Source organism: Silene latifolia, chromosome 11 (assembly GCF_048544455.1).
Source record: "Silene latifolia isolate original U9 population chromosome 11, ASM4854445v1, whole genome shotgun sequence".
Lineage (NCBI taxonomy): Eukaryota > Viridiplantae > Streptophyta > Magnoliopsida > Caryophyllales > Caryophyllaceae > Silene > Silene latifolia.
Window position 1 is genome coordinate 856537 of NC_133536.1, and position 62122 is coordinate 918658.

General features: G+C 34.7%; 5 protein-coding genes across 17 annotated transcripts in view; all 5 read left to right on the plus strand.

Moving 5' to 3' along the window:
• Positions 1–450, plus strand: part of LOC141610570 (putative disease resistance protein RGA3) — a 4327-nt gene extending 3877 nt beyond the window's left edge. For 2 of the 5 annotated variants that reach the window (XM_074428710.1, XM_074428713.1), the window contains exon 2: positions 117–450. In XM_074428710.1, the coding sequence (XP_074284811.1) occupies positions 117–145 (29 nt within the window). In that variant the 3' untranslated portion in view covers positions 146–450. Of the gene's footprint in view, positions 1–55 lie in introns of all 5 variants that reach the window. The other 3 variants (XR_012528346.1, XR_012528347.1, XM_074428711.1) reach the window with 3 other exon arrangements.
• An 8686-nt stretch (positions 451–9136) lies between these two features.
• On the plus strand, positions 9137–34178 carry LOC141610571 (calcium-transporting ATPase 10, plasma membrane-type-like). 4 transcript variants are annotated; one of them, XM_074428715.1, is made up of 34 exons: positions 9137–9566; positions 18531–18644; positions 19092–19131; positions 19218–19333; positions 19665–19796; positions 19909–19998; positions 20194–20263; positions 22050–22120; positions 22229–22312; positions 22434–22511; positions 22595–22666; positions 23466–23549; positions 23645–23727; positions 23816–23924; positions 24000–24055; positions 25031–25073; positions 26377–26460; positions 26553–26690; positions 27469–27534; positions 27632–27730; positions 28800–28910; positions 29098–29268; positions 29375–29434; positions 30948–31112; positions 31301–31417; positions 31825–31923; positions 32124–32261; positions 32360–32460; positions 32558–32603; positions 32703–32837; positions 33260–33367; positions 33502–33593; positions 33796–33890; positions 33983–34178. In XM_074428715.1, the coding sequence occupies exons 1-34, from the start codon at positions 9402–9404 to the stop codon at positions 34024–34026; spliced, it is 3276 nt and encodes a 1091-aa protein (XP_074284816.1). In that variant the 5' UTR covers positions 9137–9401; the 3' UTR covers positions 34027–34178. The 4 variants fall into 4 exon arrangements, with proteins under 4 accessions (XP_074284816.1, XP_074284815.1, XP_074284817.1 ...); XM_074428714.1 differs by having other exon boundaries at positions 9244–9566; positions 28782–28910; XM_074428716.1 differs by lacking the exons at positions 29098–29268; positions 29375–29434 and having other exon boundaries at positions 9244–9566; positions 28782–28910.
• Positions 34179–40156: 5978 nt separating this feature from the next.
• Positions 40157–43591, plus strand: LOC141612551 (putative disease resistance protein RGA1). Its single transcript, XM_074431362.1, has one exon. It carries the CDS (start codon positions 40157–40159, stop codon positions 43589–43591), a length of 3435 nt encoding a protein of 1144 aa, XP_074287463.1.
• A 2912-nt stretch (positions 43592–46503) lies between these two features.
• LOC141610573 (putative disease resistance protein RGA1) lies at positions 46504–58918 on the plus strand. 6 transcript variants are annotated; one of them, XM_074428719.1, is made up of 4 exons: positions 52875–52937; positions 53018–53125; positions 54714–54843; positions 55308–58918. In XM_074428719.1, exons 3-4 carry the CDS (start codon positions 54771–54773, stop codon positions 58619–58621), a joined length of 3387 nt encoding a protein of 1128 aa, XP_074284820.1. In that variant the 5' UTR covers positions 52875–52937; positions 53018–53125; positions 54714–54770; the 3' UTR covers positions 58622–58918. The 6 variants fall into 6 exon arrangements, with proteins under 6 accessions (XP_074284819.1, XP_074284820.1, XP_074284824.1 ...); XM_074428723.1 differs by having other exon boundaries at positions 54777–54843; XM_074428718.1 differs by lacking the exons at positions 53018–53125; positions 54714–54843 and adding an exon at positions 46504–46657 and having other exon boundaries at positions 52880–52937; positions 55300–58918.
• Positions 46903–52871, plus strand: LOC141610574 (putative disease resistance protein RGA1). The gene has a single exon (XM_074428725.1). The coding sequence runs from the start codon at positions 49383–49385 to the stop codon at positions 52455–52457; it is 3075 nt and encodes a 1024-aa protein (XP_074284826.1). The 5' UTR covers positions 46903–49382; the 3' UTR covers positions 52458–52871.
• Positions 58919–62122: the final 3204 nt, after the last annotated feature.

A 62122-nucleotide genomic window follows, 5' to 3' on the forward strand; every position in this document is an offset into this window, starting at 1 on the left:
CAAATAGTTACTTCGTACTATAGTAGACGTATTCTTGTTCAACTTTGATTTGCAGACTTCATTTTGCGTCTGCATTGAATCATGATTTCCGAACACTTAGAGCTTTACTTGTGCAGGAATCTGGAAGCACTTCCCGAATGGTTAAGTTGCTTGGCTTCTATCCGGCCATTTCCCATACATGACTGCTGGAAGCTCCAATTAAATCCAGGTTTTGTGCGGGACCTCACCTCCTTGCAGCTGCTGCAGGCCAGGTACACTGTCAGACGAGGACGACGACTGGGCCGAGTTCCGATACATACCTTCCTTTTACATAATGGCATCCTTTTCATGTATGATGTTTTGCAGGATACAGTCAAATCAAGATACCAAGGCCACTTGGTGTTTTGCTGAGTACATCTGATCATTCTGACTTACGCAGATATGCAAATTCATTTTCAAGGTTTTGGTAAACTTTGTGCAGTACATCTGATGTATGCAAATTCCCCGTTTCTAAAGAGAATTGCTATATCACGCCCCCTGTTTTACTTGTTACGCCCCCTATTTTTTCATTTATTCCTATTTTGCCCTTGGACTTTCAAATTAGTTTTAGAAAAAATTAAATATCGTTTTACGCAAATGTATTTTGGCGACTATTTTTATAATAATTAATTTAGTAATGTTGACGGTCCCTCTTAAAACACTCGACATAAATTATTTTAATGTATTTAAATAACAAAACCGATTAAAAAAACAAATACATTATACACGATAAAAAAAAAAAAAAAAAAAAAAAAAAAAAAAAAAAAACATCCTCTATGTCATGTGGGTTACAAGACACGGCCCAGGCTCCGTCATGTGAAATACACGACATGGCCTAGGCACTGTCATGCAGACCACATGACATGGCCATGGTAGCGTCATGTAAGTCACATGACAAGGCCTTGGCACCGTCATGTAAGTCACATGACACTACCCACCCACCGTCGTTTATTGTTTTTTTTTCCCTAAACTATTTCGATTGTCACTACCAAAAAACACAGCATATTTACGACAAAAACGCAACCCTAATAGGCTCTACACAACAATAATTCAACACTAATGTAAAAAACCGTCTCCGAAAATCAATAACTATAAAACAATATTTATTTTTAGTTTAATTAATTTTCAAGTCCAAGGGCAAAAAAGGAATAAATGAAAAAGTAGGGGGCGTAACAAGTAAAATAGGGGGCGTGATATAGCAATTATACCATTATAGCGAATTATATAATTTTATTATTAACTTACGTAGATTAATATTGTCGTGAGTTATGTAAGAAACGGTATTATGTGAGACCAATCTTTATACTCCGTACTTGTATATTTGTATATTTGTCATTTGATTATATGATAAATGTGTCACTTGTAAAACTATTTTCTTAAATATACGACTTCTAAATGTTCTAATGTATGTCGGGCAGGCTTGCACAAACTTTTGTTAAACAAATTCATCAATAACTCACTTTTGTGTGGATAACACAAAATGGCAAAGGCTAAATTGTATGAAAAAAACATAAAATGGCATAGGCTTATTCATGTTATTCACATTAAACCCGATAAGTATTAAATATTTGTTGTTATGATGTTCGTTCTCATCGAGATAAGTGATTTGAAAACAATATTATGATTATCTCAAAAAAAAAAAATTCATACTTTCTCGTCTTCTTTGTTCCAAATCTAAATCGTGTTGTAAATTTCCGTATCTTTTGATAGCTAGTTTATTTGAGTGCAAAGTATCAAAAAAATTACGTAGTAAATAGGGATAGTTTTATGTATGTTGATTTTTTTTTTTTTGAAATAGAAGAATAATTTCATTAATAGAACGTATCGAAAACAAATCTATTAGATATCAAAGAAAAATTAATTTCTTGTAAGCTAGGGATCTCAAACCAAGATCCGACAATTGGGCTTGGCCTCGTATCACTATCTTCATGCAGCTCTTTTGATGAGGGGATCCTTCGTATGATAAATTGTAAAAGGAAAAATACTTCTTACTAGTTACATAGATCGTTGACAAATAACTTGTATCCATTGAAGTAATCTGCGGTGAACCATCAACGAATTACTCTTGTCTGTATTCTGATTGAAACTAAATCCAGGATTTATTGAAAACCCCCCGAAATAAAGGACAGAAAAAAACTGAAAAACGATTCTCCCAAAAAGAGAGACTTTTATTGATTAGATGACAGATACGCATACTATTAATTGAAAGATGAAACGATAGTGTTTGGGCTTACCATCTATTAATCATCGATGGAAGCCCCAAATTTGATGGATAAAGGTTATGATTTTTGCAGAGAGGAGGGGGAGAAAATAATTGGCATATTTGATTATGGGGATGTATGTTGATTATTTGTTAAATGTTAAACTAGTATAGTTCCCGTCCCGTGCTACATCACGGTATTTTTATAAACTTTAGCAAAAAAAATGCAACTTGAGGGAATAAGTTTAGTAAAAAAATTCAAAAGAGAGTAATTTTAAAAAAATTGATTTCAAAAGAGAGTAAAATCTAATTTACTTTAAAAAAATTCTTTTTAATCATATTAAAGACGAGTAAATGAAAAGAACATAATGATGATAAACCGAGCTTGATTCGCTCAAACTATTTCCGAGCCAAACTCAAGCTCCAGTTTTTTAGTACGACAAGCTCCAAGCCGAGTCCACTCATCTCAAGTTCGGTGCGGATCGTTTACACCTCTACTAAACAGAGAAAAAGGATTGTACATCAGATGTACTATCTCACATTCAATGAGTTTTTGTGTATTTTTTTTAGTTCTATAGAGTTTATAAATTACATTTTAGTTTTATGACGTCAAAAATCAAACTTTTCCAAGCTTATACGTAATTTTTTTGAGTTATAATGTAACTTTTTAAGATTAATGTTAAAGTAAATAAACTTAAAAACCTTATAATAAACTAAAAAATTTTAAATTAAAACTCAAAAACTTTATCATGTACTACTAGGGCTGAGCAAAAAATCCGATCATCCAAACTGATCCAATATCCGATCCGAATCCGCCCCGAATTTATGGATATCCGATCCGAAAATTAAGTTTGGTTTGGATATCTAATCCGTAATATTTGGTTTTGGTTTGGATATGGATATTAGAATTAAAATATTTGAATATCCGATCTGATCCGAAACTATAGTTATCTAATATAATTTCGAGAAAACAAAATTTTATTTGGTACCACAACTTAATTAATGTTTAAAATATCAGAGAAATATCTAAGTGTTACTTAAATTTTATGTCGAGAACATCGGAGTAAGAATACTAAAGAAAATCAGCATGTAAGACTATAAATATAATCGTGTTTCAAACTTAATTTTAAAATAAATTCAAAAGTATGGATATCTGATGGATATCCGCATCCAATCCGATTATTTTGGATACCCGAACATTGGATATCCGAAACATTTAGTTTGGATATTAGATATCTAATTTCAGGATTTCTAATATAAATATCTGATCCAAACTAACAATTTGTATCGAATACCCGATCCGTAGTCTGCCCTATGTACTACATGTATAATCCACTTTACTAAACACACAAGCCTACAAAAAAAAAGGGGCTTTAAAAAAAAAAAAATTACCAGTTTACAAACTGGGAAATCGGACTTAGAAGAGTAATTAACGATGATGGGATATGAATCCAGCTCAAATTGTTGCGAGAAATTGCGAATTTCTTTCCTCAATTCATAATCAAAGGTGTTTGTTTTTGGTTCATCTTTGACTCTTTTTGTTCAATTCTTCAGTTATTATTGTTAATTCATGTTGATTGATTCAATTACTAATTATATATTGTTAATTCATGTTACCGACCTTTTAGCCGTCGCTACCATATATGATATACTCCACGAAGACATAGACACCTTCCCTTCTATGCTTCAATTTCATCAAAAATTAGATAGGCTTCTTCGCAGGAAACTTCCTTGACAACTGTTTCTTTCAGCTGACCAAATATACCATTAAGGGTAAACCAACACGTACAAACTACGGAGTAAGTTGTATTTACCCCTACGTTTTCCTTACTATTTTTATACTAGTTTTAATCCCGTGCAAATTGCACGGGTATGTTTTTACGAATATTGTTAAATTGTTTAACATAAACAAAATCTTAATAAATATACATGAATATTTTATACACTATTTCCTTTATAATAAATCAGGGGCGTCTAATACCCCGGGCGACCACTGACGGTGGAACTGGACCTCCAGTTTTGGCCACTGAATTTATAAGTTTTACTGATAAAAGTCCATACAAACCTCGACATGTTTAGGGCCTCATTTTTTTTATGGTGCACCGGGCCACCATTTACCTGAGAACGCCCCTGATAATAATAATAATGGTTTTAAACCTGTGTAAAAATTGCACAAATTAAAACTTACAAATGTTCAATCCATGTAAAATTGCACGCATTTAGTATCAACACATGTTATATAGTGTTAACACATGTTTATAACACTTTTTAAGCTCAATATGTAATCCATTTAAATACCTACTTAAACAAATAATTAAAATAATTATATATATAATCCATTTAAATGCCTACTTAAACAAATAATTAAAATAATTGACAATTATTTAGACACAAATTATCATTTAAGCGAAAGTATCCGTGTTAAACTAAAGATGGGTCAAGTGTGCTAAACGAAGCAAAAGTAAAATGCATTAGAACTAAAAAAATATTTGACTCATTCATATAAATAAGATATTTAATTTAACCCATTTTAAAGCGGATATATTCTTGTAACAAAGACCAATTATGTTTATGGGATACTCCCTCCGTCCCGGTCATTTATTTGTTTATTCCATTTTGGGGTGTCTTAATCATTTGTTTATCTTTCGAATGAATGCTTTTAACGGGCAATTGAATCATCCACACTCAATTTACTCGACTTATCATCTAATAACTGCTCCTTTCCGCTTTCTCTAATCTTTGTGACAAAATCAAATGCAGACAAATATCTCACCGGGACAAAAAGAGTATTACCGTATTAGACCACAAAAGAACAATATGTGGAGTCATTAGTAAAGTCGGTCATAATTCCAAAAATTAAAACATTCGACATTACTACTGTAAAGAGGAAATTGTAGTTGGCCAAAAATCCCAACACTGAGAATTCCTCTTGAAGCCTTTACTATATAAATTCAGGGGGTGTTTGGTTCAACTCATAAAGGTATGAGGTATGGGTTTGGAATGAGCCAAACCCATACCAAGTGTTTGTTTGGCAAAAATAGGGGTTTCATACCCATACCTCAAACCCATGAGGTATGGGTTTCTCATACCCAAGGAGGGAGGTGGGTATGAGATTGATACCCATGGGTATCAAGTAATAAAACCAAAAAACATGAAAAAAATTTAAATGGAACATTTTAAATGAATTTTTTTTAAATTTATTTGATTAACTCTTTATTTTCGTGATTTTTTGGTATCAAAAATAATTATTTTCAATGTTGTATTTTAGATTTTTTTAACTTTGGTGAAGTTCGATCTCATTCCACCCGAAATTGAAACAAACACATGGTATGAGGAATCAAGTTCCAAACCCATACCACCCGGGTATGATTCCTGATTCCAAACCCATACCCACGCGCGAACCAAACACCCCCTCATTTTTTCTCAAACCTATTCATTGCACACTAATTACGTAATCATCAAATATAAAATTTATACCTTGTGTTCCTTTGAAAAAACAATTTATACAAATATACATTTTGTTGAATTATTTACTCATATTTTCATAAGATAATAAAATTATCTCCCTCCCAAAAAAGAAAAAAAAATAGTCTCACATCGTTACTTATCGCGATTGACCACCGACTTTATCAATCTAGTCCTGATACTTTTGGTTCCTAGTTTCGCTCCTCTATGCATATGAGATTATGAGATATTTAGACGATAAAGTTTCATAGAAACATTCACTCAAGACAGAATAAATTTTGGAGTTCGAATTCAGCAAAAAAATGTTTAGACTATAGTAAAAAAAATATAAACTGGTTGAAATTAAATGATTTAATTATTTAAAAAAAAAAATACAAATAAATCATTAATAACATATATTGTAAAATGAAGAATCAATTAGAGTTTTTATCAAAAATAAAAAATAAAAATTAATTAGAGTTGCCCGCCCTCTTTCTAAGCCAAACCCAACAAATAGAAGTGGATGACATCACTATTATATCATGTGATGATCTTTAAACAAAACTAGTCTTAAACCCGTGCAAATTGCACGGGTTGCCTTTTCAAGTTTCGTTATAATTAAATAGTCTAAAAATAATGACTATGTTTTATACAAACTATACACGAAACTCTACTATTATGTCGCTTTATAGTATAAAGCTTTTGTAAAAATACGAAGCTTTCTAGCTTTACCATTATGAATGTTCTATTTTAGATATGAACTTAAGGGGTGTTTGGTAAACGGCGGATTGGGAAATATTTAGCATATTCAAGGCTTTTAGCATGTTTGACTCACCAATCTACTATTTTAAGTGTTTGGTAAATGACATATTGAAAGAGTATATTGGAGCTCAATCTACTATTTTCCAATATGCTGCTCTACCCAACATATTCACATTAGTAGATTGTGAAATATGAATTTGTCAACAATCTACACATAGATACAACCAGCTATTAACAAAAATCAGCTAATTACCAAACACTTCTACTAAATCTGCTAATTGAAATATACTAGTCAAACCTTTTAATCCAATCTGTCATTTATAATCTGCTTGACCAATCTGCTTCTGCTAATATCAATCTGTTGATTACCAAACAGGACATTATTGTTATCGTAAATAAGAATATTCAAACCTTGAAGTAACCCCATTTGATTTCAAAGAGTTGGATAAGTGATATTAACAATACACGTGATGATATTGTGGTGAATAAGCCTTGGCTTTGACTGATCATGGGTGTGCTTCAAATTAAAATCCATAAAAATTAATCGGCTTGTTAAATTTCATAACATAAAAGATTTTTAAACATATATAGTTTTAAAGTTATATTATAAAATAGGATAGAGTATGTCTACTTTCGTTACCGCTAAGGATAAAAAAATACACGTTTATTGAAGTGATATCATCAAAATGTGTAAATAATTAAAATCACAGTGTGCAACAACTTTTTTTATTTCGAAACATTATATGTTTATGTGGTTTTTTCACCCAAGCTTGTAGTTTCATCATCTTAGATGTAATCAATATTTAAGAGTCGTCATAGCCTTAATGATTAAATTGTTACTTCGCTCGACTATGAGAGCGCACTTTATTTACTATCGTTTCCAACCCTTAAACCTCGTTGGATGAATAGTCATAGCGATATAGGTGTGAAATTTCAATAAACTTGTACACCGTCTATGAACTTCTGAACATATACATTTTGGTGTATATAAAAATAGTGTTAACTAAGCCTAATATAGTAGACAAAATTATTAAGCAAGTACTTGAGACATATAAATAAGGACATATTGTATACGGGATACTTGAAACCATGGTGTTTATATGAGCATTTTAATTTTAGTCATTACTTTTTGATATGTTGCTCTCACTTTGTTCTTTTTAATCACATATTATTACTTAAAACGGACATATTCCTCTTAACCTTAAGAGTTAAGACGGGTTAAATATTACTCATAAAACAAAAACAAAAGCATTGAGATTAGCAAAATGTTTGTCCTATCTATATAAACGGTGTATTATTTAACCTGTTTTATTTTTAAGACGAACCTACCCATCTTAAAGAAGACTTATAAAATGGGTCATAACTCATAAGTGTTCAAGGACTTGGCACATAAAACAGTATACTCCTAAACAAACATATTGAAAACGGTTTGGTGCATTACTAATTTTTCCTAAACAAACCTTACAAACAGGCTTAACTCATACAATACTAACAAATATCCATATAAATGAGAATTAAGTCAAAACCCACTCTACTAATCCATTTAAACACTACCATAATTACTGAACCCTAAAACCATATCCCTCTAATCCTCTATGCTTCAGTGTATTCCCACCGTCACTGTCCTCTTCAAAGAAATTGAAAACCTTAAAAAAAATTATGTTCTACATCGTCACTCTTATGTTTCTCTCTTTCGTACCATTCACCATATAAATCAAATCCCTCACTTCAAATCCGCCCTTCAAATTTAATTCAAACCTCATATGGTAATATTTGCAGACAATTATCGAAAGTAGTTCTTCATGATAAAAAAAGATCGAGTTTTAGTATTTTACTCTATTGCTTTTTAAATTTTTCATATATTCTTTTCGTTGCATGCAGTATTTTTTTTCAGTATTTTACTTTTTTTTTTCTTATTTCAAATTATTTTTTCACCAATATTCAATTATTTTTCTAATTTTAATTTAATTTTATTTTTCTAGTATTTTGTTCATTGTAAATAATTTAAACATATATTTTTCTATATATTAAATGTTTTTCTACTTCGTATTATTTTTTGTTCACAATATATATGTAAATAAAATTTTTTTTATGGCCCATAATGTTATTTCATGCAAATAAGATTTTTTTTAAAAAAAAAATGGATGTCATATATGGATTTTTCACTATAATCTTATTTTGCCGATAATAATTTTTCACTAATATAGTTTTGTTTATAATAATTTTGTTTCACAATTTTAACAGCCGCCAACTTCCATTACTTTGATTATACGAAATATATGGGATAAGATTTGTTGATTGGATTATTTTCAGCATCATATTTCATATGATAATTTTTTGTTTTCACAAAATGTTATACTATTAGTTATAATAATATTGCTGAAATTATAGTAACAATAAGTCTTGGTATAGACGGGTGAGGCAAACAGACGGGTAAAGACCTCTAATAAAATGGGTAGGGGACAAGGTGGGGCACCCTCATATGCTTCCCACTTTATGGCAAATGGGTATTTTGTGAGGGGAAATGGTATCCGTCTATACGTATAGACGGATAGCGTTACAAATAGGAACGTGGGGAAGTAGTGGAGTTATAAGCAGTTACCGACTTACCGCATTTCAACTGATGTTTTAAACAATGAATTTAGGTGACGTGGCCTTCTAAAATTGCAGGAAATGTTCCTGTATTAATAGAAGTAAGATCTCTTTATTATTATTCTATTCTATGCTTATTAAATTAATTAATTAATTAATTGGTATCATCAACTCATCATGGTTACAACTTAGTAGAATATAACCCAACAAATAATACATTAGTTTTTGGTTTAACTTTGAAAATTGTTTTGTCTTGCTTCTTGTTTTTCTTCTTCCTCTTTGACCTTGTTGAGAGTTTAAACAACAACAAAAAAAAAAAAAAAACTGAAGAAATATTAGTTGTGTAGGATAATTAGGTGACATATCTCCTGCGAAAGAAAGAGTAATGGATGAAAACAAAGGATCTTCGTATCGCCGGCGTTATGATATGGAGGCCGGAAGTAGTCGTTCTGGTGAATTACCTGATCAAGAAGATGATGATGACTTTACTGGGCCCTTCGATATTACAACCACCAAAAACGCTTCTCTTGAAAGTCTTAAACGTTGGAGGGTAATTTCTTCTTTTCAACTTTTTAATTTATTTATACTGTAATTTTTCAACCACCAAAAACTGGGTTGAAAAAGTGTGGATGTGACACGTGTCATGAAAAAAAAAAAAATCAAGGTAAATGTGTTCATACGTCCTTCATGGAAAAAAAATATAATTGAGATTAATGTGTGGATACAGAGTACATGGAAAATATAATTGAGATTAATGTAGATACAGAGTACAGACTACATTGCAAAAATATTTGAGATTAATGTATCGATACAAAGTAACTACAGGAAGAATATTAGTAATAATTGTAAAAATATGTTCACAAAGTCAAAGTACAATGTTTCTACTACTCTTTCCTATTCTATATATTCTTCCCTATTTCCTAAAACGGATTATTCAGATTTTCTTCCCCTTTCTTATTTTAGAAACTTTTACTCTTATTTTATTCATTTCTCTCTCGTATCACCAAACCCCACCCAACACTTTTACTCATATTTTATTACTTTTCTTAAAGTTTTGGCCCCACTATTCCTTATTTAACTCATAATTATTCATCCCTCCCTCCAACCACCAAATCCCACCCAACTTTTTACTCTTATTTTATTACTCTCCTTAATTTCCGTGCCCATAAACAAGGAGAAGAATACATAGAATTGGAGGGAGTATAAAATTAAGAGTCCTCCTTGAATGCACATTGTAAAAAGTAAATAAGCAAAATACATACTGATACATTGTTTCTAAGATTGTCATTCATATAAATTCATCAGCCAAATCTTCCTCTCATCACACCATTCTCCTTTCAATCTGTTACAATTCTTTACCACCATCAAATATTCCAAATCGTAATCGTTCAACACCTGCACATCATCACCATGTTGAATAAAAAGTAAGATATTCATAATTCATATCAATACAACTTTGAAAACCTGCATCAATCTCAAACAAATGATTTATTACAACAAACAAATCCAATAAGCATTAGAATTAGGGATCAAAGAAATAACAAAAAAAGTGTACAAACCCCATATACGATTAAAAGCTACGATTAAAGACTGAAATGTGTCGCCATTTTTACTTGTTTGCAAAGAGGGATTTAATGGATAGAGAAAACAAGAAGAACGCATGCGTTGGAGGCGTGGAACTAACACCAGCAAGCAAGCCAGCAAGACAATTGTTAGTTGACCAAAACGGGTAAAATAATTGACCACTAACAAAAATAATCAAATATTTTATCTTTGTCTTCTATACAAATGGTATAATATTTAATCAATTTTAAACTTAAAGCAAATAATACCGTCTTAAAAGAAATTTTATGTTTACCTAAATAGTAAAGGGGGAAAAATTTAAGTTATAACAATAGTAGATTTGGTTATTTTTTTGATTGTAATTAAGTTGTGTTTTATATTAATTTGACCGTCTTATAATGTCAGATCGTATTACACAACAATTATTAATAGAATAACAAGTCTTGCTTTAGACCGTCAGAAATAAGACGGACTAAATGTCACAATTTTTTAATAGAATATAATCATTACCCCCTTTCCGTTCTTTGGGCCAACATGCTCATGTCCCCACTTGCGCATAACCACCACCATCGAACTCTCTCTCTCTCACCCTCAAATCCATTCGATGCCACCCTCTACCTGCACTACCCTACGACGCCAACCTCTGCCTTCACCGCCCTTTCTCCACCGTCCACCACCAACGCCAACCTCTGCCTTCATCGCCCTTTCTCCGCCGTCTTCAACTTCTTTCCCATCTTTTTCCTTTACCATCTTACAATCAGTTAAATTAAGATATATCGTGTGGGGTCCCAATGACAAGTGTATAAATCAAGATATATAATATTTTAACCTGTTACGAAAGAAGAATGTAGAAAAGAAAAAGTAAATAACAATTCTCTAACCATGATAGTTAGAAATTCTCAAATGCATACCGTTAGTGAGTTGAGGTCGTGTATACCATCAACATTCTTGTAAATACTACTCCTAATAATTAAAGAGCTGACAAGCCTCGCCGACCAAATCCGAAACTGAGCAAACCCAACCTGTGAGAACCGAAGAATACTACAAGCTGAAAACGACTCGGCACGATCAATAACCCAACACGACTCGATAATCAGTGGGCCAAATTCAATTCGATCTGATATGAACCCGACCAGAATTGACCCGATTAAATTGATGACTCAATAATTAGTAAGCTTAATATTAAAGCAACTAGATTTTGTGCCCGTACGTTGTACGGGTTATAATATTGATTCGTCTCTAATTGTATTTTCGCAATTGAGAAGTTATGTTTACGTTCTTAACATTAGTTTTATCGTGAGAATGTGAGTATATACAAATACATTAAATATTTTTTTTAGAATATGAGTATATACAAATAAATTAACCTTCTTTTTTTAATGATTTGTGTATATAAAAGTTATAATCGCTATGCACGAGTAACTAAATAGTGTTCTGTTTGTAAGTGAGCTTGTACAAATGTAGTTTTTTTTTGCATCTGAAAAATGTAAGTTTTTCTTCGTAGAATAAATAATTAATGAGTTAAATACATGCCTGACTTACTCAATATTAATTGTTATATGTTATATTTGAAGAATAATTAGAAATTATTATTATTTTAAATATTTTAAATTACAAAAATAATTGAAAAATCAAGTTTATATATTTTATTAAATCAATATAATTTTTCCCGTGACCCGTATAAGCCCACCCATATTTAGTCTGACACGTATTCGAGTTTAACATGTATGAATCGCCTCAGCAGCCGACCCATCCAACCCGTTTGAGTGGTTTAGCAAACCTTGCATCAAAGTCATGTGGTAATTATCTAAATTTTGTAGTCTGACCCGTATTCGAGTTTAACATGTATGAACCGCCTCAGCAGCCGACCCATCCAACTCATTTGAGTGGTTTACAACTGTTTTAAAATTCTTATCATTTTAGCTTTTTACTTTTAAAGTTTATATATATACTAATATAACTCTTCATCTTGATTGGATAAAATTTCCATAAGTTTGGTGATAGTTTTACAAATAACTTTATCACATTGATCGGATAGAATTTGCATACTTTATCAATTTAAAACAAACTCACAAATAAAGTAAGTTCGTATTGACTTCTACCCATTGTCTGGTTTATTTGGAGTCAAACTCAATGTACATATGTAAAGGGTTGACAATTTTATCACATTGATCGGATAGAATTTGCATACTTTATCAATTTAAAACAAACTCACAAATAAAGTAAGTTCGTATTGACTTCTACTCATTGTCTGGTTTATTTGGAGTCAAACTCAATGTACATATGTAAAGGGTTGACAATTTTTTGAGCCTGAATGAACCTTTGCATAGGACAACTTATAGCAAAGGCATATAATTGACGGACTATTCCGAGGGCAAATATATGGCCTTGCTCCGAAATGCTCTTAGATTGGAATTTTTTGGCAAATTGGTGTTTATTAGCAAAATAATTAGAGAGTTGGGGTTGGTTTGAAACTATTTTGATTTATGGTGTCCACGTCATCAGTTTTTATTTTTTTTCCAGTTTTTATGGTAAGCCGCTAAGTTTCTTAGCGGCTTACTATTTCCCTAGCGGCTAAGAACCCTAGCGGCTTTACTATTCATTTTTTTTTTCAAAAACCGTCACCTTCTAACACTGATGACAGCCTATTCTAGAAATGAATAACCACCAAAGCCGCTAAGAAAGTTAGCGGCTTCCCTATTTCCCTATTTTTCATAAGCTTATGACATTTATTATCTAAAAAATGACAAAGAGACAAAGCCGCTAAGAAACTTAGCGGCTTTGCCTAAAAATTGGAAAAAAAATGAAACTGATGACGTGGACACCATAAGTCTAAATAGTTTCAAACCAACCCCAATTCTCTAATTATTTTGCTTATAAACACCAATTTGCCAAAAAATTCTTCGATTGGCCTATTGCCTTCAAACTATATATTCGTTGACTTACCTTTTAGTTCACGTACTTAAAAGTTTCTAAATGGTAAGAGATTATTTATTGGAGTCCCACTCAACTTACAAATCTAAAAGATAAAATTGATTACTTATGAGAGTCCAAACCAAACGTGATTTGGTGGTGCGTGCTATTTCATTTAGTTTGTGATGTCAAATACCAATATGAATAATGCTCAGCTAAAGAGATCGTTAGCAAAATTTAATCAAATTAACTATTTTTAACTATATTATCAATGGACCGTTAACTTCGGCTATGACACCTCCTCGATCTAGCAATAAGGTGAGCATTCCTATCCTGTGAGATAGGAGCTGTCGAAAATAATCCATAGCTTAAAATATGTTCGTTTTTTAGACAACTGTTTAAAATATGTTCGTTAGCTTAAAATAATAATCAAGTAGCATTGACACGTCTCAGTTCATCTTCTCGTCTACTTCTTCTTGCAAGCTTTTTCGATTTACGGACTTCACCAAGCTTGCTACGCCGTTTCAGTAGTCCACCTTCTACTTGTCATAAAGAACACCATCCCACTGCCGAGCTAAGTTTAGAGCATCCTTTAAGAAAAGTGATGACAGCTACTTGGCAAGGTGTATTTTGGCAAATTCTAATGTACAGCATAATCATCATCAGGGTATAGAGACGGTCCTTCAAAGTGAGAGTGTAAATACTTGAGCAAATCCACACTTTGTCCCTCGATGTTATTGTTCTACTCCAAACCAGAAACGTTAGCTAATGACGTAAATTGTTAGAGTTTATACCAATTTTTGTATGACACGAATCCATGACGAATTATCTTGATTAATCCATCTTATCAGATAACGTATAAATTATTTTATTGTATCTCGCATTGATATTTTATACTTCGTATGCCGTAAATTGTTCCACTTTCAGTTGAATATGTGCACTTCATTGTAATTTGTATAACTTCTCTTCCCTCCTCGTATAAGGTCAATCATTATCTGTTTATCATGTCAGCCATGTCGTTTAAAACCATTTATATCATTATATGCATGGAAATATGGGTATATCTTACGAACAACAAAGTGCGTTATTGTATATCTGTTTTGACATTATGTCTTAGATCTAAATTACGAAAACGTAAATTGTTAATTAAGAAAAAATTAGTAAGTCATGACTGGTAGCTAACGCAACAAAACACAATATAAAAACGGAAATTTGATGTTCTTACTTAATAAGGTAGCTTTTACCTTTACTCTTATATTCTTATCACAACCTTTATTTACCTGCAACAAAAGTAATACAGATGGTTAGTAAAGTAAAACGTACCATTAAAAAAAAAGAGTATTAAACGCATAAAGAAATAGATTTCAAAAAAATCAATGCACATGAAAAAGGGTAGGAGGTAGATGTCTCTGTACCAATTTTATGCAGGTGAATGAATTACCTTTATATATTAAGTCTAGTATTATATTTTATGGTAGTTTGTTTTCTAATTTGACTGAAACTCTTGAATTTTGACTTAAAAGTTTGTTACGTACACCAATGTAGTCTCTACGTAACATTGAAAAATTAGAATTTGGCTTAAAGTCTCGTACAAAAGTTATTCAAAGTTTATCTTATCAAATTCATATTTTAATTAGTTTGTATATTTAATTTATTTTATTTTATTTTTTTAAAATTTAGTAGTCTGTAATTATTATTTTAATTCGAGTGTTTTTAAAAACGTGGAGTCTCTAGAATTGCCTGAAAAAAGCCTCTTTTATATATATACTAGATTTAATGCCCGGTCGATGCCCGGGCCAATTTGTAATAGCATATGATTATAATGTAATAATACTCTAAGGCCGTGTTCTTTTACACTTAATTTTGCTAAACTGAACGTATAGAAGCTAAATTGAACTTATATGAGCTTAACTTTTTTAAAGTGAACTTATTGGAGCTGAACTGAATGGGTATTCGATCTTAACTTACAGGAAAATGGGTATAAATGAAGCTTAACTTTTCTGAATTTGACTTATATATAGGAGTTGAACTAAACTTATAGGATCGAAGCTTTACTTTTTTTTTTTTTAACAAAACTTATGGTACCACTAAGTTAAAACTAACTCTGATACCAAGTGATTAAATTGGATGCATGACATAAGTTAACCTAAAATTTTGAGTTTATTATAGGATAGTAATATCGTTAAAGTTAATCTGATAAGTAGATATTTCTTACTCATAGTGCAAACCAAGTCAAATACCTAGCTATAGTCAATCAATTTGTAACCTATAAGTTTGGTTGATTGTTTTGGAATAAAGTGGAATTGATTGTCTCTAATGTACTATCACTAATTCTTCTATTCAAAAATTAACCTCCGGGAGGACGGTGGAATTAATCTTCTCCTATTATACATAGATATGAAAGCTATCTATCTATCGTAGTGTGCGAAAGATTCAAAAGATTATCCCAAGTGCTAACCTTTCACCTTTCTATATGGTAAGAGTAAGCGGAGACGATTTAGTATTAACATGTTTTAAGTTTATATATCATTGGAAATTTAACTATTTGTAAATTACTTTATATTAAGGCTTTTTAAATAAGTTAAATCATCACATAGTCCCCTATTAGTTATAGATTATTAAAGGAATTCGATATATACGATCCTCCGTTCAAAATATAAGTTTGCCATTATTGCGGCACCCCGGCCTTCCCTTCCTCTCTCCATCATAATTTTGTTTCACAAATTCTCATTAAAGTCAGACATTAACCGTCACAAGTTGAAGACGGATAGTCCTCCTCTCACAATATGCAAGTGACACTATTTATTGGGTGCTCCATTTCCCCTACTTGCCTTTTCACTTGCCTTATTGTGATAATGTCCGTCACAAGCAAGACGTTTTGATTTTGTTTAGGGTATCGTTTGGTTAATTAAGTTTTAGTTTAACTTGTAGTGGCAAATTATGCTTTGTGTGTGATATTTTAGCTAATATTTGATGGTTATTCACTTATTCTTTATATATTTATTCTATATAAACCATACTTCCTCTTCTTTTTTATTTATTTATTATCACTCCACTTTTTCTTTTTTTGTCCATTTTCAAATTATCACTCCACTTTTTTTTGAGATGTATTTTTTACCAAATGGTTCTTATTAATTTCATAGGTACGATAATTAATCTAGGGTACGTTAATCTATTACTTTATGCATCTACTTACCAACTTTTTTATTTGTTTTGTATTGTTAATTGTCTTTCTTACTAATTGTTCCTTCCATGTGATCATTGACATTTAATATCTTATTTTCGTAATCGGGTAATCTTACTTTTTCCGAGTCTAGCTCCAATCTTAATTATTCTAATAATTCCGATGTTGATTATAGTCTATCTTTAGATTCTAAGATAATTAGTAGTTAATATGAAAGTTAAATATAATATTTTTTTTAATGGTTGGTTGGTTTAAACCATCCACGTAATATTAATAATTGAAGACAATGTAACACTATACACAGATAAAATAAGAAGTGTGTAGAAGGCGGATTTAACTAATTCCTATCATATTAACTCCCTAATCCTATCAACTATAAAACTCTATAAAGATAAAATGAGAATTATGTATATATAGTTATATACCATGCAAAATCATATATTATGTAAGTCACGTGTTACATGTCTGCGAATGTTGGAGTCTCTTAAGGGCTAAGGATCTCTAAAATTCAACATATAATATGAGTCGTAGGAAGAATCCTTCTGGTTCTAAAATTTGATTTTTTATCGTTATTCCCTCCGTTTTAATTATTTATTTACATTTATAGTGTCTAAAAATAAATATAAAGTATTGTTGAGACGAAGGGAGTACTTATAGAAAGTCTATTTCTATTTTCTTATAGAGAAAATTGAAGATCGATTAAGGAATCACATATTGGGAAGTATTTGTGAAAAAGCACTCCCTCAACTGATCGTGTGCTAAAACCAGTGAATTAACAAAATTATAACGTGTATTCATATCCTCATACTTAGCCATATACATTTATATTTATCAATAGAACTTTGTGCTATTGAAAGTTATATTATTAGTACAAAAAAAAAATAGGAAGTGAAAGTAAGAGTATCAATACTTGACTACTTATATAAAAGTATCAATGCTTATGCGTGCTTTATTCATCTTTGGGTGCAAATAAACGTATCAATTATGTCTCCTGCAAAAATGGACGAAACCAAAGTCATTAATTTAAACAAATTCACAAAGTTAGATAGTTACAACATCATCAGTAATTTTGTAGTATACCGTCTAATATACAAACGGAAAGTACGCATTTTTCGTTGACAATACCATTGACGATTGCACCTTGGTAAACCATAGTTATTGCCATCTTCAACCTATCAAACGAACAAAAGAAATCAGTTAGTAAAAACACCATTTAACGTCTACTATATATCATAATGTGAAACTAAAAATTGACAAACAAATTGACAATTAACAATTAACAATAATAATTTGATATTGTGGCTTAGAACGTAATAAGGGTTTATATATACAAATAGAATTTGTATCCTACTCAAATAGATAGTGTTTAGTTGTGTATAATTCTCTTATAAAAAATACTTGATGATCAAACTCTATCTTTAACTTTAGTTTTTTTTTTCCTTATAGATTTATTTAGCATTATTTATTAAGCTGGAGTGTTTTGACAATGTTGGAGACTCTATAAACGCTCGAAAAAAGCTTCCTTTATTAATATAGATAGATATTGATGATTTGGGGTTCAGTTTGATATGTTTGACTTTATAATGAAATAAGTAAACCAAATAATGGTCGAACACCAATATTAACTCATAAAAAATGAAGGAATAGATAAAATCGCTAGACCAGACCCAAACCCGACCGGTTAAATCATTTGACCCAAAATGACCCGAAAGAGAAGGTTAACTCAATATGAACCCGATACGACCCGACCTAACTTGAATCGAGCCAAACCCGACCCAACTGCATATGTTGATGATTTGTAGAGCAGTACGCATGAGAGCATGAATTGATGAAAGTAATACTCGTATATTGCAGCAAGCAGCACTAGTTTTGAATGCCTGCCGGAGATTTCGATATACATTGGACTTGAAAAACGAAACAAAGAGAGCTGTTACGCGGAAGATCAGATCACATGCTCAAGCTATCCGAGTAAGTTTTCTGTCCAGCCTTTACACCTTCTTTTGTTTTCTCTGGTATTACTCACTTCTCCAGTGATGTTCAAATAATACGGACTACTTTATCTCAATTTATTTATCCCAAATTTTTTACCTTGTTTCCTAATTTAGTATGGAAAAAGTTTGATTATCCCATATAATCAACTACGACTATCTATCTCCACATTGATAAAATTGTACTCCCTCCGTCCCGATCATTTGTTGTCCTTTGGTTTTGGCACAAAGACCATTGAAAGGGGGCCACTTAGTAAATGATAAGTGGAACAAATTGAGTGTGAATGATCAAATTGCTCAACAAGCAATTGACTGAGACACTCGAATATAGAAAAGGACAACAAATCAAATGACCGGGACACAGGGAGTATCAATTTAAGGTTTATGAACTATGGTAATCCTAATTTGGTTTTCATTTCTTGTTTAGGCAGCAAATCTTTTCAAGGAAGGTGCAGAACAAGCTATAGGTAGCATATTTTTGTCATTTTTAATTCCATAATAAATTTGTACTCCAATAATGTCTCTAAATAAATAGTTAATTGTTGTCATATAGGAGTAGTATCACAAGAACACCCTGATGTTCAACATGGTAATTATGGAATTGAGCAAGAGGAACTTTGTGCTATGTCTAAAGAACATGATCTCTCTGCTCTACAGCGATTGGGAGAGGTAATCCTTCTACCACTACCCTTTTCCTTATTTCTTATGACAACAGTTATCGTTATAGCCGCAACGTTTTCCGCAAATTCAGTGTGTTAGCAATAAACAGATGTTATTTGTAACAGACCAAAATGAGACTTGTATCCCAGGATGGCTACTTCACAATAAATAGTACTGCAAGTTTGATGACATGTTTTGTTTTGTTTTGTACCATCATAATCCAAACCAAAAGACTATTGAGTCCTTGGTTCCATCGGCAATACAATTAATGACTACGGCTATAGGTAGTTACACTTTATTTGAATTGGAATTTGAAACCGTTATATGAATATGAGTTCAGGCTAATGGATTAGCGGAAAAGCTGAAATCAAATGTGGACAAGGGAATCCCTGGCAATGACGAGGATGTGCTGGAAAGGAAAAATTTATTTGGGTCTAACACATATCCTCAGAAAAAAGGCAAGGGTTTCCTGGTTAGTTTTTTTCCTTCTGTCAAACTTTAGATTCTGATTTACTAGAAATCATGATCCAGATAGCTCATATCTTCCATCTTTTGTTCATTGACTTTTGCTTTGTTGTTATCAGCGGTTCGTGTGGGAGGCTTGTCAAGATTTGACACTAATTATATTGATGGTAGCTGCCGTTGCATCATTAGCCCTTGGCATTAAATCAGAGGTGAGTTGGAGCTGCATGATGTTAAATACGGAGTATGATTATTTCTACATTGCTTGATAGCTTGAGTTTGTTTCTTGGATCTTGGCTAATATACAACACTAACTTTCTTGATACTTCTGTTTAGTTAATAGTTACTGTATATACTTTCTCCGTACTATGTTGATTTTCCCGGTACTTACTTTTGGACTACTATAGGGAATAAAAAAAGGATGGCGTGATGGTGGAAGTATCCTCTTCGCTGTCCTCCTTGTTATTGTTGTTACAGGTATTATTTATTTTCTTAAGTGGAGCAATAGAAAAATAGACCAGTGTTCATGATTTCTAGTACTTGTTTGGATGAGTGTGCATGTTCCACGGATGGGCGAGTAATGAAACCCCCACTCATCTCTATCTTATGTTTTGTTCTTTTTTCCTTCTTAAAGTTTTGTTTGTACTCCCATTATGAAGAAATCCTTGTTTTATGATATTGTCTATGAAATGGGTGAAGTTGTGTTCTCTTTTTTTTTAGCCTGTTACAAAATTTAATCTGCTAATGTTAACAACATGTCTGGATTATGAGAGCTAGATGCAGCTTGCTGCCTTCTTGTTACCATGTCTTTCCGAGTAAACTTCTATTACGGATAATAACATTAGCCATGTTCTTCTAAGCCTCCTGCCTCTGAAGAGGAAGTGGGTTGGATGTACTTTTGCATCGAAAACAGAGAGAAGTTGAATGTTAATGAGCCATAATGAAAATTACGACGAGAATAACAAAAAGCAACTGTTATTTTTCAATAAGCCAAGTGTAGACATTTATGCATAACTTTGCTTTATTCCCTATTACCATGATATTCCATGATATACATTGATAAATGTTGATAAATGCGTTGATTAGGAGAAAAGATGTTCATTTCCATGGTAGTTGTGTCACCGATCCTTTAACGTAATTACCAAGTCAATGAACCCATCATCTAGCTGGTTTGGTAGTTTCACCTTCTTAGTTTCGCGATTTGTTGGATATTGGGGGTGTGTGGTTCAACACTTTTTGGGACCAGGTTTAGGTTTAGAGGTTTAGAATGAGTTGAACCCAGTATGGGATTCAAAAAACCATGGGGATGTGGGTATGGGTTTCAAACCCTTGTGTATCAAAAGAAAAAGTTTTACGTCAAATAAAAATAAATATTGCTCGAGTTAATCCTTCATGCTTACGGACTAGCGGTGAAGAAGCATATTTCCAAGCTTTTTAGATTCTTAATATGTAACTTTATGTTTTCGCTTGTTTACTACTCCCCTCGATTCTTTAGAATTGCCCCATTTGATTAAAATACCCCTCACAAATCTAAGGTGGGGCAATTCTAAAGAATCGGTGGTAGTACTACTCACCGTTATAATTACAATTTTTCAAGTTCATCAATTAATGGTCTTGATGTATATCGTCTTGACGTATAATAAATATGAGCCGTGCAAGTATATAGTTTGGATAGTCGCATAAGCTCATGACCAGTCCATTTCTAATGTATTTGCCCTGCACAGTTTAAATGCTACGGAGTAGTTTTTATTTTCTTTTTTGATTAATCGAACTTTTATAATTATGGGTAAATAAAACCTAATAAAAATTTTGAACATTTTTGTGACGATTTATCTTAAGTTTGATCTATGGTTTGTGGTCTTGGACGTTTAAGAACTGAATGCTAGGGGGGAACTGGGAAGGTTATGCATAAAATAATTTTGCTAACATATAATGGTCCAAACATTTACTAATCTGTAAATTTGATAGGTATTCTTTTTAATTTTTTTTTTTTACATGAATTATTCCAAAGCAAAAAAAATAATCATCTTTTTCATTTGATTCATGATTCCATAAGAAATCGGTTAAATGAAACAACTGTGGGTTTTGTATCCATTCCAAAATTGAAAAAAAAAACATGGAACCAGGACTTTATCCGTGAGCCAAATGTCTTATTATGCTTTCAGTTCTTCCTCACCTTCCCCAAACAAACATCATAATATTTATAGTAAGTTGAGCCATGCCATTGTTTATTGCTTAGAGAGATTTTTTTTCTATGTTGTAGCCATCAGTGACTACAGGCAGTCTCTTCAGTTTCAAAATCTTAACGAGGAGAAAAGGAACAGACATGTGGAGGTATGCTTGACATATCATATTCGGAAACTGTTTCAAAGCTGTAATAAGTAATATCATTCCTTTCAGTATACCATGGTCTTAATTGCTATATGGATTTATGCGATGCAGGTGATTAGAGGTGGCAGAAGAACAGAAGTTTCAATATATGATATCGTGGTGGGTGATGTTTTGCCTTTGAAAATCGGCGATCAGGTGATTAGAAGTTTGTTTATCTCTTTTTTCATGGAATTACGTCTCTAGCGAGTAGTTTCTTCAGCTATTCTTTTGCTTCTTGTGTATATGATATATGCTTGTTCTCTTTCATTGTGTCCAGGTTCCTGCTGATGGAGTGCTAATATCTGGTCAGGCTCTTGCTATTGATGAATCAAGTATGACAGGAGAGAGCAAGATTGTAAGCTGCTTAAAGTTGTAAGTTCTCTTGATAATGCTAGCAATGATTTGAACTATGTTTGATACTCAGTTGGATTTCTGCAGGTTTCTAAGAATCATAAGTCACCCTTCCTACTGTCTGGCTGTAAAGTTGCAGATGGATATGGAACTATGCTGGTAGGGATTTCTATCTTAAACTTGTACAGGTGGTTTATTTATGTTTTAATATAGAAGTAATGCATTGAGTCTGTTTAATATCTGTAAAGCTGTTTAGAATTAGAATGTGTGAACTAGGTTTGATTCCTTGTTTGAGAGAGTACATTCATATAGTCACTTGAGCATTTAGTTTATACTTCATAGGTATCATAAAGTATTAAAACTTTTCCTTCAAAGAGTTTGAAAGAGTGATTTAATATGGGATTCAGAGTCAGAATAATTCTCATCTTAGGCTCCGTTAAAACTTAATTCTCAGTATTGGAAGTTAATCCAAATCTACATGAACACCATATTGGGAATTTCTGTATTGCCCGGCGTTCGGCGTAAAATGAGAATTCCCGCCGCCATATTCGGAAATTACCTACTTTCAAGGCCTTCCACTTAGTCTTAAAAAGCATGCATTGGGAGCCATCAAGCCCAAGGCACAGCGAGGAACTAGACAAAACACCTTGATGCACCTTAAGTAGTTAAGTAGGCCTTGTTGATAACGCGCAAGTAGCGAGACATTCTAATATTCAATTTCCATATTGTTTTCTTGTACTTCTTTTATTATGCTTTTTTCGTTGCCACATTCCCCAACTTTTACTCCTTAGATGCTAGGCTCCTTTCAATCCTTAAAATAGTATTGCTGCTCAAAATTTTATTCCGTAAATACTTTGTTTGTAAAAACAGTGCGCCTCGTGCCCACTTTTAACGCCCTTGTCTTTTTTGTCTGTTGAGGTTCTTAGTTTGGGATAATGTTTATATGGCTTGCTTTTAGGTCACTAGTGTTGGTATAAACACTGAATGGGGCATGCTTATGGCAAGTATTTCAGAAGAAACTGGTGAAGAAACACCTTTGCAGGTGAAATTCTGTGTAGTGTATATATGGCCATTTAAAGGAATATTGACGGATTCATTTGCTTGTTCTTTGGTTCTCATACCTATTGATCTCTCCAGGTCCGTCTGAATGGCTTAGCAACCTTTGTTGGTATTACGGGGTTATCTGTGGCGTCTGTTGTATTAGTCGTTTTGCTTGTAAGGTAAATTAAATGTCAGTTTAGTGCCTATAACCAAGTCTCAAGTCTATAAATTCCATTATTGATTATGTTTTATTTTCCTTGATAAAAGGTACTTCACCGGAAACACAAAAGAAACTGTTGAAATGCCACAATTCAAGGCAGGAGTGACAAGTGTTAGCCGAGCAGTCGACGGAGTAATCAAGATCATCACTATTGCGGTATGTGCAATTTTCGTCGAAATCTTATATTCCATTAAGATTCTCTCTTGTGCAAACTACAAATTCACATTTCAGGTGACTATTGTGGTGGTTGCTGTTCCTGAAGGTCTTCCGTTAGCTGTTACATTAACGTATGTATATTAACTCTGTAACTCATGTTTCCTCTGTCTGTATGTAAACCCTCTTACAATGACCACTATGCATTTTTGTATCAGCCTTTTATCTGTAGCGAGTGCTTTTGTGTAGGAATTAGTTAAAGAAACAGGATAAATGACTCAAGGTTTAAATGTATTCGCCTTTCTCTGTGGGCGATGTTATTGGCCGTAATATGTTCCATAATTGTTATCAAAAGTGATATTTTATTAAACCCAAAGTCAATTTGTGTCCCTGAAGATCGAAAATGGTATATATTGGTATATATATAAAAAGGTGGAAGTAATAACAAAGCCTGAAGAAGCCAGCCTCCTGTACTATGTCATTCCTGGTGGTGGCCAACTCCAGGTGGAAGTTTGTTCTAGTCCCGTCTAAAATCACTTTTGGTTTCTCTATCGGGCGCATGAGTCTGGTGGGCTAGAGGAAGCTAATGATGGTCTTGGATGATGCACCTGGTGTCTCATTTCACTAATTTCAAACCTCTGGATGGTATATTGATGCGCCTTTTAAACTTTATTGTCAGAACTCAGAATTGATGCACCCTGTGGGGTTAGCAAGCTCCATAACTCGGATTTATGTCCATTTTCCGATGCACTATGTTTCTGTCGATTAAATGCAACTCCATCATTCAATAACCACAGCCTAAAGGGCTACAATATGGCACAAAATAAGAATATCAATGGCAAGTAAATAATTTGACTAAAAAACCAAGTTTACTTACTTAGGTATAAGAAAACGAACATCTTTGTGGAAAGAGAATAGCAAATCCCTCTGGATGTGATTCTTGAAAACATGACCAAATTTTCTTCTGAAGATAATATGACTAATTAAATGATGTTATGTGATGCTTTGGAGCAAATTGAAATTGCGTTAACTGCATTATAGTTATGTATTACGTTTCTTTGGCTTACATCGCTGACTTATTATGTATATGTTTCTTCAATTATTTGCAGGCTTGCTTACTCAATGAGAAAAATGATGAGGGACAAGGCTCTGGTTTGTATATCATACTTTTTTCTTTTAAAAGTCAGATGTTATTAAAATCATCACTTTTTAAGTTTTAACATACTCTAAGAAAAACATATTGATACAAAAGCGGAAGCTTTAACGAATTTTTAACGAACTTAGAATCGTCACGTAGTAAGCGTGACGAGTTAACAGAATTTAACAAACTTGTAACGGATATTTAGCTTGTGATTCGGCCTTGAATACAAGCTAATGGTGCCCAACGAACAAACTACCTCGTTTTTTTGTTAGACGAAGATTTGAATTACAATCTCAAATCGGGTTTGTGATCAAAACTTGATCGGATTTTCTGGAATTTTATTAAAACGTTGAATGAATGAAAACCTAATACAAATGTTCCTTATATAGCTAACTAGGTCTCCTTAAACGACGAGACTGCCAAACCAAACAACTATAATAATATAATAATTATTCCTAACTTAACTAATAAGCTAAATAATTAAATCTTATTCCTAACTTAATTGCCAAGCTAGATATTTAAATCTAATCTTGGAATTAATTTTATTCTGACTAAGATATTATTTCCTAACTATGATATTATTTCCCTACTCGACTGCGTTTCCTCAAACCCGCTTCTTTCAACTCATCATTGGGCCTCCATTTAACAATAAGCTTAAACCGTCAGTGCAGCTTAGCCCCAACATAAGTAGTCATATCAATAGGTCTCGAGTTCGACCCCTGCCCCTGAGTCGAGTTAAGGATTATGTCATCTACTGCACTTGTATCACATATGCTCTTTCATCCTAAGCTCATCGTTCTAGCATCTTTCCTTGACAACATCTTAGAATGTGTTGATGGTGCATTAGTGTAGTAGTTTAAAAAGTCAACCGACCTTGATTTCCATGAGCCAACCTCCTATTTTGACATTAATCAACCAAACGAACATCTAAAAACCGAAACAAATAAATCAAAACCGTGAAAGCGAACACGAAAGCTTTCGATACAATCTCCCTCACAAGGATCCCTAGAGCTTATTTAAATCCTACAAATTAAAAACTTTCGAGGTTGCTATTTATGGAGAAAACAAAAACTTAATATGGTGAAACTCAAATTTAGGGCTAAAAGAAACTAAATATAACTAGTACGGAGTAATTAAGTTTAGAATGAACCTTATAATGACCAAATTGGTTGATGGTGAACCCTAAGGTGAAGATGAAGGTTAGGGTTTTTGAGAAAATAGAAAGAAATTGAAAAGTGGTTGTAGGTCATATCTTGTTGTTTACTATATCAAGCTGTTAACGAATTTACTATGCCAATATTTATATTACTACAGGTTAGGAGGCTTTCAGCATGTGAGACAATGGGTTCTGCAACTACCATATGCAGTGATAAGACTGGAACTTTGACTCTAAATCAGGCAAGTGGTTGGCTGCTCATCAAGTTGAGAGTATCTTATATGATTGTATGATGTAATGAGCATCTTAACCTTCTTTTCAAATGCACATGCAGATGACTGTTACTGAGGCTTATGTTAACGGGAAGAAGCTTGATCAAACAAATGATGGTTCATTGTTATCTCCTATATTGTCCAATCTGCTTATTGAAGGGATTGCACAGAATACAACTGGCAGTGTTTTTGTTTCAAAGGTGGTTTGTGTCTTTTCAAAGGGATTAATCTCCCCCATATCAACTCTGTTGTTTTTAGGTTTAGGAGTTTGTAGATGCATTCTCACGTTTTTGGTCTAAAATAAAAGTGTTCCAAGTATCATAGCTAGGTCATATTGTTGAGTGTCGGACATGGGTACACAAGGTAATATGAAGAGTCGGATAACATGGGCTATGAGACACCAAGGGAATACATGTGGGGGTCGGGGTGAGGGGAGGAAATGCCTCTATGTTGTAGCATTTGAAAATAATTGGCTCCAGTTCCAATTGAAGGATATGTCACTTGGTGCATCAAATAATGAGTTGTTACTGTCAGATTAAATATAACGATCCAGTAAAGGTTGTAAATGGAAATTATTCCTATGTATTGGGAGTTGTGACATAAGGCTGATCTCATTCAATTCTATGAAATCTTGATTCGGGATGGATGCATAGGGTGCTTTATTTAACATCTGAATTTCTGAAATCTTGACTGACCATCGTTACATCTCAGTGGAGGCTGTGGATAGACAATGTATGTTATGAGCTGTATATAAAAACATTTGGGCGATGGTTAAAAGAACTCTACTTATTGAGTTATTACTAAAGTTGTTGTGAGCAAAGTGAGCTCTACTTATCGAGTTATTACTAAAGTTGTTGTGTAACTTGTGTTAGTATACTTTAACTTGGAGTAACGAATAATCGCGATTAGTTATTCCATGATTCAGTAGATGAGAAATGAAACTTGTAAGCAGTGGTATTTAATCTTTAGTATTTATAGGGTGATGGAGATGTCGAGATCTCTGGGTCACCAACCGAAAAGGCCATACTCTCTTGGGGAGTGAAGGTACTTTCTATTCATGTTACTAATTGATTTAATTTCTACGGATTATTTACAATAATAGTTGATTTCTCTGCTTTACATGTTGATTTGACTCTTGAAGCTTGGAATGAACTTTGATGCTATAAGATCAAAATCAACAATCATCCATGCATTTCCGTTCAACTCTGAGAAAAAACGTGGGGGTGTTGCAGTTAAAACAGTAAGTTTCACTTAATGTCGCATTAGTTTAGTCTAGTTTATTTACCATCCATTTTTTCTTTAAAAGAGCTAAATGATTGAAAATTTGAACTGGCTAATTGGAGGAAAACTGTACGCTATCCTTGAATGACTTATTTGTGCAGATATTTAGGTTATTCTCTGATGATTAATTCTAGATTTTAAGTTTTAAGGGTGTTGGTATCTTTAAATTCCAACTCTCTTTTGCTTTGGCTATCCATAGTGTTGAGAACTGACTTCAGTCCATATAATAATCAAATGTGAGTCTCCCACATTCAGAAAAGATGTGATCACTTTATAAGCCAAGAAGCTACACCTATTTCCCATTGGTTTTAGGATGGAACATTAAGAAAAAATAGTGATTTGATCGCTTTATAAAACAAGGAGCTATTCTCTCCCCACCTTAAGGGTGTGTTTGGTTAGCAAAAGTGGAGAGAAAGGGAGGGGAGGGGGAAGAAGGGAAGGGAAGGGGAGGGGGACTGGAGTGTGGGTGTTTGGATACAATTTCCCTCCAAATCTTGCCTAATGTGTAGAGATTTTGATTAGGCTTGGAGGAGGGAAATCGGATCCCTCCAAGTCTCTCCCCCTCCATTTCCCTCCATCCTTATTTGCTATCCAAACAAGAGATTTTATTATATCCCCTACTCTCCCTCCCTTTCTTTTCCCTCCAATTCTTTCAATCCAAACACACCCTAAGGGTGTGACCCATGCCTGTTTTTATTATATGTGACTTCTGTCAAAACTTCAACTGCTTCAACTGCAGCTTCAGATTCAACTGCTTTACAGAGTTCTTGGTTTTCTAGCAATTTTTTTTTTGGAAAATTTCCTTGTTGGTGCCCTTAGTTTTGCGCAATTTTACTCTAGTCCCTGTGGTTAGTGACATGAGGTTTGAACTATTAGCTTAATGCCTTCAACTCTCCATGGCACCTGAGTGTAAATTTTCCTAGAATTTTTCTGTAGGTTATTGGTATGATATCTGATTCTGGATGAGTTGGCTGTTCTGTTTTATGAACTAAAGCTTTTGCCATGTGCAGCCAAAAAGCTATGTGCAGCCCAGTTCTGAAATTCATTTACATTGGAAGGGAGCTGCTGAAATTGTCTTGTCGTCATGCACTAGCTACATGGATGAAAGTGACAGTGTAGCTTCACTAGACGAGCATAAGGTGCAATGCTGAAACTCTGTTGAAAATTTTCAAGTTTAATTGCACTATTCTTTCACTTGAATCCTTTAACCAAAGAATTTATTAAGATTGTACAATCAGGAGATGGCCTTTTGGATAGAACATACTGCAAGTGTGCATACATAGTTTTGCGATATGCTTGGGCTTTTCTAACTATTCATTTATGCAGATGTCGTTTTTTAATAACGCTATTGAGCAAATGGCCACTCAAAGTCTTCGCTGTGTTGCCATTGCTTTCCGGCCGCATGAGTTGAATAAAGTGCCTTCAGATGAAGAACAACTATCTCAGTGGGTGATTCCAGATGATGAGTTGACACTGCTTGCTATTGTTGGCATTAAGGTACTGCTATTCAAATTGTACTATCTCAGTGCGTGATGCCAGATGATGAGTTTCATATGTTCCTTTTGGCTGTTGCTTGTTTGAGTGATTAATCATTGAACTGCAGGATCCATGTCGTCCAGGAGTTAGAGATGCAGTTGAACTATGTAAGGCTGCCGGTGTCAAGGTATGTGTTATTATATTCATAATTTTCTATTCGTGGTAAGTTGATAATTTTGCTAAATTATCAAATTACAAGGCTAAAATGGTTGCATGAAGATGGTTTTTCAAATTTCTATTGTCTCGTCTTTATTTTTACTTGCATGGATATTGGGGGGGATGGTAATATACGAATGTGTTATACAATTGGATTGTTTCTCTCAATCAACATCAATAGCAACAGTCAGATTCCTAAAATGATTTGGGATTTGCTAATATGATTCTTGGTATGAAATAGTCAATGTGAAATGGAAAAGAAAGAATAAGTGGGCAGAAGAGAAAACGTGATAATGAAAAAGCAAGATAGGTGAAAAAGATAAGTGTGAAGTGAGGAAAAGAAGAAGACACAAATACATGAAAAAAATAAGTGTGAAGGGAGGATTAGGAAAACACAATTAGTAGTCGGTATACAAATTAAGCGAAGAAAGTCATACAAGTGTGAAGCAAGTTTCTTTCATAAAAGTGTGAAACAAGTTTTTTCAAAGATATTAGAAAGTGGATAGTAATAATTAAATAAATAATTATAAAAAAAAAAAAATCAAAAGGAAAGTATGTCAGAGTATTGGGACTCATAATAAAAAGAGATCAATGTGGAAAAAACTGTCGTAAAAAAGCAAAAACAAATAAAAAAAACTCCATGTACCCGATTTTTTCTTTTCCTAGTGCCCTATCTAATGCTATATTTCTTCAAGCCTGAATAAGCTCATATTGTTTTCAGTCACCTTTATCATTGTTTTCTTGGGTAAGACATTAAAAAACTGGAAAAGATATCAAAAATGAGGAAAATCTGTTGAGTGAGAGCTCTAAGGGTGTGTTTGGATGAAGGGATTTGGAGGGGACGGAAAGGGAGGGAGAGTAGGGGGGGATCTAAAATCTCTTGTTTGGATAGCAAATAAGGGTGGACGGAAATGAAGGGGGAGGGATTCGGATTAGGATCCATTTTCCTTCTTCAAGGCAAATCAAAATCTCTCCACAATAGGAAAGATTTGGAGGGAAATTGTATCCAAACTTGACTCACTCGGTCACACCCCTTCCCCCCTCCTCTTCCCTTCCCTCCCTTTCTCTTCTTTCGTTCCCCATCCCCTCCCTTTCCCTCTTAATTTGGTATCCAAACAAGGCCTAAGGGGAAATTGAAGTAATGAAAAAGAATTGGAGAAGTAACATAAAACATTTTTTTTATCTGTTAAATTCCCTTATACGGACGGCTAAGGAGCATGACGAATAAATGATGGTCCTACACTGCCTCACAAGCTGCTGGACATGTGGTTGCCTGGCTGGTGACATTAAGATTCAAAGAAGTTGAGAATGGTTCTTCCATATTGAGAAGTGTTGTCCTTTGCATACATGGTGTTCTGGAGTTGTAAATACTTACTGTAGATTTATGTTTAGACCCATCGTACATTCTCCCTTAGCTGCTTCACTTCTGCTTATGAACAGACATTTATTTTAAAATAACTGAAAGAGAGCATCTAATGCTTCAGGTGCGTATGGTCACTGGTGACAATCTTCAGACTGCAAAAGCAATTGCCCTGGAATGTGGCATCCTAGACTCGGATGCTGATGCCAATGAACCGTATCTGATTGAGGGAAGAGTATTCCGGAACAAGTCAGAAGCAGAGAGGGAAGAGATTGCCGAAAAGATATCAGTATGGATTTTATTTCTGTGTCAAGTTTCCATGATGCTGTCTTCTATTTTGCTTTCCTTATTGTTCATCTAGTAATCATACTATTTGTTTTTTCTTTCCCGCTGTCAATCAAATATGACTGAACAGAAGGTTCGACTAATATGATAGGATGTAAACTGTTAACGTGATATTGATGTTAACGTGTTCAGGTTATGGGAAGGTCATCCCCAAATGACAAGCTCTTGCTTGTCCAAGCATTGAAGAAGAAAGGCCATGTTGTTGCTGTTACCGGAGATGGTACAAATGATGCCCCAGCATTACACGAGGTATTATGGCCTCCTAGAGTTGTGAATTGAAGATCACTTTACAGACTTTTGACCTATTTTAGTTTTATACTACCTTCATCCTGTTTATATATAGTCCCCTTTTCACCATTAATCAAATATGGAGTATATGTGAGGGTCAAGTTCTTCACGTTTGATTTATCAAAAGAACTATTTCCATACTGTCCTTTTAGAAAAGTTGCAGTTATTTCATATTGTAAAGAATATAGAGGTCAATGTGATGCTCTGCATCGTATACATACCCATGTAGGTTTTCTTTTGACCTCTTTCGGCAATGGATATATGTCTATTCTGGTAGTGAAATATTCTTCATTGATTTTTATTTCTCCTAAATTCTCCATTGTGGCTTTATATTTTACCAGTTAGTGTAACTTTACTTTGTGTTTTAGTCGGACATTGGTCTTGCGATGGGTATTGCCGGTACGGAAGTGGCAAAAGAAAGCTCGGATATCATAATCTTGGATGATAATTTTGCTTCAGTTGTGAAGGTAGGTGGGCTGCTGTAGTGTATGCTTGATGGTAAAATCTGCATTTTATTTGACTCAATTTTATAAGTTATTATTTTAGGCTTGTTATAGTAGTAGGTCTGATATGTTCCATATCTTTTGGAGTTAAAAAGTATCAATGAGTCCTATGACTACGAATGCTTTGTTACCCTTTTTCTCATAAATTCCCGTAATTTGTTCAGGTTGTTCGATGGGGAAGATCTGTGTTTGCAAACATACAGAAATTCATTCAGTTCCAGCTTACTGTTAATGTGGCTGCACTCATAATTAATGTGGTTGCTGCATTTTCCACCGGTGAAGTCCCGTTGACTGCTGTGCAGGTAGATTGCCAACTTTTTTCTTTTTGAAAATCCTTTTTCGCTGGAATCATATTGTTTTAGATGCTAGTCTTTAACAAGTTTGTTTTTCTGCCACACAGCTTCTGTGGGTTAATCTAATAATGGATACACTTGGAGCACTTGCATTGGCTACAGAACCACCCACAGATCACCTTATGCGCTCACCTCCTATTGGTCGAAGGTTCGAATGGGTCCCTTAATCAACTCTAGTTGAGCTGTTTATATGTTTTGACCTTTTTTTTTTTTTTTTTTTTTTTTTTTTTTTCGGGTTTTGGCAGGGAACCTCTTATTACAAATATTATGTGGAGGAACATACTGATACAGGTATGTCAATAACCTTGTCTGTTCTTTTGCGGAATGTTCAGATATGCCTAAGAAATTAACTGAATTCTATTAATGATATGTTGATATTGTGAATTGTAGGCTGCGTATCAAGTGACGGTTTTACTTGTGCTCAACTTCCAAGGTCGAAATATTTTGCATCTCCAGAATGACACCCACGAACATGCTGACAGAGTGAAGAACTCAGTGATCTTCAATGCGTTTGTCCTTTGTCAGGTGAGCAATTACCTTTATTTTCCACTTTAGAGAATTAGAGATTCTTTGCTATGGTATTTTGAGGTTCATAGCCATTAATGATATGTTACGGTATTTGCAAAAACTTGATTATTATTTGCAACTTTTCCTAAAAATAATGAAAAAACCTGCCACTATGATAGAATCGTAAGATGAAACATCGAAAGCCTTTCCTCTATATCCAGTTCTATACTTGTATGGATGAGAAAGTATCTTTGTATCAAGTCAACATTTTTGGTATTTTTTTTATACTCCGTACTAAAGATCACGATGCCTTGATCTCTTAAGAAATACAGTATATATGTTTTTTCTTTTTTGGTATTTGTGTCCTCGTAGTATCTATACTTTCAACAAGGCAATTTTAACAAAAAAATACTATATAACATCATTAAATGGTTGTGCAGATTTTCAACGAGTTCAATGCGCGTAAGCCAGATCAATTTAATGTATTTGAAGGAGTTATCAAAAACTATCTGTTTCTCGGAATTGTGGCTATTACTCTAGTACTCCAGGTGAGAGGCTCTATCTATCAAACCCACAAAAACTCAAATAATACCGTCGTACCCTATAATTGTGTATCCACTTGTGCAACCGTATTCCTAACTCGCAAATAAACCAATTTTCATTTTGTCAATAAAACTGACAGGTTATCATAATCGAGTTCCTTGGCAATTTTACATCAACCGTGAGGCTAAACTGGAAGTTTTGGCTTATTAGCATTGCCATTGGGTTTATCGGGTAAGATCACCAAATTACTGGGATCACTTTCCTTGAATGTAGTCGCATTGTGTCGGATTTTGAAAAACCATTTCCTGACTTTACTAACTCGTTCAGTTGACAATTGAGTTGAGTTTTTGATAAATTAGCTTAACTGGTAATGTCATGAACAAAATGCGAGTAAATAAATAGCACAGCTAATGTTCGTTCCACTTTAAACCAGTTGGCCCCTTGCTGCCTTGGGGAAGTTGATACCTGTGCCAAAGACTCCTCTGAGCAACTTCTTTAAATTTCGGAGATATCTTCGACGAAATCGCAGTAAGACTCGAGCCTTGATCATTCATGTTTTCTTCCACGGAATCCAAAATCATGGTCTTATTTGATTCATGCTTTTGTGTTGCTTGTTTCAGGTTCGGTAACAATAACACAACACACGGATGGAAGTGCTCACTAATTTTCAACTCGTACAAAATTGAAAGAAAACAAGACTTCTATTATTCCACTCACTTCACACTCATCTTCTGATTCCATTTTTGATGATCATAATATATGTTAAAGCTTTATAATGATTGTGATATAATATTAAAATATGTGCATTTGATATCATAAGTCTTCTATAAATTTCTATTCTAACAAAAAAAACAACAATATATAAAACAAAAAATATGGTGAACTCTTGCCTTGTCAACTTATTGCTTATAGAAATTGAATAATACTAACTAGTTTTAATCCCGTGCAAATTGCAGGGTATGCTTTTAAATCATGTTATTATAAAATTATTAATTTCAAGATAAGTTTTTTAATGATCATCTCCAACCTTTAGCTAATTATCTTTAGGCGATAAAATCTTTATATTGTTTATTAAACAATTTTCAATCACAAATTGAGTTATTAAGTTATAATTAATTTTTTAGATCTGAATTATAATTTTAATTTGTAATTAGTGCAAATAATGTGTAAGAGTCAATTTGTCGAGTAGTTCTTGTAGTATGGTACGTCCTATTGTTATCTAAATTTGAGTTTCTACTTTGTTTTGTTACTCAGATAACTTCATATAACCTTGACTTAGGAAGCGGCGAATGTAGCAATTGACCCCCTTAACTTTGTCTAATCGTGAGATTAAGCCCGCCTCATTAGTTTGACAAAAAGTGTAATTAAGCCCCATTAGTTTAAAAGATGTAATTCAACCCCTTATCCAAAATATCATGAGAAATTGAATATCTCATACTACAACACAAATTCTTAACCTAAAATATAATCATATTTGGGATATATATATTTTTAATTTCAAATTGATAGTTTCGAAAAAAATTAATAAATAATGTAAAAATATATATTTGAAACTAATTCACAACATATAATTTTTTATAAAAAAAAAATTAATTCTTAAAAAAATGTCTTTCTTTTGTAAATAATGAGTTTTTCTTCTAAATTTTTTAGCAATTCTCAAAAAGAAGTTGATCTTGGGCTTCAGAAATGTTTTATCTGAAAAACAAGGGAGTTTGCCCCATGATTTTGTACATTTTGCTGAAACTTGAATGTTTTCATGACTAATGTAAAGAAGTGAAGCCCAGTTTATGGGACATTTGTTATTTGTATACTTTGTCAAATGATCAAGAAGTAACATTTCTTGCACGGTACTAAATATCGGTTTCAATCTTGATATCAGATTGCCTTTGATGCAGTCGATTAAATCTTCAGAGTTCCGCTAAATTTGTCAATCTGGTGTCTTGGCCCAGGACATAAGGACAACACTAGCATAATGCTACCAACTTCAAGTTTTTTTAAGGATGCTATAAATGATTTGGCTGAAATTTCCATGAAATTTCAGGTACATTGATTGGAAATTCATGTGAATAATACAAATTGGCTGACTAAGGAAATGTATCTCCCATGAGAAAATTCATTAGGGATTGTTTGATGAGGGATCATTAACATTTTTTAGCAATCAAATTTATACAAAGACTTCTATTTTGTTATCTGTAATTTAACAAGCAATTAAAGATATCCAAGATCAATTAAATTTGCCAAGTCTAAATGGCTCTTTTATTACACCGTTTTACCCTATATCACTATACTAGTTTAGGACCCGTGCAAAGTTGCACGGGTATATATAAAAAAAATATAAAAAAACTTCATTATTTGAGAGTATATGTGAAGAATTTTTAAACTAAATATTTACGTTATGTAATTATTATTGTGCTGATTAAATTAATTTTGAGAAAAGTAATTGTAGTGACTCATAAATGACCTCTTACCCAAAAAAACCAAGTATTACAAAACATAACACTCTCTCCGTCCAAGTTATTTGTATTTTCTATATTCGAAATGATTTTAAAGTGTAATTTAATCATTTATATAACCTATTGTCCACTTGTTATTCAATAACAATACTCACAAATGGTGTTTTCCTTTCGCCTTGATTTTTGTGACAAAACCAAACATAAACAACTAACCGAAATAGGAGTATAAATTAACACAAGCACGATTATATACAATTAAGATGGAGGGATTAACAAATAACTCTTCCTCTTCATACCACCACCCAGAACAATACAATGTCATAAATTGACACCCATTATTTATAAGATTCCATGCTCCAGAATAAAGCCTTCCCTCCTAGATACATTCTTCCTAATCTGGCTGATGAACCTTGTGCCATTAAAGTCCCTTGCTCGGATGATCAGAAGGGAAAAGATAGTAAAAAAGAGATGTTGGACATTTATTCCCCTCGATCGATGCAGAATGGAAATTGTAATATTATACAGTAGCCTCATAAGAAAAAAAAAATGTGCATAGTTAAAGACTATTTCAAATAATTGAGGGGAGTAATTAATAACGAAACTAAATATACATGAAGAATACATTAGTTAAAAAGCGTGCGTAGAACAAAAACCACATGATTGACAATAAAGTATTCTCAACTATTGAATATATTGCTTGCATAGTCTTCCTCTCCGCTTTGCAGTGAGCTCGAGCTTTAGATTGATTTGCCTTCTATTGTACAACATAATATCTACCACAATGTTCATGCCACAAAATGTATAAGATATTGCTCTAAAAAATACCAGTTACATTATTAACACATAAGCACCAATCAAATTTATATTTCATCAGTAGCAAAGAAGCTAACTGACCAAAATCCTCGTCCGAGAAATCTTACAATACTACTCGTGCAAAATAAAGAGCATAAACAAAGAAAATCTATCCATCAATTATCTTAGAAGAATCACTCTTATGACTACATTATTGTAATTCTTGAGACGATGAATCAAAACAATGGGCTCAGATAGGATCCTATCAATAAGCTGAATTAACCTTTGGTGCCAACTTACTTGGTTATCATTCTCAAAAACGAACAAATTGTTCTTATGTATAGCAACTTGTTCTCTAACCCATGAATTAAGTAAAGCAACTCTTCCTTGTCATCTCCATGTAAAAACAATACCTTCTCATTCTTTATTAGCCGGATCTTCTACAATTTTGTCCAAAAAAAACTATTTTCTCCAACGTATACTGTTCCTAATTATGGTGAATGGATTGCTTACGCTTATACAAAGTACATCTTTTCAGAACCAATTTTTTTTCCTAAATTGTGTTGATGTGCCTCCTATATCTTAGAGCAAGTTGAGAAAAATACCAGTTAATCAACTCTACCACCAAACATTATAAACCAACACAAAGATGTACAAAAGAGACATAAAGACATTTATTGTGAAGTATTTATTAAAATTCAATGACAATTTGTTCAAATCTATATAATATTCTGTAGTACTGTAGCATTAAGGAAGAATTAAGTCAACAACAACATTACAACAACATTACCCCAGTGCCTCAATGGCTCCCGCAAATTGCGGGGTAAGGAGGGGTCAGATGTAAGCAGCCTTACCCTTGTGTTAGCAACACAAATTGCGGGGTAAGGAAGAATTAAGTCACTTTAAAAAAAAATGCAAAGATGAGTTTATTTCCAAAAAAAGAAGAGATAAAAGCAATATTGCATGATTTCATATACGAAAATCTACCCGGAACAATAATTTTCTGCAGCATTTCATCAAACATTTCACATACACGGCTCTATGAAACTAAATGCATAAAAAAAAGCTAAGAATCATGATTTAGCTTGAGAGTCTCAGCATCCATTAAAAATACTACTCCGTATAAACTTCGTCAATCAAATTATATGTGCTGAATGTAGTGATAGTACAACGAAATATCTTGTATCTAGCTAGTTCATACATCTTATTAATTAATTCATAGATCACCATATTAGATGATAATGAATAATGACAGCATGTAAATCTTACCCAAAAGATTGTAAGTATTAAAAACTCAGCTATACATGCGTGCCGCTGAGAAGGAAAGAAAATGGATTCAAGTGATTGGAAGTGGACAGAAGAATACAATGAACTTACTTGTGTAGTATTATCTAAAAATCAATAATCAATTGTAATTAGTTCGATACTCTAACCTGATTGTTCACAACATACATCTATTTGAGCGGGAATGTGTTGATTGTGAATTTGTGATCGTCCTTCAAAGACATAGAAAGATGACATATTTATGATGAAATATGTCCATTCAAGTAAGCATAAAATCATTACCCTTCGAAGTCCAAATCCATCTTCTACAATCAACAAATCTATATTACAGATTAAAATACAATGATAACAACGCGTAGAAAACTCAAATCGATCGAAAAGAAAAATCAGAATGACATCATAAAAAACCAATGGGAAATAAAAATTCCAAGATATCAATGAAAGTAAAATTATGGAAAAAACAAAACTGAATTATACAAATTACCTATTAAAATAACCTTCCTCTATGTCGAGGCTGAGATCGAATTGGAAGATGTCTTAGAAATATGAATTGATTGTTGGGATAGGAAGAAGAGAGATGGACAGAGACGGCTCAGATGAGGGAAACTGAGATAACTCTGTGTTATGATTTTGTATTAGGGTTTTGACTTTAGCATTTACGTTTAGGCGGGAATGTGTTGATTGTGAGGATGCAACGTGTTAAGTTTGATGTAGAGTGGTTCTTGTTTTATAGTTTTATATAGATGGTACGAAATAGTTAATAAATTATTCGAATACGTCAATAAATAACTTATTTGTAAAATTAAAGTTGACAAGGCAATTGATTAAGTGCGTTTAGTAAAATTAACTGAAAGGATAATTATGGTAACTGGTCTCTAGTCCAGACACGCTTGGATTTTTTTTTTTTTGGGACTTGTTCTAGACCAGAGACCCGTTATCATAATTTTGTGGAGCCAAAATCAGACCACTTTTAAAACGACTTCAAATACAACCTTTGTTAAAAACACGTGTAAATCTCTAACCCTTATGAATTGTGATTATGGTCCTATATCCTATCCGACTCAAATCCAATATTCCGAACTAAACCAAGTGATAAATTATACATAAAAAAAAAAAAAAAAAAAAATTGCAGTAAAAACAAGATGCCACCGCTGTGAAAACTGGGAAATCCGAGCTGCAGAGTTTTAACCATGGTGGAGATGATCAACACCTCAAATTAGTGGAACAATGCAAGAAATTCTGATTCCTATCCATAAACAAGACATTGTTGTACTTTTGTTCCTCCGAAATCAATCACAGCGCATTCCGTTTTGATTACAGGTGTTTTTTTACCTAATTTTCTTACTGTTGTTCAATTCTTCTGTTTGAATTTATAAATTAGAATTTTAATTTCGTCAACATTTTAGTGCTCGTAAACGAATTAACATGAGCGATTATGCAGTTTTGATTTAATTTTGTTGGTATACATTAATTAGTTTTACTATTATTTTTAATTTACCGTTTTAAGTTTAAGACGGTTAAAATTTGAGATGTCCAAGTACTAATTAGATTGTTATTTTATGTTAATTGCTCCCTAATTGTTTCATACTTCCTTTGTTCCTGTTCCGGGTCATTTGTTTACATGAAGCGAGAAGACAATTTGCATAATACTTAAAACGGAAACGTAAAGAAATGACTGAACCCCGAAACGCTTAGAATTGATGGGAATAGAGGGAGTGCCTTTTAAAGTCCATAAAGATTAGGAAGTCAATGTTTCCTTGATTACTTTTACTTGAACTAAGAATAGTTGACATGTAGGCTGTAGGTCTGTAGCTATTTAGGTAAAACAGATGATTGAGACGGAAGGAGTATCAAATACCAGTCTATAGGTAGTGTTAAACAAATGATTAAGACGGAGGATATATTAACGTGTTTCGTGACGTATGGTTTACAGATGACTTTTCAACAACCAACTAAGTATCAATTTACTATCTGCTACTGAGTGGCCTGAATTCAGTCAATGATTCAATGATAAATGAATATCTAGAAACGGAGTATTTAGGAAGATGCCCTGAACCTGCAATTGAGGGCCTATACGGTACTCAGTTTGTCGTAACTCACCCGCTTGAAAAGTCCTTGCATTTTCAAGTCTTCATATCTTTAACTCTGCCATTATTTAAGAAGTCATTTGGGTTATGATCGAGATATCAATTCAAATACTCTGAACTACATTTCTACTCAAATCTCGTCTGTACACAATAACAACATTCATTACTTTGAATAGCAATGGCTGAAATCGGGATCAGTCTCGCAGAAAAACTGATTGAAATGGTAGGGTCTGAGGCCATCAGACAGATTCGCTCATTAAGGGGCTATGAATCTGAGCTTGATCACCTCAAAGAGACCATCATCACTATCAGGAAAGTCCTCCTTGATGCCGAATCTAAGGGCCAACTTTCCCATGAAGCGCAACACTATATTCAAAAGCTCCAGGATGCTCTTTATGATGCTGATGATTTGTTTGATGAGGTTTGTACTCGAGCCGAACTTAAGCAGCACAACAAGGATGCTAAACTCTCTGAAAAAGTAAGCAACTTCTTTTCATCTACGATAAAAACCCCTAGTGTCTTGATTTCTATGTCCCGAGAGGTTAAGAAAATTAGGAAGAAACTCGATGGTATTGCTAGTAATCATAACACATTTGGGTTTAGTGTTGACTCCCAGCCTATTAGAGAGAGAAGGGAGGACACCTGTTCTTATGTGTATTCGGATGAGGTTATTGTCGGGAGAGAAGGCGATATTAATAAGGTTATCCATAGGCTTTTAGATTCTAGTCTGCAAGATAGAGTGACTTTCCTCTCTATAGTGGGAATTGGCGGGCTAGGGAAAACTACGCTTGCCCAACTTGTGTTTAATGATGATAGAGTTAAAGCTGCATTTCCCTTGAGGTTATGGACATGTGTGTCTGATGAAAATGCAGAGGACTTTAAAGTGAAAAATATTCTTGCTAAGATTTTAGGATCGGCTTCTGATAACAAACATGATGGTTTAACGATGGATTTGGTACATAGGAAACTTCTTGGTTTTCTTGGAGGGAAAAAGTACTTGATAGTTCTAGATGATGTATGGAATGAAGATCTTGAGAAGTGGCTTAGTTTCAAAAAATTCTTAATGAGTGGTGGAGAAGGAAGTAGGGTTTTGGTAACCACACGTTCTGAAAGGACTGCAATGGTGGTTGGTGAGAGACATAGATATAAGCTAAAAGGATTGTCTCCTGAAAATTCATGGCATTTATTTGAGATAACAGCATTTGGGGAAAAAGATAGACAAGATGTGAATTATGCTGAATTAATTACATATGGCAAGAAGATTGTTGAACAATGCTCTAGTGTTCCACTCGCTATTAAAGTCGTGGGAACACTTCTATATGGTCAGAATGAAAGTAAATGGAGATTATTTCAAGAATGCGGATTAGCCAAGCTTAAAGATGGAAATAATAAGATTATGTCCATACTGAAACTTAGCTATGATAACCTTGAATCGGCACTGAAGACTTGCTTTACCTATTGTGCATTGTTCCCCAAGGATTTCAGAATAAACAAGAAAAAGTTGATTAGGCTTTGGATGGCACAAGGATACATAGTTCCATTGGATGTGGGTCAAAGCCTGGAAGATGCTGGGGAGGAGTACATTTCAATTTTACTACGAAGATGTTTTTTTCAAGATGTAGAGAAGAATAAAATTGGAGGTGTTAAATCATTTAAAATCCATGACTTGATTCACGATGTTGCTCAAAAGGTAGCAGGAAAGGGTGTTGTGGCAGTGAGTTCTATCCAAACCATTTTTGGAGATGAAGCTCATCACTTATTTCACATAGGAAGTAAATGTAAAGGAAATATTTTCTCGAAGTGTAGGATCCGCTCGTATGTTCGAGATGGGTATGAGATCAACTTTCCGGTAGCTGAACTGGTAGAAAATTGGAAGTTTCTTAGGACATTAGATCTGCATGACCTAGACATTGAGGCTTTACCAAATTCAATTGGTAAACTAATGCATCTAAGGTATCTTGATCTATCTGACAATAGGCGTCTAATGACGCTTCCTGATTCAGTTACAAAATTGTATAATCTGCGAACCTTAGATCTGAAAAGGTGCGAATGTTTAAAAGAGCTGCCAAAGGGTTTGGCCAAGTTGGCAAATCTGAGGCACTTGGACATATCTTGGTGTAATTTGAGACACATGCCTTCAGGTCTAGACAAAATGAATTGCCTGTGTGTTCTTACCAATTTTGTGGTGGGCAGAGCATGTTCCATTGGGGAGCTTGAAAATATACTAGCATTGAAAAACCTAAGAGGAAGCTTTAGTATTAAAATCACGCATGAGTTCATGGGTATTATGGAATATAGGGGAGGATATCTGAAAAGCATGAGCTACCTGGAGGCACTAAAGATATATATGGAAGGTGGTGGAAACCATGAAACTTTGCTAGAAAAATTCGAGCCACCTCCTTCTATAAAGGAACTCAAATTGTGGTCTTACAATGGAGCTAAATTCCCATCAAGGTGGTGGGGAGCGGGAAAAGTAAATACTTGGGCAAACTTTCTTCCCAATCTTGTCCACTTTAAGCTTTACAATTTTTACAGCTTGGTTCATTTGCCGTCATTGAGCAAACTACCCCATCTCAAGTCACTATTACTACATTCTTTGTATAAATTGGAGTACATAGAGGATTCAACTCATACTGGCAGTAGTAGTGAAGTGTTTTTTCCATCCCTCGAGGAACTTAAACTTTTGGGGATGGGTGAGTTGAGAGGATGGTGGAGAGGGGAAGATATAGACTGCAACAATCATGTACATCCTTGCTTTTCCCGGCTCTCTAAGTTGGAAATTGATTCGTGTCAAAAACTGACATCATTTCCTGCTTGTATAAGCCTAGAAACGCTGAAATTGCAGGCTGTGAACAACGAATTATGGATCACGAATTTTGGTCAGGAGAACCATTCGATCAAATTAAGGGTGGTGGAAGTAGACAACCTTGATTACTTGAAAGTGTTGACCACGGAAGGTCTAATTAGCATTTGTATATCTCAAAATGATGACATAGAGAGTATGTCACAACTTGCGGAGTCATTGAAGGGCTGTCGTTCCCTACGGAGCCTGACAATTATGTTTTGTAATAGGTTGAGGTCTCTCGAAGGAGTAGGGTGGGAGCATCTAACAGCTTTGGATTCGCTACATTTAATGTTTCTCAGCAAGTTGACATTCTCGGTTTCAACAAAAGAAAAAGATGGTGGCAATGATGGTGATGATGCTGACAATGATGATGACAATGGTGACAGTGATGATGATGGGATGCCATGGAGATTCATTGGGGGGAGTCTCCGAACCTTGACATTATCAGTTCTTGTTATGAAGACCATCCCTAAAGGAATCAGACATTTGACTTCCCTTGAAAACTTAACAATTGACCGGTTAGTTCAACTTACATCCCTCCCCGAATGGTTAAGTTGCTTGTCTTCTCTCCGATCCCTGCGCATTTATGGCTGTAAGGAACTCCAGTTAAATGTAGGCATATTGCGGGATCTTACCTCCTTACAACTGCTGGTGGTGAGGGAATGTCCGTTGGTAACTGAAAGATTCCGAAATCCAGATGAGGAGGACTGGGCCAAGCTCCGACATATACCCTGTGTTGACATCAGGCCAGGTTATATTCAGTTTTGATGTTTTGCAAGATACCTAATCAAGATATCCTCGCAGCATTCTTCCCAATCTTGTAATCTGGAAGCACTTCCCGAATGGTTAAGTTGCTTGGCTTCTCTCCGGGCATTTCCCATACATGACTGCTGGAAGCTCCAGTATAAAACCAGGTTTTGTGCGGGACCTCACCTCCTTGCAGCTGCTGCAGGCCAGGTACACTGTCAGCTTATTACTGAGATTTCAATATCCAGGTGCGGAGGACTGGGGCCGAGTTCCGACACATACCTTCCGTTGACATAAGGGAAATTTAAGGTAATTAACTGATGAAACTTGGTCCTCTTCATGTATCATGCTTTGCAGAATTGCAGGATACAATCCAATCAAGATACCGGGCCCCCACTTGGTGTTTTGCTTTGTACATCCGGTGTATGCATTTGTGAATATGCAATTTCATTTTCTTTTCTAAATCTAATTTGTTAGGATTATAGCGAACTAGATAATTTTATTATTCCCTCGCGTAGATTAATATTGTCGTGAGTTATGTAAGAGAACGGTATCATGTGAGACTGATTTTTATACTTGTATCTTTGTGTATATGTTATTTAAATTATACGATAAATGTGTCGCTTGTTAAACTATTTTATTTTCTTGTAGTACTTCGTATCTCATTAAAGGTTGATTAAGAACATTCCTACAATAACGATGGCTGAAAATTCGAGAAAAAGGAACATGCATCGATGTACTACCTCACATTTTATTTGTTTTTGAGCATATTTGTATTTTTTCTAAGCTTATTATCTTAAACTTTATTTGTTTTTGAGCATATGTGTATTTTTTTTCTGAGCTTAAAGTTTAGATTTTAATTTTTTTCCGTCAAAACTCAAATTTAACTAGTTTGTATGTAATGTTTTTGAGTTTTATTGCAATTTTTTGAGCTTAATGTTTTATTCAATGAACTCAGAAACTTTATAGTAAAACTCATAATTTTTAAAACAAAACTCAAAAACTTTATTATAATGCTCAGAAACTATAAAACTGGTGGTAGTACCTCGGACACAAATAACATTATACCTCCAGTGGTACAATAGTATTATACAACCAAGTTATATCTTATCGAGCTTATGTGTAATTTTTTTGAGCTTTCTTAAAGTTAATTTTTTTTATGTTTAAGTGAGTAGTTCAGAAATTTTATAGTATAACTCGACTTCTTTAAAACAAAACTCGAAAACTCTAGGTTTTTTTTTCAAATTTCACTCTTATTTGTAACTCACAAGTGGTAAGAGTTCTGTGAGAAAGCCCAATATATGGGACATTTGCTATTTACATTTGCTATTTGTAAGTTTGTTGCAATGAACAGAGATAAATTTAAAGAGTGAGAATATCCTATAAATCTTTTTATATTTGGTTTATTAATAAATGTTACCATTTTATAGTAAAAAATTGTAGTCAAAAAAAAATTTATAGTAAAAAATGACAATTTAATGATAACAAAATTATAATTAACATTGTCACTTCTAACGATAAATTGATGATAACTTTTTGTCAGAAAATATTCATATTTTATCGTAAAATGGTCACATATTATCCATCTTAATTTCAGATAGTTGCAGACTTTCAGCCATAGAATGAGCATTTGCCATTTCATTTTACATGTCACATATTCCCTCAAATCTCATTTGACACACTTGTATAGATAATTCGTTCCATTCGGATCGAGTTTCGACCCTAATTTAACAAATCATTCTGGGTTTGGGCTTCAGCGCGCGGGTTGAGATTTTTGGGATCTTTGACCGTTTTGTCGAATTTACGGGCCGGGTCATAGTTTGACAGGTATATACAATGTGATACAAATCACTAACAAGTAAAAGTAGAGGAGTAGATGCCAATCACAATCCTTCCTATACCCATAACCCGACCGTTGTGATCAGCTTAAAGCTCATCTTGAGCCTCGAATTCAGTCAAGTCAAACCAAGCTCGAGCCCAAGCTCTTCCAAACCACAGTCGGTCCCAAGCACAACAAAGCTCGAATCAAAAATTCGTTTGGGCTTGTTTTTAGTTTTTCTAATCATAATTTTAATATTTTAAAATTATTTTAAATTATACTTTATTTTGGTATTTATAATAATGTTACAATATTATATTTGAACATTTTCGACGGTTCATAAATTTTACATTAGAGGTAATACATTTGATTTTTAACTTTATAAGTTTTATGATAAATTTTTTGAGTTTTATTTTTAAAAAAAATATGAGTTTTACTATAAAGTTTTTGAGCTTGTTTACTCAAACATTAAAAAAAAAAATCCAACATTGCTCAAAAACTATACTTATAAATTCAATTAATTTTGAGTTTTGTCATCAAAAAATTACTTCCTCCAATCCAGTCCAAACTACCCATTCACTTTGTAAAGTCAACCTTGTTAAATATTGGCATCGATTATATTGAGTCAAATTTTAAAAATTTATATGTAAAATTGACATATTTATGTTCGTTATAAAAAGAAGTTTCGGAAAATTATAATTTCGACAAAAAAAAATAATATATAAATGAAGAAAAACGTCGTCAAAGTATCGTCTCGTAGACTGTAAAAAGTCAAATGGGTAGTTTGGATTGGATCGGAGGGAGTATTATTGAACTTGTAAATTTTAAATACTCAAAAAAAAAAAAACACCAGGCATTTGATGCGTAATCTTTTTTCTCTATTTTCCAACTATATTTGCTTTTTTCATATAAAAACAATTCTTTTTAGTTATATTTAAAGATTAGTAAATGAAAATGACAAACCGAGTTGAATCGAGCTCGATCCTGAGCTTCGATTTTATGAGCTCGGCAAGCTCTAAGCCAAGCCCGAACCATCGCTTAAAATTACGAGCTAATTCCAAGCTCACGCTCAAATCGGTTTGTTTACGCCTTTTCGGTCACTCGATATATGGAAAAACGCATTCTGTAATTTTACAACTTCTACAGATTCTAATAAAATTGGGAAATCGGACTTAAAAATTTACAAGAGTAATTAACGAAGATGGATATGATTCCAGCTCAAATTGTTGCCAGAATTTGCGAATTTCATTCCTCATTCATAATCAAAGGTGTTTGATTTCGCTCATCTTTGTCTCTTTTTTTCAATTCTTCTGTTAATTAATTGTTAATTCATGTTGATGTTGATTGATTCAATTACTAATTATATATTGTTAATTAATTATATGCTTAGTTATATATACTGTTAATGCTTGTTAATCATTTTTCACAAATTATAGAATAAGATCGTGGTACGACGACTTCTTTTTCGTTCTATATATTTTAATTTGATTTATTTAATGTTAAGACGGTCTTAAACAAGATGAACTCGCTATCTAATTGTTCGATACCTTTTCCGTCGAATTCATCTTAAACAAATGATTGGGACGGTTAGAATACCAAGTACTCCGTAGGAGCTACTTCCTCTTAGTCGCTCAATTCTTCCCTCTTTCCTTTTTCATGGTAGTCGGATTTTCTTCACTCTTTCCTTTTTTGGAAAGGTTTGTATGGTCCAAATTCATTAGTATGTGGGGTAGAGTGGTTTGTGTGGTCGAAAAATATTTACTTATTTCTTGTGCAAAATGGAAGGGGGAAGAAATGAACGACTAGGAGGGAATATTTACTTCATTAATATTTCATGGGAATAATCCATACTAAGCCCCCTCTTCTCATATTAATCCAACCTAATGTTTAACTGAGAAAAATCCGAACTTTGACATCATTTAACTTGTACTAAACCGATCCCTTAATTTACCTGATGTCATAGGTTTCCCAACCGGTGACTATGTGATGTCTAATTCTTTTCCATTTTTTCTGGTTTCTTTTTCCCCTGCTTTGTTAATCTTCATCTTCCCAAATCCATAACTTCCCCCAAATTTCATCAAAATCCAGAAAAATCCTAATCAAATAACTTGTACGTGACCGTATTTCAAGGACCTAGAAAAGGAGAGAAATGAGATTGATCCTAACAATACCATAAATGATGTGGTCTATGCGAAGTACATATCAGTTTTGCACCCACGGTACTGCGGATGTGAATTGATGCCTAATTACCTACTACTCCACTATATACTATAATGATCAGAATTCAGAAACATGTAGGCAAGGGTGGTTTAGTGGAGCTATATATTGGTGTTAGGTAGCAATTGGTTGGTCTGACAACCAAACCCCATTGTCCCTCTATCTTCAATTCAGAGACTACCCCATACACCGACAAAATGTCTGCCACCTTCGTCATTTTCCGGTCATCGACTCCTCCGATCCGACCACATTTCAGCCGCCGCAATCTACGAATTAAAACCACCAATCATCGTGTTTGCCGTCATTCAATCAATTGTGCCGCCTCAACATAACCACAAGCGACACCAACGGGCAATTTTCTGGCCGATGAACGCATCTTTTGATTAGAAATTTTCCGACTAAGTCCCTTACATCGTTATTTTTCAATAATTACTAACCTTTTTTGTAGATCTGGAATTTAAAGTATCAATTTTTCAATAATTATTAAACCTTTTCTGTCGGAAGAAGAGATTTGTGATCAAAAAATGGTAGTGAGTTTGGAAGTGGGAAAGGAGAAAGGTCAGGTTGCATTCGTTGGTCGAGGTTGGGTTGCATTAGCGGTGCTGGGTAGGGTGGCCGGTGGGGTGTGGAAGCTTTGGGTTTTTGGTGTGTTAATTTTGCAGTTAAAAGAAAAAAAAAAGACAGAGGGGGTGAGTAAAAGGAAGGCAAAGGCAGTCACATTCTAAAGGGAACCAGTTGTATAGGTAGTAGGTTATCTAGTCTAATTTGAGAAGAGCATGGTTAAAGATAGGTTTATTATGAGTTAAAATGATGTTCAGATTATTATGAGAATGAGAGGTTTAGTTTGGATTATTCTTGTGAAATAACCCTAAATTAAACCCCTGAGGAATAATTTGTATTATGCGTGATTTTTTTGAAGTTTTCGATGTGTAGAATACATCAGAAATCCGTTAATGGCGGTACTTAAGCTGATTAATTCAAATCTGTATTTCTTTCTGTAAGGATTAGGATGTCCTTGGCTCTTTCGCTAAGAATAGTTCTCGAGTAACTATCAAATACGTATCAGACAGTAGCTATTTAAATTAAAAAACGCACTAAAAATCAAAATAATACGGAGGAAGTAGTAATTATTTGATAGTGTCATTGCTTGATCTTTTCTGAAGTCTCCTGATTTGTAGTTTGTACAATACATCAGTGACGCGCAAATAGCAGTACTTAATATGCTAGCTATACCAGGTCTACCAGGAAGATGCCTATCATATTTCCGAGTCAACTTTTTTTTGTTATTCGTTTATCTTGAAGTCTTAACAATAGGTGGGAATAGGTAAGCATTTACATTTACCCCAGCGGTCGATTGATGTAATTTTTGAGGCAGTTTTTGAAACTGATTATGCTGGACCAAACATGTGTTTTTTCAACCCATGGGTGGATTCATGTACACCCAACTTTGTTTCCGAGTTGTAATTGGGATTCATTATGAAAATTACAAGGAGTAAAGCTAGGGGTAAAAGCATTAGAAATTCTTTGAGAAAGCAATCAACTGCATTGTCCTGTTCTGCTGGTCTTTCTGTAAATGTTATTGGCCGGGACTTTAACATTGTTAATCGTGCTGGAGAAGTCGATGAAAGACTCCAATCTCATCTTACCTACTTATCGTAAGAGATGTTTATGGTTTAAGTGAGTGATTGAAAATATGAGGAAATGATTTAAGTTCAAATATGAGGAAATGATTTAATTTTGTTCTTAATGGCTAATGAATTCAGATATTAATGGCTAATGAATTCAGAGGTTGAGAAAATTAGGAAGAAACTTGAAGGTATTGCTAGTAATCATAACACATTTGGGTTTAGTGTTGACTCCCAACCGATTAGGGAGAGAAGGGGGGACACCTGTTCTTATGTGTATTCGGATGAGGTTATTGTCGGGAGAGAAGACGATCTTAATAAGGTTATCCATATGCTTTTAGATTCTAGTTCACAAGATAGAGTGTCTTTCCTCTCTATATTGGGAGTTGGTGGGTTGGGGAAAACTACGCTTGCCCAACTTGTATTTAATGATGATAGAGTTAGAGCTGAGTTTCCCTTGAGGTTATGGACATGTGTGTCTGATGAAAATGCAGAGGAATTTAAAGTGAAAGAAATTCTTGCTAAGATTTTAGTATCAGCTTGTGATAACAAACTTGATGGTTTAACGATGGATTTGGTGCATAGTTTTCTTGGAGGGAAGAAGTACTTGATAGTTTTAGATGATGTATGGAATGAAGATCTTGAGAAGTGGCTTACTTTAAAAAAATTCTTAATGAGTGGTGGAGGAGGAAGTAAGGTTTTAGTAACCACACGTTCTGAACGGACCGCAATGGTGGTCAATGTGGATCATAAGTATGAGCTAAAAGGATTGTCAACTGAAAATTCATGGCATTTATTTGAGATGACAGCATTTGGGGAAAAAGATAGACTAGATGTGAATTATGCTAAATTAATTACACTTGGTGAGAAAATAGTTGAACAATGCTCTAATGTTCCTCTTGCTATTAAAGTTGTGGGAACACTTTTATATGGTCAGAGTGAAAGTAAATGGAGATTAGTTCAAGAATGCGGAATAGCCATGCTTAAAGATGGAGATAATAGGATTATGTCCATACTGAAACTTAGCTACGATAGCCTTGAATCTCCATTAAAGGCTTGCTTTTCCTATTGCGCATTGTTCCCAAAGGATACCCGAATAAACAAGGAAAGGTTGATTAGGCTTTGGATGGCACAAGGATACATAGTTCCATTGGATGTGAGTCAGAGCCTGGAAGATGCTGGGGAGGAATATATTTCAATCTTGCTACGAAGATGTTTTTTTCAAGATGTAAAAACGAATAAAATTGGAGGGGTTAAATCATTTAAAATCCATGACTTGATTCACGATGTTGCTCAAAAGGGAGCAGGAAAGGGTGTTGTGTCAGTAAGTTATATCCGACCTAATTTTGGAGATGTAGCTCATCACTTATTTCACGTAGGAAGTAGATTTAAAGGAAATTTTTTCTTGAAGTGTAGGATCCGCTCGTACGTTCGAGATGGGTATGCGATCAACTTTCCGGTGGCTGAACTGGTAGAATATTGGAAGTTTCTTAGGACATTAGATCTGCATGACCTAGACATCCAGTCTTTACCAAATTCAATTGGTGAACTATTGCATTTAAGGTATCTTGATCAATCTGACAATAAGCGTCTACTGGTGCTGCCTGATTCAGTTACAAAGTTGTATAATCTGCAAACCTTAAATCTAAGTGGGTGCTCGGGTTTGGAAGAGTTGCCAAAGGATTTAATCAAATTGGCAAATCTGAGACACTTGGATTTAGCTGGGTGCTTTAAGTTGAGTCACATGCCTTCAGGTCTAGACAAACTGAGTTGGCTATGTGTTCTTACCTGGTTTGTGGTGGGCAAAGGATGTTCGGTCGGGGAACTAGAAAATCTGAAAGCAATGATGAACCTGAGAGGAAGCATTAGAATTCGATTCACTGAAGACTTCATGGTTGATATGGAAAGTACCGAAGGATATTTGAGAAGCATGAAGCATCTTGAGGCACTAACCATAGAGTTGTCATATCATGGAAACCATGAAATTTTGTATGAAAAACTTGAGCCACCTCCTTCTTTAAAGGCACTCATGTTGTTTAATTATTATGAAGCTACGCTTCCATCAAAGTGGTGCGGAGTGGGAAAAGAAGACAATTTGGCCACCTTTCTTCCCAATCTTGTCCGGGTTGAGCTTTTCTGTTTTTCCGACTTGCTGCGTTTGCCGTCATTTAGCAAACTACTCCATCTCAAGTCGCTCATTCTTCATTGCATGGATAAATTGAAGTACATAGAGGATTCATCCTATAATGACAGTAATAGAGAAGTGTTTTTTCCTTCCCTTGAGGAACTCAACATTGTAGAAATGAGTGAGTTGAAAGGATGGTGGAGAAAGGATGACATAAGTCTGTGTGAAAAACTGAAAGGATGGTGGAGAAAGGATGACATACACTCGTGCAATGGGTGGCAACCTTCTTTTTCTCAGCTATCTGTGTTGGAGATACGTCTGTGTAAAAAACTGACATCATTTCCTACTTGTTCGAGGCTGGAAAACCTGACTTTGTGGGATGTGAACGGAAAATTAGGGATCAGGAGTTCGGATACGAATGAAGTCTCGATTAAATTAAAGGAGGTGAAGTTAAGTGACCTTGACTACCTAAAATCATTGCCCACAGATGGTCTAATAAGCATTTGTATAGTTGAAAATAATGATATAGAGAGTTTGTCAGAACTAAGGGAGACATTCAAGGGCTGTGTTTCCCTACGGAGCCTTGCAATTCATTGTTGTAATAGGTTGAGGTCTCTCGACGGAGCAGGGTGGGAGCATCTAATAGCTTTGGATTCACTACAATTATTTGGTTTAAACAATTTGATATTCTCGAAGACAAAAAAAGACGATGATGACGACAATGATGGGACGCCATGGAGATCCATAGGGGGAAGACTCCGGTCCCTGGACTTATCGTGGTTGGATATAAAGACCATCCCTCAAGAGATGAGACATTTGACCTCCCTTGAAAACTTAACTATTTATAGGTGTTCATTTCTTACAGCCCTTCCGAAATGGATAAGTTGCTTGTCTTCTCTGCGATCGCTTCGCATAAATGATTGCGATAGGCTCAAATTAGATCCAGGTATGGTGCGGGACCTAAGTCACCTAACCTCCTTACAGTTGCTCGAGGTGAGGGTTTGTCCGCTTGCAACCAGAAGATTCCGAGATACGGATATGGAGGAGCTCCGACATATACCCTCTGTTGAAATTCGGGCAGATTCAATTAACTACTATTAGTTTGTGTGCACTAAATATTTCTACTTCTCAGCTTATCGTGTTATTCATTTTATGATGTACTTTGTATGCATTTCATGTTTTAGTTTTTACTTGTATATTTTATTTTTAAATATGCAACTAATGTATAAGATTGCTGGATTTTTTTACATAAAAGTATCAAATTGTATTATCTTAAGCTTCCACCATCCAAATGCTCACAAATCACACCTCATACGGCCCAAGTAATTGGCTTGAATATACGGATAATGAGCCAACTATTCTTGACAAATCGATTACATTGTCTCTGTATTTAATTGTCTGTAAGTTGGGAATTTACTTGGTTTTGCGACTTGATTAATCACCTGCTTACCATAGCCGGATTTTCCCTTCAACAATTTTTTATGATTAAGTAGGATTCATTTTCATTTTTTTTTCTGAAACAGGGAGTTCGCTCTGGGGATTTCATACTCTTCTTCACCGGTATTGTCTGCCAGTTTCCAGGTATATGCTGCCACGGTATTGGTTACACTTAAATAGTTCCGGCCACCGATTACGTATTTAATCCACTGTGGCTATTGTAGATTTGTTTCGTTGCATGAGAGTGATTTGGCTGTGAGATAAAAAAGACCAGTGAAGTGACAGTCTCTGATTTAAGTTCTGGTTCATATTCTGCTATAGTCGGGGAGGAGGTAATCAACTAGTTAAAGACATGGTATTGTCTGTGATTTCATTTTATGTAAACTAGTGCTTCGGATTTTACCAAAAATAAAGGCCTTATTCCGTATAAAACCCTTCTGAACATTTCATCTCATTTCTTATGGGAATAGCAGCAGAAAAATTATGCATTGTTAAATGACATGTATGAGGGGGCTAGTGCAAGTGTTCGCACTAATGTTGGGAGAACGGAAGAATTTCCTATTACCATCGGGGTGCATCAAGGTTCCGCACTTAGTCCTTTTCTCTTTGCTATAGTTATGGATGAGTTGACAAGGGATATTCAGGACGACATCCCTTGGTGTATGATGTTTGATGATGATATTGTGTTGATTGATGAGACAAAAGAGGGGGTGGAGAGAAAGTTGGAATTGTGGAGGCAGACTTTAGAGACTCGTGGGTTCAGGCTGAGCAGGAGTAAGACTGAGTATTTGAGGTGTCAGTTCACTAAGGTGGCGGGGTTGTCGACTAAGGTGGCGGGGTTGAGATCGACAGAGGCGGGGAGTATTATTTTCGATGGGAATGTTGTTGAGGGTTCGGATTTCTTCAGATATCTAGGATCTATTATTCAAAAAGATGGGGAGTTAGACGGAGATGTGGCTCACAGAATTAAAGCGGGATGGTTGAAATGGAAGAGTGCTTCAGGGTTTCTATGCGATAAAGATATGCCCCAAAGATTAAAGGGAAAATTTTATCGCACGGCAATTAGGCCTGCCCTACTTTACGGCTCCGAGTGTTGGGCCGTAAAACATTGTCACATTCAAAAGATGAGTGTGGCGGAGATGCGCATGTTGAGGTGGATGTGCGGACATACAAGGAAAGATCGGTTAAGGAATGAGGTGATTAGGGAAAAGGTTAAAGTGGCGCCAATAGAGGACAAGATGATGGAAAACCGACTAAGATGGTTTGGCCATGTGAGAAGGAGACCTATGGGACTTTTGGGTTAGGAGGTCAAGACTTGGAGAACGAGAAAAGGTCCCTAGAGGCGAGAGGAAGACCGAGGCAGACATGGTTGAGAGTGATAGAGCACGATATGAGAGTTCTGGGGCTTGAGGAGAGTATGGTGACGGAGAGAGCACAATGGAGGGAAAGGATACATGTGGATTTTTAGTATTTGATGTTTTTTTTTGTGATTTAGTGTTTTTATTTATTTATTTAATTTAAAGAAATTAATTTATTTATTTTTCTCTCCTTTATTACACACTTTTTCAACAACCACTTTCTTATAGATTTTACCTGGTTCATTCCGGATCCTTAACTCTATTTCGGTTTTTAAAAATCGTTTTAATCTTTTCTCTCGATTTAAATTTTAAGTTTTTATAAAAGAAAGACGGAATTCGATTTTAAAACCCCTAAGTTCACCTTGACTTTCCATTACACTTTCGTTCTCCCTTTTGTTTTTTATCTTCCCCTTTTTTATTCGCATTTTGAGGCGTGCGTTCACCCATGGACGGTTCGAAAGGATGATTCATGTCAGCCGACCCCAAATCATTTTGGGATTAAGGCTCTGATGTTGTTGTTGTTGTTGAATTAAGTTTAACTTGTCTTGAGGTTGATGTATAGGTGTTTGGTTACCAGTAAGCTAATTTTTCACACAAGTTTATCGGGTGAAATTGGTGGATGCAGACGAGACAAAGAATAAAGCAGATGATATTACGGCCAACTGTTTTGTTTTTGGAGCTTATTTATCCCGGTTTGGCTTCAACTTCGACGCTTCTTAGTGTTCAAACCCTGAATATGGTTCTACAAATTGTAAACGCTTCTCCAAAATTATTCTCAACAGTAATCAACTAAAGTATAATATACTACTGAGAGTCTTAGACGACTTTATTTAATTTTCACACCTTGTTTAAGTACCTTAATGGTTATTTAATTTAGTGTCTAGACCGGTCAACTCCTTGGCACTTTGCTAATACCTCATTGTTTGGGAAGATGCCCTGAAATTTCGCCGTTTTAGGTGATCTATTTTTAATTTAATAAAGTTTACCTCTTTGTCGGATCCCGGATCTCATTTTGATTCTTATAGCTTAAATAGTCTTACATGCTCTCATATCTCACTTCCAGTTATCTTACATTGCTCCCACACAATCACAAGATTCACAACCTCCATTTTTTTTTTTTGAAAAACAATGGCTGAAATCGGAATCAGTCTTGCAGGAAAACTGATTGAAGTCGTGGGGTCTGAGGCCATCAGAGAGATTTGCTCAATATGGGGCTACAAATCTGAGCTTGACGACCTCAAAAACACCCTCAACACCATCAGGCTAGTCCTCCTTGACGCCGAGTCTAAGGATCAACTCTCCCATGAAGCGCAACACTATATTCAAAAGCTCCAGGATGCTGTTTATGATGCTGATGATTTGTTTGATGAGGTTCGTACTCGAGCTGAACTTAAGCTGCAGAACAAGGATGGTATATTATCTGAAAAGGTACGCGGCTTCTTTTCTAAGAAAAACACCCTTAGTGTCGCATATTCTATGTCTCGAGAGGTTAAGACACTTAGAAAGAAACTTGATGGTATCGCTAGTAATCATAACACATTTGGGTTTAGTGTTGACTCCCAACCTATTAGGCAGAGAAGGGAGGAGACTTGTTCTTTTGTGTATTCGGATGAGGTTGTCGGGAGAGAGTGTGATCTTAATAAGGTTGTAAATATGCTGTTAGATTCTAGTTCGCAAGACAAAGTGTCTTTCCTCTCCATAGTGGGAGTCGGTGGGTTGGGGAAAACTACGCTTGCCCAACTTGTGTTTAATGATAACAGAGTTGAGAAGGAGTTTCCCTTGAGATTATGGACTTGTGTGTCTGATGAAAATGGGAAGGAATTTAAAGTGAGTGAAATTCTTACTAAGATTCTAGAATTAGCGCCTGGTAAGAAGTATAGTGACCTCCCATTGGAATGGGTACAGAGAGACCTTCAACGTTTTCTCCGAGGGAAGAGATGGTTGATAGTTTTAGATGATGTATGGAATGAAGATCGTGAGAAGTGGTTTGATTTAAGACAATTCTTAATGAGTTGTGGAGGAGGAGGTAGTGTTTTGGTAACCACGCGTTCTGAAAGGACCGCAATGGTGGTTGATGAGGAACATAAATATGAGCTAAAAGGTTTGTCTCCTGAAAATTCATGGCGTTTATTTGAGATGACAGCATTTGGGGGAAAAGATAGACAAGATGTAATTACACTTGGGAAGAAAATTGTTGAACAATGCTGTAATGTTCCTCTCGCTATTAAAGTTGTGGGAACACTTTTATATGGTCAGAATGAAAGTAAATGGAGATTATTTCAAGAATGCGGATTAGCCAAGCTTAAAGGTGGAGATAACAAGATTATGTCCATTCTGAAACTTAGCTATGATAACCTTGAATCGCCACTGAAGACTTGTTTTACCTATTGCGCATTGTTCCCCAAGGATTTCAGAATAAACAAGGAGAAGTTGATTAGGCTTTGGATGGCACAGGGATACATAGTTCCGTTGGATGTGGGTCAGAGCCTGGAAGATGCTGGGGAGGAGTATATTTCAATCTTGCTACGAAGATGTTTTTTTCAAGATGTAGAAAAGAATGACATTGGAGATGTTGAATCATTTAAAATCCACGACTTGATTCACGATGTTGCTCAAAAGGTAGCAGGAAAGGGTGTTGTCTCAGTAAGTTCTATCCAAACCAACTTTGGAGATGAAGCTCATCACCTATTTCACATAGGAAGTAAATGTAAAGGAAGTATTTTCTCGAAGTGTAAGATCCGCTCTTATGTACGAGATGGGTTTGAATTCAACTTTCAAGTAGCTAAACTGGTAGAAAATTGGAAGTTTCTCAGGACATTAGATTTGCATGACTTGGGCATCAAGACTTTGCCAGATTCCATAGGTAAATTATTGCATCTAAGGTATCTCGATCTCTCTGATAATAGGTATCTAGCGGTGCTGCCTGATTCAGTTACAAAGCTGTATAATCTGCAAACCTTAGATCTAAAGAGGTGCAAAGATTTGAAAGAGTTGCCAAAGGGGTTGGCTAAATTGGCAAACCTGAGGCACTTGGATACATCTGGGTGCAATGCGTTGAGTCGCATGCCTTCAGGTCTAGACAAACTGAGTTGCCTATGTGTTCTTACCAGGTTTGTTGTGGATGAAGAACGTTCCATTGAGGAGCTAGAAAATCTACTAGCATTGAAGAACCTAAGAGGAAGCTTTGAAATTGAAATCAATAACTTCATGGGTACCGTGGAATGTACGGGAGGAAATCTGAGAAGGATGATCCATCTCGAGGCACTAAAGATACGTATTACAGGTGATGGAAACCATGAAACTTTGCTAGAAAAACTCGAGCCACCTCTTTCCTTAAAGAAACTCGAACTTTGTGCCTACAGAGGTGCTAATTATCCATCAGGGTGGTGGGGAGCTACCTTTCTTCCCAATCTTGTCGACTTGAAGCTTGGTGGTGAGAACTTGTTGCATTTGCCGTCATTTAGCAAACTACCCCATCTCAAGTCTCTCTCGCTAACCGATATGGATAAATTGGAGTACATAGAGGATTCAACCCATAATGGCAGTAGTAGAGATGAAGTGTTTTTTCCATCCCTCAAGGAACTTGAAATTATGTGGATGGGTGAGTTGAGAGGATGGTGGAGAGGGGAAGATATAGACTGCAACAATCATGTACAGCCTTTCTTTTCCCGGCTCTCCAAGTTGGACATTACTGATTGTAAAAAACTGGCATCATTTCCTGCTTGTGTAAGCCTAGAAGAGCTGAAATTGAGTAATGTGAGCAAAGAATTACGGATCAGGAGTTTGGGTCAGGAGAACGATTTGATAAGATTAAGAGGGGTGGAAGTACACAACCTTGATTACCTGAAACGGTTGACCATGGAATGTCTAACTAGCATTTATATATCTGGAAATCATGACATAGAGAGTTTTTCACAACTTGAAGAGACATTCAAGGGCTGTCGTTCCCTACGGAGCCTGGCAATTACGGATTGTAGTAGGTTGAGGTCTCTCGGCGGAATAGGGTGGAAGCATCTAACAGCATTGGATTCACTACGATTAGTGTATCTCCCCAAGTTGACATTCTCGGTTACAGCAAATGAAGATGAAGATGCATGGAGATCGATTGGGGGAAGACTCCGTTCACTGGGATTATCATATTTGGAGATCCAAACCATCCCTAAAGGAATCAGACATTTGACTTCCCTTGAAAACTTAACAATTGATTCGTTAGAGCATCTTACGTCCTTCCCTGAATGGATAAGTTGCTTGTCTTCTCTCCGATCCCTGCGCATTACAAATTGTGAGCAATTCCAATTAAATGTAGGTATATTGCAGAACCTTACCTCCTTGAAGGTGCTGGAGATGAGGTATTGTCCGTCGGTATCTGGTAGATTCGGAAATCCACATGTGGACTGGGCCAAGCTCCAACATATACCCTCTGTTGACATCCGGCCAGGTGGCCCAGCTTTTTCTAATCGATTCATATAATGTTAGCTATCAATCTATAATGAGTATGTTGTAGCTTAAGACGGTCTTCAATTAGTACTAATTAAGCTGTTAATTGACTTAGTTCAGGACATGACTGTCATTTTTGCTACTCAAGTTTTCTGCTATTTGTTTATCCTAATCCCTAGAAATAGGGTGGAACAGGTAAGCATTTAGATTTGCATTAGCAGTCGATTGATGTAATTTTCGAGGCAATTTTAAAAACTAATATTGCGGAACTCTTATGTATTGTTCAACACATGGGTATGTTTATTTACGTCCGACTTTTTTATTCCTCTCTGATGATGATGATGATGATGTTGCTGTATATATATGCATATTACATACTATATATTGGGAGTAAGGCTAGGTGCCTCGGGTACTCCCAAGTCGCCACCCAATCTTAACCAGCATTAGAAATTCTGTGAGAAAGTAATCACATGCATTGTTCCGATTTCTTTTACCGGTCTGTTTGTGGACGCTAATGACCGTTATTGAAACACTGTGAATCATTTCTGAAGAAGTTGATGAATGAGTCCATTCTCCTCTTACCTGGTTATCGTAATTTAAATTTGATGTTACTTACCGAGTTAGTTTAATATTTATAAGCCACTACTTAATTAGTTACTAAGGATTACAATGTCCAATGGTTAGATGCATACAAAGTCATTGGGTTCCTTCAGGTCATTGTTGAATAGTTGTATACATGTCAGTATCAAGTACCATGTAACACCGCAGCACGCTGTTAAATGAATTGAAATAATTAATATTAGAAACTCAAATATATAGGTCTAGTTCAGAATAGGAGCATACTAGTTGGAGTTTACTTATACCAGGTCTGAGGCCATCAGGGAGATTTTGCTTAATATGGGGATGCAGATCTCAGCTTGACGCCGAATCTAAGGATCAACTTGCCCATGAAGCACAAGACTACATTCAAAAACTCAAGGATGCTGTTTATGATGCTGATGATTTGTTTGATGAGTTTCTACTCTAGCTGAACTTAAGCAACATAACAAGGATAGTAAACTCTCTAAAAAGGTACGCGGTTTCTTTTCTTCTAAAAATACCCTAAGTGTTGCGTATTCTATGTCTAGAGGGGTTAAGAAAATTAGGAAGAAGCTGGATAATATTGCTAGTAATCATAACACATTTGGGTTTAGTGTTGACTCCCAACTTATTAGGGAGAGAAGGGAGGAGACTTGTTCTTATGTGTATTCGGATGAGGTTATTATCGGGAAACTTCTGGGTTTTTTAGGAGGGAAAAGGTACTTGATAGTGCTAGATGATGTATGGAATGAAGATCGTGAGAAGTGGCTTAGTTTAAGAAAAAATTTAATGGGAGGTGGGGGAGGAAGCAGGGTTTTGGTAACCACACGTTCTGAAAGGACTGCAACGGTTGTTGATGAGGAATATAATCTTTTTGGTGGTGAGTTGTAAGAAGAGAACATGGCGCTTCTTTTATTTTACTTAGGGGTATATGAGGAAAAATTTATAAAGTACAGGGGTACTATGAGAAATATCCAAACTTTTATTTTTATTTTATATTTATTATTAATTTTTAATTTACTAATTATTGTCACGTCATCAAAATTTAACGGTCTGTTAACGGCCGTTACATTAATGGGTACCATGAGCACAAAAATGGAACCTCAAGGGTATCATGGGCAGATTCTTAATGGGTACCATGAGCACAAAAATGGAACCTCAAGGGTATCATGGGTAGTTTGGAGTTGAATGGAGGAAGTACCTAAGAAGAGCATAAAAATCGTAAAAAGCTAGAGCAGCAACATTAAGATAAATTATAACAGCGGAGCCTTGATGGTAACGGACAAAAGAATGGCCAGGAGCAAAAGGACCAGCTTCGTAAGCATATGTGACCTCCAAAAACCGTCGATACCTACGAGCAGCAGAGAGACGGTAGCAAAGTGTACTTACGCTCTTACGAAAAGAACGTAGAAAGACAAAGTGACTGGCAGGACAAAGAAGTCTGTCGTCGACGGAGTAAAAACTCCAACACCTTAGAGATCGGCTTCTTTGATCGTAAGACCAGCTGAACGAGAGGTACATCATGCAGTGAAGAAGGATAACAAAGAGCCCCGCAATCAAATTCCGAGCCAAAGCAACCACCTTCATACTAGAGGAAATCACAGACGAACTAAAGGACATGACACCCAAGTTCAAAAAGGTCCTTACTAGCACAAGCAAAGACATTATTTGGAGGGAAAGAAAATAAAAGCAATTTAGAAAAGTCGTCATTTTATCTGAGGAACCACCGCAACCGACACCCAAAACCACGAACCACCCCTTATCAACACAACCCAGACACACCATTCACGTATTGATTAAAACAGAATACCAATATAATCCAGGACCAAACAGAGGAGAGACGAGAACCGCCTTCCAACCCACTATAACAAGGGAAAACAAAACTTGCAAGAGAGGATCCCAACAACCAAACGAACCGAAAAGAGGATAAGTTGGTACTCGATATATACTACTCACTTCATCCCATTGATTTTCTTACCTTTTGTATTTTTTGTTAGGGTCGAGTTTCGGTCATTCTGAGTTCAGGTTGCGGGTTGAGATTTTTGGGTCTTTGACCGTTTTGTCGGATTTACGGGTTGGGTCAGAATTTTACATGTCTATACAATGTGATACAAATCACTAAATTATTTAAGGGATGATATGTCGCGTGATGAGGCGCGAGGTGAGACATAACCAATAAAAATGGGACAGATGATCATAACTAGTAAAAGTAGAGGCCAATCACAATCCTTCCGATAACCTATAACCCTAACAGATGGCCCGTCGACCCCTCATGACCAGCTTAAAGCCGAGTTCGGTCAAACCAAGCTTGAGCCTGAGCTCATCCAAACCACAGTTGGTCCCAGGCACAACAAAGCTCGAATCAAAAATTCGTTTGGGCTTGTTTTTAGTTTTTCTAATCATAATTTTAATATTTTTAAGTTAGAGTACTATTTCGAAGTACAATATTATATTCGAACATTTTCTAACTATATTTGCGCTTTCATATAAAAACAATTCTTTTTAGTTATATTTAAAGATCCCCTATTTACTAAATGAATATGTGAACTCCAAAATTTTCCCTCCAAAAAGCATCTTTATAAATAAGGAAACTATTGCTAATTTAATTGTATTCACTAAATAAGGTAACTAATAATTATAATGTATTTCATTATATAATTTTTTTCATTAAATATTAACTTTTTCATCAAATTTTATAATTTTCACTAAACACTAAACTATAGTATTTTAATTAAAATATAAATAATATAAAGTTATAAACTACTTTATTAAATCTTTTATTGATGTTATTATTTGAACATGACTTGACTCATACTATGTATAAACAAAACAATAAATCGTTTTGATTACTTTCATGACAAAAACAAATGAGAGAATTAATAAATTGGAATCATTAACTTTGTGGTATAAAAAATAGTTTTTAAAAAATATATTTCAGTACGTTACTCAATTCTC

What these genes read in the sequence shown, in the direction of transcription:
- LOC141610571 (XM_074428714.1), top strand. Translation starts at nt 9,402, where the DNA reads ATGGATGAAAACAAAGGATCTTCGTATCGCCGGCGTTATGATATGGAG. An exon ending in CCCTTGGCATTAAATCAGAG is followed by an intron (nt 19,999 to 20,193) that starts GTGAGTTGGAGC and finishes GGACTACTATAG; the next exon opens with GGAATAAAAAAAGGATGGCG. An exon ending in GGAGGAACATACTGATACAG is followed by an intron (nt 32,604 to 32,702) that starts GTATGTCAATAA and finishes TGTGAATTGTAG; the next exon opens with GCTGCGTATCAAGTGACGGT.
- LOC141612551 (XM_074431362.1), top strand. Translation starts at nt 40,157, where the DNA reads ATGGCTGAAATCGGGATCAGTCTCGCAGAAAAACTGATTGAAATGGTA.
- LOC141610573 (XM_074428718.1), top strand. Translation starts at nt 46,591, where the DNA reads ATGGATATGATTCCAGCTCAAATTGTTGCCAGAATTTGCGAATTTCAT. An exon ending in TTCCTCATTCATAATCAAAG is followed by an intron (nt 46,658 to 52,879) that starts GTGTTTGATTTC and finishes TTTCTGAAACAG; the next exon opens with GGAGTTCGCTCTGGGGATTT. An exon ending in TATTGTCTGCCAGTTTCCAG is followed by an intron (nt 52,938 to 55,299) that starts GTATATGCTGCC and finishes AATCGGAATCAG; the next exon opens with TCTTGCAGGAAAACTGATTG.
- LOC141610574 (XM_074428725.1), top strand. Translation starts at nt 49,383, where the DNA reads ATGAATTCAGAGGTTGAGAAAATTAGGAAGAAACTTGAAGGTATTGCT.